The sequence below is a fragment of the Homo sapiens genome, chromosome 12 (genome assembly GCF_000001405.40).
Source record: "Homo sapiens chromosome 12, GRCh38.p14 Primary Assembly".
Lineage (NCBI taxonomy): Eukaryota > Metazoa > Chordata > Mammalia > Primates > Hominidae > Homo > Homo sapiens.
In genome coordinates this window covers 7,160,100-7,230,618 of record NC_000012.12, presented here as the reverse complement: position 1 = coordinate 7,230,618, position 70,519 = coordinate 7,160,100, and the positions used below count along the sequence as shown (strand labels likewise).

Genomic DNA, 70,519 nt, shown 5'->3' with positions numbered 1-70,519 from the left:
GGTTCCTTTAAGAACTCCTCTTTTCCTCCATGTAATTCTGGTGGGACTATTAATCATGGTCCTATAGATCCACTCCTGGGGATGAACAAATGTCCCAGGTTAGACTCCTTAAGTTACAGTCCCAGGGAAAGGCAGATGGCAAAAGCCTGGCCAATCAGCATATGTTCCAAGAATTTTCCAAAGTAGAGGTGGGGGAGAAGTAGGGCTATTTTGACCTTGACCTAAGGAGAGGTGACTCCAGAGTTGCTGGTGTTTATTTTGTCTGCTTTGTGGAAGAAATTCATCAGATAACAACTCGCAGAAAAAAGTAAATGGAGTGATTGAGAGGGAGAGAAAGAGAGGGATCTGATGTTTTACAAGTTAATATGTTTTAATCCTGGTGTTTTGGCACCTCCAGTCTTGATTCCGTAAGCTGCCTTGATGGTGCTCCCAGCAAAATGGATTTATAATTAACACTTTTGCTCAGGCTTGTTTGAAATAAATTTCTGTCACTTGCATCCGCAATAATGCTGGCTAACACAAGGGTCTTTAGCTATTGCCAGTATATTACAATTAAATGGAAGATGTAAATTTTCTCTTGTGTAGGCTGTGTGACTAACTAAAAATGCCAATCTATTAAGTGTTGCTGGAATCATATCAACTTAGTGTGGTAACCTTGCTGATTTCAGATGTTCTGAGTGTCAGCCATATTTGTATTTCATAAAAAGAAAGATAAAGCCAAAATCAGTATTGCCTAAGATGTGCATTTTCTTGTTAGACAGAATTTTCACAAGCTGAGATCAGTGGGAAAACACAATGCAATGAGTCTCGGGTACTGAAAATGTCAACTCTTTTGTAATTAAATAGATCTGTGAGTGTGGTATAGACAGAATTTGAGACAGAATTTGATTATTTCTTAAATTCCCTCTTTTATGCTTTTGAATTATAATCTGCCTACCAAGTGTGAGCTTGACTATGATGTCATCTTGAAGATTTGAACCTTGTGTTCTGAATTTTCTTTTATCTTTCTAAGTGAGGGTGTTTCCTGAGCCAATGGAACCACATGGCACCACCAGTGTCCTCAAACTATAGACCTCTCCCCAGAGCCTGGGCTATCAATTTGACTGTTTTGTCTTCTCCCAGGCAGGCTGAGGTGTTTCTAGTCACCAGAGAATGTTTTTAGAAGTATAAGGACAGAACTAAGTCCTATAGAAAGGCTTTGGTGTTACCAAGATTATGGAATTCCCTTCTTAGTATAATTCATAAAAACAGTAGTAACATATAAAACAAATGTAAGAAATCCCCCCTCCCAAAGTCTTATTTTTCCCATGCTGGCTATTTGAATGTTTTTAAAATAGTGGGTATTAAATTCTTTCAAAAATATTTTGGGTTTCTGCTTCTCAGGTACCCTATTTTATGGACCATCTAGCAGTCAATGCAGTTAATCCAGGCAGCACCTCCCTATGTTCTATTGTTCCTCTCCACCTGGAAAACACTGAGACCAATTCTTGTAAAACTTTGGCCACCAGCCTAAGGTACCAGCTCTCACATTTCTATCTGTGGTGTTCCCATCATATAAATTCCTCTGCTTATTTCTCTTTTCCTGCATTCTCATTTTCATGTTGCAGGAACAGGACTGTTTGTTCCCTGACTCTTCCTCTCCCTCCAGAAACGTTTCATAGTGCCCTCTAGATAGACTATCAATTGAGTGGTTAAGGAACTATTCTACATCCACATCTTCTATATCTTCTTCACTTGATGTTCTCTTTATCATTTACCTTTCCAGAGACCTGGCTCTTCCATGTAAAGATGTTACTACTTTTCCTTTTCAAGAGGGGGATGTTGATTCTTCTACACTCCTTAGGTTTGGCATCCTCTGAGCTCCCAATACCACCTCCTGACCATTACTTCTCTGACCCTGTGAGCAATCCCCTTGTCTTTTTGAGACTCACACCCTTTACTTTTACCACCCTATGCCACTCTTGGTTGCTATAATTTACCAACCTGTCAGTCATTCCTTACTCATTAAAGCCTTCAGCATGAGGTTCATGATCCTTCCTTTGACTCCATGTCCCACCATTATCCTGAGTGCCTCCTACATTTATATGGATAATCAGTCCTACCCCTATTCTCTTCCTTCCTTGATCCTGATCTCCAGAGAGTATCATGACACTTAATCTACCTGTGGCCATGTCCTTGTATTGGCATCACCTGTAAATGTTCTATCTCTGAAATCGTAAGTCTATGCATCTCACTTTTGAGTACTATTTCTATGGGCTCAATTGTGTCTCCCCAAAACTCATGTGCTAAAACCCTACTCCTCACTGTGATGGTATTTGGAGATGGGGCCTTCAGGAGGTCACTGGGTTTAGATGAGGTTATGAGGGTGGCACCCTCATGATGGGATTCATGTCCCTGTAAGAAAAGATGCTGGGCATGGTAGCTTGTGTCTGTCTTCCTAGGTACTCTGGGAGGCTGAGGTGGTAAGATCACTGAGGAGAGGAGTTTGAAACCAGTCTAGGCAAGATAGCAAGACTGTGTCTCTCCTAAAAAATTTACAAAAAAACTAGTCAAGCATGGTGGTGTACACCTGTAGTCCCAGCTGTTTGAGAGGCTGAGGTTAGAGAATCTCCTGAGCCCAGGGATCTGAGGCTACCAGGAGCTATGATCACACCACTGCATTCTAGTTTGGTCAAAAGAGCAAGACCCTGCCTCTCAAAAAAAAAAAAAGACACTAAAGAGCTTGATCTCTCTCTCTCCCTGTCAGGTGAGAACACCATGAGAAGTTGGCAGTCTATAACTCAGAAGAGGGCCCTCACCAGGACCTGACCTTGCTCGCACTCTGATTTTAGACTTCCAGCCTCTAGATATTTTATTATAGCAGCCTGAGCAGACTAAGACAACTACCTTCAGTCCTGCCATCCCCATTGACATCTTCAGTGCCTTGTCTTCTCACCACTGATCTGCCTTTTCTTGAATTCTCCTTTTCTGATCCACTTAGTTTCTTAGTCTTTCATCTTAATGCCAATATCCCTAGATCCCTTACCCACTGCCCTTTTATTGCACCTTCTTGGCAAAATGTTAATCCTGCTTCAATCTAACTGTCCACTTTTACCATGCTTTTCGTCTATATTTTTGAGTGATATTGGAGAATATCACACAACTAAATAGTGACTTAAAAAAATGAAGACTAATGTTCTCCAGCCTCAAATGTGCTCTTATCATTACCCATTTCTCCTTTATTTTTACAATTTGCTCTTTCTTCTATTTTCAGCAATGATAATTTTAAACAATTCTCCACTAAGACTCCTACCCCACCATTTTCTCATTCTTATCACATGACATTGCCTTACACTCCACAAAGAACTACAAACCACTGCTCAGCGAAATAAAAGAGGACACAAACAAATGGAAGAACATTCCATGCTCATGGATAGGAAGAATCAATATTGTGAAAATGGTCATACTGCCTAAGGTAATTTATAGATTCAATGCCATCCCTGTCAAACTACCAATGACTTTCTTCACAGAATTAGAAAAAACTACTTTAAAGTTCATATGGAACCAAAAAGGAGCCCGCATTGCCAAGTCAATCCTAAGCAAAAAGAACAAAGCTAGAGGTATCACGCTACCTGACTTCAAACTATACTACAAGGCTACAGTAGTCAAAACAGCATGGTACTGGTATCAAAACAGAGATATGGACCAATGGAACAGAATAGAGCCCTTGGAAATAATACCACACATCTACAACCATCTGATCTTTGACAAACCTGACAAAAACAAGAAATGGGGAAAGGATTCCCTATTTAATAAATGGTGCAGGGAAAACTGGCTAGCCATATGTAGAAAGCTGAAACTGGATCCCTTCCTTACACCTTATACAAAAATTAATTCAAGATGGATTAAAGACTTACATGTTAGACCTAAAACCATAAAAACCCTAGAAGAAAACCTAGGCAATACCATTCAGGCCATAGGCATGGGCAAGGACTTCATGATTAAAACACCAAAAGCAATGGCAACAAAAGCCAAAACAGACAAATGGGATCTAATTAAACTAAAGAGCTTCTGCACAGCAAAAGAAACTACCGTCAGACAGAACAGGCAACCTACAGAATGGGAGAAAATTTTTACAATATACCCATCTGACAAAGGGCTAATATCCAGAATCTACAAAGAACTTAAACAGATTTACAAGAAAAAAATCAAACAGCCTCATCAAAAAGAAGGCAAAGGATATGAACAGACACTTCTCAAAAGAAGACATTTATGCAGCCAACAGATACATGAAAAAATGCTCATCATCACTGGCCATCAGAGAATGCAAATCAAAACCACAATGAGATACCATCTCATACCAGTTAGAATGGCAATCATTAAAAAGTCAGGAAACAACAGGTGCTGGACAGGATGTGGAGAAATAGGAACACTTTTACACTGTTGGTGGGACTGTAAACTAGTTCAACCATTGTAGAAGACAGTGTGGCGATTCCTCAAGGATCTAGAACTAGAAATACCATTTGACCCAGCCATCCCATTACTGGGCATATAACCAAAGGATTATAAATCATGCTGCTATAAAGAGATATGCACATGTATGTTTATAGTGGCACTATTCACAATAGCAAAGACTTGGAACCAACCCAAATGTCCATCAATGATAGACTGGATTAAGAAAAGGTAGCACATATGCACCATGGAATACTATGCAGCCATAAAAAAGGATGAGTTCATGTCCTTTGTAGAGACATGGATGAAGCTAGAAACCATCATTCTGAGCAATCGCAAGGACAGAAAAGCAAACACCGCATGTTCTCACTCATAGGTGGGAATTGAACAATGAGAACACTTGGACACAGGGTGGGGAACATCACACACCGGGGCCTGTTGTGGGGTGGGGGGAGGGGGGAGGGATAGCATTAGGAGATATACCTAATGCAAATGACGAGTTAACGAGTGCCGCACACCAACACGGCACATGTACACATATGTAACAAACCTGCACATTGTGCACATGTACCCTAGAACTTAAAGTATAATAATAACAATAATAAAATAATAATAATAAAATAAAAAAGACTCTTAGAAACTAAGATCCATAGGTTGGAAACTACTTTAGAATAACTAAACTCATAAAAATAATAAGTAATTAAATCATCTGACCATTTTGAATGTTTGCCAAATTAATGGGAGGAATCTGAAAACAGACCAAATTAAGTGTTCCCCTACTTTTTTAAGATCAAGTATATTTTGAATACAAATAGTATAAAGAAACTGAAAACTAAATACTTGACTGGCATTGAGACAAAAGAGACTTCACATTTAACACAGGAAAGGATGTCATTAAAAATTAATCCTTGCTTGAAAAAAATGGGGTTTTTCCCCCTTTTTCTCTTTTATTCTGGTAAAAAAGGAAAAGATAGGAACATATAGATGATTAGGTAGCAGAATCATGTGGTGGCTAAGAGCCCAGTTTTCAGAGCCAGACAAAGTTGGGTTGGATTTAAAACCAGGCCTCACCTAAACCAATATATAGGAAGGATCTTGACAAGTTTCTTCACACCTCTGAGTCTTTTTCAAATGTAAAATAAAAATATACAAAAAAAAAAAGAGAAAAGAAAAAAAGTAGAGAACACTACATTTATGCATATCCAAGTTCTTGTGTATACATTTTTAAGCCTCCTACAGATGATAAATTCCTAAATCTCCCCAAGTTTATGAATCCACTGAGCTGTCACCTACATGGAGTCCTTCCCGATCCTTCCAGCTAGAAATTGCTGGCATGTCTATGTAATCTGTATTAACTTGCTTACCGTCTCCAAAGTGGGAGCTTCTTGAGAATAAGAACTGTGTCTTAGTCTTCGTTGAATCTGCAGGGCCAAGTAAAGCCATAACACACAGTAAGAGCTTAATAAATGTTGGATAAATAAAGAAATGAATGCATGAACATAGAATGAAAATAATCCTAAAGTTAATGACCCTCAGGGGACATTGGAGGTAGGGAAGGAGGGAGACACAAAATTCGAGTAATCACCCTCAGCACCGACTAAACTGGAGACCCTACCGGTCAAAGCAATCAAATACAAAATGTATTCAAATCCCACTCTGGGGAGGCTCAGACTGCATCCAATTTCTGCATGAAACTACACCTCAGAAGCCTCTCCAAGGCAAGAAAAAACTGACAGCATCACTATCAAGATTCAGATAGGAGGCAGCATACACAGGAATACTCATTAAATATTTATTTTCCAAATCCCCAATGACAAGTTCTGGCCAATAAAGTGTGAATGGATGTCATGTGTGTCACTTCCATGTGGAGGCAGTGAAAAGTCCAAGTAAGATGCTCCAGTCTCTCTCTTCCGCTGCCCTAGCAACTACATGTTCCAGATGGTGCATCTACAAGATGGTGGAGCCCAGGTCAACCTGGGTCCCTGAGTTACTATGTGGAGCCAAGTCCTCCACCAACCACAGCAGGTTTGTAACATGGTGATAAATAAATGGTGTGTGTGTGAGCTGTGGAGATTTGGGGGTTAACTTGTTCCAGCAGCATAAGCTAGCCCATTCTGATGAATATAATATAGAAAGAATACTTGAAAAGAAGATGGAATCTTTTGCATTAAGGTGCTTCTCAGTAGTTTCCTGGATCCAGGCTTCCTTCTTCATATTCATTCCAAGCAGCTCTCTTAGATCTCGCCTTGCTTCTTCTATTGGACTTTGTTGGCTTCCAGTCACAATTTATTTCTGATTTACTGGCATCTAGATTTAAAACTCTTTTTGAAAGCAGCTGGACCTACGTGCATTCATCTCCTTTTTCTTTTTATGTCTGTCTCTACTGACAGTCATCTTCCCATTTCTTCCCCTCTGTCCCTGATCCATGACCCTTAATCTTAATCATCTCTCCTTTCCTCCAGGTGAATCAATCCATCATCTTTGATTTTATTTTTATTCTTCCACCATTCCTATACTAATGAAAAAGCAATATATGCATTTTAAACCTCTTCAGTTTCTTCTTGATTTTTTTGGCAAATCTGATCCCCAGATTTAGTGCTCCATGCACAGGCTCCTTTAATTGCCTTCTTGGGTAAGAAATAATTTCACTGGGCCTGGCACAGTGGCTCAAGCCTGTAATCCCAGCATTCTGAGAGGCCGAGGAGGGTGGATCACCTGAGGTCAGGAGTTCAAGACCAGCCTAGCCAAGATGGCAAACCCCATCTCTACCACAAATACAAAAACTAGCCAGGCATGGTGGCATGTGCCTGTAGTCCCAGCTACTTGGGGGGCTGAAGCAGGAGAATTGCTTGAGCCTGGCACGGTGGAGGTTGCAGTTGAGTCGAGATCGCGCCACTGCACTCCAGCCTGGGTGAGAGTGAGACTCTGTCTCAAAAATAATAATAATAATAATTTCACTGAATTGCTTCTTTTCTTAAAAAAGACAATACATTCTTTTAATAATAAGGACTGTTTTATCTCATTTTAATATTAATACAATCTAAATGGCAACTTGGGGGAAATCGTAGTCATGATCAGAACCAGGGATGGATCCAGGGAGGAGACTAAAGTTTGTGCAGTTCGAGGAACCCTCTATAAGTAAAAGAATACAAAATTACCAATATGAAATTCCATGGTCCTACTTCAGCCCTCTCCAGTTCAAGGAGAAGTATGGCAGAGAGGGGGTTGGAGTGGAAAGAGTCATCTTAACTAACTGCATTGAAAATAGTTTACTTTTGCAAAGTTTACAGAAGCATGTGCCCTTGCAAACACAGTGTCAGGGCCCCTCCCAGAACCTTGGAAGTAGCTGGTGCAGGGAAATTTAGGTCCTGAAGCTTAAACTTCATTAGCTTCACAATTAATCCACCTCTGTTCAGAAGCTGGTGTAATTAACAACTCCAAAGCAATTTGAGCTCTTGTGAGTGGAGATTCTTAAGGTAATTGAATCCAAGGTTAATGACACCACAGTTCTATCTTTAAGCCAGAAGACAGAGGAGGAACAGAATTTGGGCATCTGATCCAAGATTGTCCATCTCTGGCTGGTACTCAGAGTTCAAAGCCACATGCTCCCACACAGGTGATCTGTCCTACACATGCAGCTTCGGTGCACTTTGAAGTCCTGCCTGTGGCCGGGCGTGGTGGTTCACGCCTATAATCTCAGCACTTTGGGAAGCCAAGGTGGGTGGATCACTTGAGGTCAGGAGTTGGAGACCAGCCTGGCCAACATGGTGAAACCCCGTCTCTACTACAAATACAAAAATTAGTCAGGCATGGTAGTGTGCGCCTGCAATCCCAGCTACTCGGGAGGCTGAGGCAGGAGAATTGCTTGAACCTGGGAGGCAGAGTTTGCAGCAAGCTGAGATTGAGCCACTGCACTCCAGCCTGGGCAAAAAGAGTGAGACTCCAAGTCTGCAAACAGATTCTTTCTTTCCTTATTGAATCCTTCCTCATCTGGGCATGCTAAGGCCTCTGCAGGCCACAGGCATCTGCTGGGGCTCTGATAGGGCCCAAGACTGGGGGAAAGCCTATATCTACTTACCTCCCTTATGCCCCCATTTTACCTCACAGCTACTGCTACTCTGGTGCCTGAAATTGTTAACTTATTTATTTCTGGCCACTTACTCTTCTAGGCTAGATTTTGAGGGGAGTGACTCTGTATTTCCAATGTCTATAACTTAAACGATACTCAACTAATGTTTATTGAATGCTTGAATGGCACTGTGCTAGACATTTAAGAGAAATTATCTTATGTAAGAATTGGTTTTCAGAACATTACTTAGGCAATTTATATTTTCATTTCAAAGGCATAAGTTTTCAGCAATAAATAAAGCAAATTCCAATTTTCAAAAACAGAAGCAGTTTATTTCCAACAAACGTATACAAGCCACACATCTCTCCTGTCTCCAAAGATACACAAGACAAACCACAACATACTAACAGGTGGAGACCCTGAGGCCTCTTACTAAGTCTTAATCAGACATAACAGAGGAGGCAGGATGTTTATATGTGTATTTATCATTTGGCTGCTTTTCAATTAAAACCACATAGAAGTAAAACAAGAAGAAAAATTTGCTATGAAAAAAAGAACTGCAGCACTGTCTACATGACATAAGGATAGAGATGAGGTGTAAAAAGAGTTGTTTTGCTTGAGAAAACAGCTTAATTAGCCTTTCACCACTGTGAAAGGAGAGTCCTCATGAGCTGATCTTGAAGGATGCTGTAGAGACAACAGAATAAACAAGAAGCCCAAAATAATCAGGTGATGTCTCAACTTCCAGTTCAATGGAATCATAATTATGTACCCTGGTAGACGTATTCATCCCTTGAGAACTAAGAATCTAAATCAAAGTTTCCAAAGTTGCAGGAACAAAAAGCACACATTTTGTGTGTGGATAATAGATAACAATGAAGAAAGCCACTTCTCCTTCCACCCGTTTGTTCCTAGACCTATATTTTCTGACTATGGGAGAGAAACTACCATATATTGGTCACTGATTCTGATCAGACACTACATCTTATAGGACAGAACCCTAACCCCTCATGGCATTGTCACTCAGCTGATGCCATAATTGAGTTGTCAACAAACTATTTCATAATTCTATCAGGCCAGTTACTTCTGAGTGATGAAATGATATACGTAAGATTGTTGAATAACATGGGTATGAACATATTGCCTGGGTTTTTTGCTGTACAATGAATTCGTAGTACAGAAGCAGTATTACATAGGATACCATCATGGTGGATAAGAATTCAATACATCCAAGAATCATAGTGGCAGCAGAAATGTCATGCACAAGAAAGACAAATCCATATCAAGTAAGTATCTATTCTAGTGAGGAAAATAATCTTGTCCTTATCCATGATGGAAGAGATCTAATATCATCACCCTGTTCATTGGTCCAATGAGCAGCACTGAAGTGGCTTGGGAAAGCAGCTGGTTGCCATTCACAAAAAAGGTCATCTTGCCAAGATGACTTTTGAGCACCACCTCTATAACAGATGACATTTAGTGAGCATTCACATGGAACACGAATATCTCCACACCTGTGCCCTTACAAAAGATTGATCTACATGCTTCTTCTCTAATTCATAGTCAGTCCTCCCTAAGTCCCTGAACATAGAGCCAAACCATCCGCCACTACCCGTGAATCAGCTTAGATCCATAACTTCTGGCCTTTCTCCTTCCAGGTAAAATGGACAGCTAAGTGCACTGCTCAAAGTTCTGACCATTAAGAAGATATTTCTTCCTAACTGCCTTTCAGGATCACCCTTGGGGAATTCTATAATGCCGTGGTCATCCACTTTTAGGAGGTACCAGCATATCATCAGAACCATCTGTAAATCAGACCTGAATTTTTTTCCTAGTCAATTTGTCATAGGAAGTTCCCCACGGAGCCTAGGTGGGGATTAAAGGAGAGGTGGCAATGCATCAAGATTAGATGCCACTGAAGATGTTAAAATATAGAAAGGAATGCGTTTCAGTGAGTAATAGCTAACATTTTTTAAACTTATATGGCAGGAACTATTCCTTATGATGATATGTAATAATTATTCTAATCTTACCAATAACCCTGGGAGGTAGGGTTTTTCTTAACATTCCTATTCTGCAAAGAGGAAAACCAAGTTAAGTCAGTCATCTAAGGTCACCCAAGTAGCAAATGTGGTACTGTGAAGGTGGGCAGTCAGACTCCTGAACCTATGCTCTTAACTCCAGACCTTGAGGCCTAGCAATCTTGGGTAGATGGAGGAGAAAGCAGAAAGAGAGATGGCAGCAAATCTCTTGGTTGCTACTAAGGTCCTTTGGCGCCATCTGCTGTTTAGTGCCAGAGTTGGCAATTCCAAATAGTTTGGACTCCTATGATTGATGCTTTTTTCTTTCTCTTACCTGGAACACATATGCCTATCATGTTGTCTTCTTCCACTGTTAGGTCAGCTATTCAAACAAAAACATTGAGATTATAGATCTCATTTTAACTTCCTAAGTGAGCCCAAATACGGGCCAGAAGAGTGTTGGTGTCCATTTCTGTTTGAATGTTGAAGGCTGTCTGACTTTGTGCCTGCTTCTAGTATGGTCCAAACAATTGAAGATATTTTGGCTTTGAGAACACCATAAAGAAGAATGAGATCCTGTCATTTGCAACAACATGGTTGGAACTGGAGGTCATTATGTTAAGTGAAATTAACCAGGCAAAGAAAGATAAACGTCACATGTTCTCACTTATTTGTGGGAAGTAAAAATTAAAACAACTGAACTCACGGAGATAGAGTAGAAGGATGGTTACCAGAGGCTAGGAAGGGTAGTGGGGTGGGTGGGGGGGAGTGAGGATGGTTAATGGGTACAAAAGAATAATTATAAAGAATGAATAAGACCTAGTATTCTCTAACACAACATGGTGACTATAGTCAAAAATAATTAATTATACATTATAAATAACTAAAAGAATATCACTGGAGTGTCTGTAACACAAAGGATAAATGCTTGGGTAATGGATACCCTATTTACCCTGTGTTTATTACATATTGCATTCCTGTATCAAAATATCTCATGTAGCCCATAAATATATATACCTACTATGTACCTACAAAAATTAAAAAATTTTTTTCAAAAAAACACCAAAAAGTAAGAGAACTGCAAATATATAATAGTGGTAGTCATGGTAGGTTTTGCTGCCTAGTAGCGGCTGCCAGATATTGCTAATGGAGTCAGCACAATAATCTTTTTAAACTGATGAAGCCTTTGAAAATTGTGTCGTTAGAAAGATTTTTTAAACCAAGTTAAGACAAGAAGTTTCCTTCTTTACGACGTGTTAGATTAAGCCATTCTGCAGGGATTGGGGGATAAGGGTTCCCAGATTGTTAGAAAACTTCAACTAGAGTAGAGTTTAGAGGAGAACAAAAGATATGACCCTGAGTGGCAGTTCTATCTCAAGACAAGGTCCCCATTGCCTTAGCAGATTAAATACGCAGTTTGCTAGAAGACAAGCTGTGTGAGTGTCTTAGCCTAAGGTTGTGAGTGGGTTGTTTTACCCTGATTCAACTATCTCTTTCCTTTTCTTTGAAACACAAGGCCGCCATTTAATATGTGTCAAAACTTTAATAATTTTCATCTATTGTTTGAACAAATGAGGATTTGTTTTCCTACATGAATTGTCCAAGATGGTAGGTAGAGAATCCAATATGAGTTCAGGATCCCAAGGAAACTCCAGCCCGTTCATTCAGAAGCAGTGTCTGCAGAGGCTGTATATTTCTAAAGAAAAACAAATGGGTAAATTGAATAAAACCCAGTCGTACAGTTTCCACTTGAGGAAACTTTGACCTAGAATAGTTTGCCCGTCTCTAGAATATTCTTATATTTAAAGACCAGAAAGTGTCTCAATTGCAATGAATTCCTACTTTAGTTGATATAAGAAAGACCATTAAGCATCTATATGAATCCTGGAAGGACTCTTAAAGGCTACTGGTGATAGGTCACTATCATAATAATCGTCAATAAATCATACCTCCCTGTATCCACATCTCTTTGCAGTGTGTCATTTCTTCTCTCTCCATCTCCCCATCAAGAGATGGAGTCTATTTCTTCACACCCTTGATTCAGGGTTGAACTTATAAGTAAAATAACGTCTAACTGATATTAGTTAGACTAACTAACTCCCCTCCCTGAAGTTGCCATCCCACTCTGCATGGAACTGAAACTGCACGTCTCTTGCTGACCACCACAAAGGGACAACAGCCAGGGACTGACTGTGAAGGGACTTAGGGTAAAGGCACAGTGCAGCCCGTACAACTCAGGGAGGGGAGGAATGTACAGGTGCACATGCAGGACACTCGCTATGCAGCAGGGCCTATAGTGTCCCTGTTGGCCCCCTAAGTCATTTCCAGCTTGGGTGTATGGGTGGAGGCTGCAAAGCCCCTGCAGCCAGCCCAGGCCACCAAGGGTCATTCTCCACAGGGACAGGCGGCCCCAGTTATGCCTGCCCTGATGCAGCAGTCTGACCTCCTGCCTGTGGGACCAAAGGCAGAGCCTTGTAAAATAAATAATTTGTTTTGACCAATGAAAGGTGACAGGAGTGAGATTGTGTGAGATCCAGAGACTTGCTTTTGAGAGGCTTTGCAGTTCCTGCTCTGTCATTTTGACACCCTGAGACCACCATGCTGTAACGAGGCCGTCTCACCTACTGAGGAATTCTCCTCCACCTTGGAACATCCCAGCCCTAGTTGAGGCATCAAATGACGGCAGGTGGCCCCATGAATGTTCCCCGGTGAGTACAGCGAAGAAGCGCCCAGATTGCCAATCCACAGAATAGTCAGAGATAATTAATTATTGTTGTTTTAAGCCACTAAATTTTGGAGTGGTTTTTATGCAGCAAGATATAACTAATATACTTCCCAAGAAAAGGTAAATCCCAAACCAAACTCTGAATGCTTTAAATGCACTTGCCCTTTACGAAAAACTTTCCTACTTGGAAAATGAGAACACATTCTTAATTGTCACCACCTTAATTTGCCCAAATCTACTAAATATGTTAATATTCCCCATGGGCTGATAGTTCATAGAACTAAATCTTAAAATGAAGGTTTTCTACTTGGGAAAGGTTTTTTCAAATGAAACACTGGATTACTTTGAATTATAAAGTCATGGTTAAAAGTAACTACTACATTGATGTGAAGAAAAAAAATAAACACGTATGAATTAGTGTGAATAAAGTAATAATTTATTAACAAAAGATTAAACATTCCTATTCTCTAACACAAACACTTTATCTCCTTTAAAAAGTTGTTGGATGGAAATAAAGGAAATCTTACTTTGGTTTAATGACTTCAGGGTCCCTGCTGTGTTACAAGAAAAAATACAAAAGAAATACAAATGGGCAATAGGCTAGTGATTAATAGTCACGTAAAGACTAAAGAGAAAATAAAAATAATACAAAAAGTTTTGGGTCTAAGTTTCTAAAAGTTGTTTTGTTTTTGACTTTTATTCCAGGTTCTGGGTCTAAATTTCATTCAAATATATAGTTACAGATTGAAAGATATTTTATTTACAAACCTTTTTGTCCTAAGATCTTAAAAACAAAAAATAGAAGTTATGATCGTAAAATAAATATGATAATTCAATTTTACTCCAAAGTAAATCAATTTGTGAACTTTGGACATACAATAGTTCTATATAAATATTCTCTCCCATTTTTCCCACAGTGTAAAATAAAAATGCAAACATGGTATTACAGCTTATGCAAGAGTTTGGATTTTCCTTTCTAAAATACTAGATTAAATGAAATTTAAATCACTTACACTTGCCCTGGAGATAAAGTAAGTTGTTATTACCTTTGTCATTATTTAAGAGTAGGTAATGTATATATGGGTGTGAGTGTTTAAGGAATTTGGGCCGGGCACGGTGGCTCACGCCTGTAATCCCAGCACTTTGGGAAGCTAAGGCGGGTGGATCACCTGACGTCAGGAGTTCAAGACCAGCCTGGCCAATGTGGTGAAACCTTGTCTCTACTAAAAATACAAAAATTAGCCTGGCATGGTGGCAGGCGCCTGTAATAGCAGCTACTCGGGAGGCTGAGGCAGGAGAATCGCTTGAACCGGGGAGGCAGAGGTTGCAGTGAGCCGAGATCGTGCCATTGCACTCCAGCCTGGGCAACAAGAGTGAAACTCCATCTCAAAAAAAAATTTTTTTTTAATTTAATTAATATATTTAAATTGATTACAAATAATTTAAATCGCGTCTTTGTAAAATGGCTTTTGTTTTGTTTTTGACTTTTATTCCAGGTTCTGAAGTACACATGCAGGTTTGTTACATGGATAAACTGCATGTCGCTGAGGTTTGGTGTACAAATGATCCCGTCACCCAGAAGAGTGAGCATAGTACCCAACAGTTTTTCAACCTTCATCCCCCTCCACCTCTCTGGTAGTCTGCAGTGTCTGCCGTTCCTATCTTTATGTTCATGTGTACTAAATGTTTAGCTGTCACTTATAAGTGAGAATCTGTGGTATTTGGTTTTCTGTTCCCGTGTTAATTTGCTTAGGATAATGGCCTCCAGCGGCAACCATGCTGCTGCGAAGGTCGTGATTTTGTTCTTTTTCGCGGATGCATAGTATTCTATATTGCATATGTATCACATTTGCTTTATCCAGTCCACCATTGATGGGCATCCAGGTTGATTCCACGTCGTTGCTATCATGAATACTGCTGCAATGAACATATGAGTGCATGTGTCTTTTGGGTAGTGATTTATTCTCCTTTGGGTATATACTCTGTAATGGGACTACTTGGTCAAATGGTAGTTCTAAGTTCTTTGAGAAATTTCCAAACTGCTTCCCACAGTGGCTGAACTGATTTACACTCCCACCAACAGAGTATAAGTCCCCTTCTCTCTGCAACCTCACTAACATGTTACTTTTTTGACTTTTTAATAATAGTCATTCTGACTGGTGTGAGATGGTATCTCATTGTGGTTTTGATTTGCATTTCATTAGTAATGTTGAGCATTTTTTCATTTATTTGTTGACCAAATGAATGTCTTATTTTGAAAAGTGTCTGTTCATGTCCTTTGTCCATTTATAAAATAGTTTTCTTAACCTTAGCCTTAGTGACTGCAAATTTTGCGGACTACAAAGTCACCCAAATGCATAATCTGAGTAAAATTTTAAGATGCCACGTCTCTGATAAATTTGGGTTATCAACAATAATTGTATTGCTCATTGATGCTAGCTTCAATATAATTTCTAAAATCCCAAGATGAATTTAGAACTTTTGACTAATATAATACTGATATCATTATCAGTATTATATTAATAGGTAATAGTCTATATCCGAAGATTTCCAAAGAAATTAGTTTCAACATCTATTCATGTTTTTAATGTAAAAACATGAATAATGTAACATTCACAATTTTTTAAGAGAATAATTCTTTTTTTATTTTATTATTATTATACTTTAAGTTTTAGGGTACATGTGCACAATGTGCAGGTTAGTTACATATGTATACATGTGCCATGCTGGTGTGCTGCACCCATTAACTCGTCATTTAGCATTAGGTATATCTCCTAATGCTATCCCTCCCCCCTCCCCCCACCCCACAACAGTCCCCAGAGTGTGATGTTCCCCTTCCTGTGTCCATGTGTTCTTATTGTTCAATTCCCACCTATGAGTGAGAACATGCAGTGTTTGGTTTTTTGTTCTTGTGATAGTTTACTGAGAATGATTTCCAATTTCATCCATGTCCCTACAAAGGACATGAACTCATCATTTTTTACGGCTGCATAGTATTCCATGGTGTATATGTGCCACATTTTCTTAATCCAGTCTATCGTTGTTGGACATTTGGGTTGGTTCCAAGTCTTTGCTATTGTGAATAGTGCCGCAATAAACATACGTGTGCGTCTTTATAGCAGCATGATTTGTAGTCCTTTGGGAATATACCCAGTAATGGGATGGCTGGGTCAAATGGTATTTCTAGTTCTAGATCCCTGAGGAATCACCACACTGACTTCCACAATGGTTGAACTAGTTTACAGTCCCACCAACAGTGTAAAAGTGTTCCTATTTCTCCACATCCTGTCCAGCACCTGTTGTTTCCTGACTTTTTAATGACTGCCATTCTAACTGGTGTGAGATGGTATCTCATTGTGGTTTTGATTTGCATTTCTCTGATGGCCAGTGATGGTGAGCATTTTTTCATGTGTTTTTTGGCTGCATAAATGTCTTCTTTTGAAAAGTGTCTGTTCATGTCCTTCGCCCACTTTTTGATGGGGTTGTTTTTTTCTTGTAAATTTGTTTGAGTTCATTGTAGATTCTGGATATTAGCCCTTTGTCAGATGAGTAGGTTGCGAAAATTTTCTCCCATTTTGTAGGTTGCCTGTTCACTCTGTTGGTAGTTTCTTTTGCTGTGCAGAAGCTCTTTAGTTTAATTAGATCCCATTTGTCAATTTTGTCTTTTGTTGCCATTGCTTTTGGTGTTTTAGACATGAAGTCCTTGCCCATGCCTATGTCCTGAATGGTAATGCCTAGGTTTTCTTCTAGGGTTTTTATGGTTTTAGGTCTAACATGTAAGTCTTTAATCCATCTTGAATTGATTTTTGTATAAGGTGTAAGGAAGGGATCCAGTTTCAGCTTTCTACATATGGCTAGCCAGTTTTCCCTGCACCATTTATTAAATAGGGAATCCTTTCCCCATTGCTTTTGTCAGGTTTGTCAAAGATCAGATAGTTGTAGATATGCGGTGTTATTTCTGAGGGCTCTGTTCTGTTCCATTGATCTATATCTCTGTTTTGGTACCAGTACCATGCTGTTTTGGTTACTGTAGCCTTGTAGTATAGTTTGAAGAAGTCAGGTAGTGTGATGCCTCCAGCTTTGTTCTTTTGGCTTAGGATTGACTTGGTGATGTGGGCTCTTTTTTGGTTCCATATGAACTTTAAAGTAGTTTTTTCCAATTCTGTGAAGAAAGTCATTGGTAGCTTGATGGGGATGGCATTGAATCTGTAAATTACCTTGGGCAGTATGGCCATTTTCACAATATTGATTCTTCCTACCCATGAGCATGGAATGTTCTTCCATTTGTTTGTATCCTCTTTTATTTCCTTGAGCACTGGTTTGTAGTTCTCCTTGAAGAGGTCCTTCACATCCCTTGTAAGTTGGATTCCTAGGTATTTTATAGCTTAATTCTTAAGTCATTTACACAGCCAGACTTTGTCATGTCCTGCACCTATGTAGTGTGGAAACTGCTCCTCCACCTGCCCAGCCCACTTCCCGCCTGGGTCTTTGCACCACCAACCTGCAGAGCCCAAGACACCAGCTGCCTCGTGATCCCCCAGGTGGTGACAGGTGCCACAACAGCTTCCTGTTTTCCTCCCCCAGGTGTTTAATTTTCTCCTCTAGAAAAGTATCAAACATGCACCAAGAAAATTTGAGAATTACAGAGAAGTATGATCTCCCCACTTTTAGCACATTGGGATAGTTCCCTATTGTCTTTTCAATGCATTTTTTTCTTAAGACAATCTGTAAATAATTGACCAACCATTTTTCTCACTATATTGTTAGCATCTATTGTCACTGGAAATTATTCCATAAATGATTAAATAGCAATAGCTATATTTCACTGTCTGGACAATTTACTTACCCAGTTGTCTTTTAGACCTGTTTTTTTTGTTTTTTGGGTTTTTTTTTTTTTTTTTTTTTTTTCTGGCAGCTTTTGAGCTCACCGGAAAAAAAAAATTAGACTTTGGCCAGGTATGGTGCTCCTCCCTGTGATCCCAGAACTTTGGGAGGCTGAGGCAGGATTCCTTGAGGCCAGGAGTTCAAGACCAGCCTGGTCAACATAGTGAGATCTAGTCTCTATTTGAAAAACTTTTTAAATAAATTTAAAAGTTAGACTTTTTTTTGGCTGGGCACGGTGGCTCACGTCTGTAATCCCAGCACTTTGGGAGGCCGAGGTGGGTGGATTGCCTGAGGTCGGGCGTTCGAGACCAGCCTGACCAACATGATGAAACCCTGTCTCTAATAAAAATACAAAATTAGCTGGGCGTGGTGGCACATGCCTGTAATCCCATCTACTTAGGAAGCTGAGGCAGGAGAATCGCTTGAACCCAGGAGGCGGAGGCTGCAGTGAGCTGAGATCACGCCATTGCACTCCAGCCTGGGCAAAAAGAGTGAAACACTGCCTTAAAAAAAAAAAAACAAAAAAAAAAAAATTTTTTTTCCAAGTCTAATGTGCCCACAAACATCTATCTCCAAGTATAAATATTTGTGTATATTTTTAAATTTTTCCTCAGGATAAATACCCATCTTGATATGGCACTTGATACAGTTCCCGATAAAGGCAGGCAGAGCCAGATGAAAAGCTTTAGAAACCCTAAGCACTGAAAAACTATCAAAATCCTTCCATGTAATTCATAATACAAAACAACCTAACAATTATATGGCACTGCACACTTTCCTTTGTAGTAGTAACAGGAGTAAAAATTCATGATTATCGACATCTCTTTCTCCTGCTAGCCCAGAGGCCCAGAGAACAGGGACCCTGTCTCCTGTGCTCTATCATTTTTAGAGGGATGAGCAGGTAACCAATATACCAGTGAGAATTTGAAAGGCAGAAACTGTTGAATCCCAGTCCTCCAAACGCCAACTCACCTTCTGCCATCCCAGCTTCATGACCAGCAGAACTCATACCCACATCAGTTCCATTTATTCTTCGTACAAATATTTTACAGTTTTATTTTTAAATCATTTACACATATTCATACAAAGAAAAATAAATTTCAGGATGGAATCCTGGGACCATGGTAGTTTAAAAAAAAAATCTCTCTGATCATTAGCTACTAAAGACAAGGCAAGAGGCTTAGCAGTCATTTCTGGGGGTTAGTGTATCTCCCCATGCAGGGGACAACTGAGAAGAATCCAAGCTGCTCCCTCATCTTCCTTCGATCTAGATGGGGGAAGGGGATTTTCCAATGCTCTCCCCTAGAAACATTTCAAGAAGTACAGCAAAGGCTTATGGTAACACTGAACCTATTTGCTAGAAATCTGGCAAGATTGCACTTTCTGAACCAATTTTCTATAACAGTTGGCTCAATTCCCATTCACAGGTGCTTCTAAGAGGATGAGGGATTGCCGCACTCACCATACCCCCTTCCCACTTGCTCTGTCCTCCCACCAACGTTCCTGAATAGAGCCCTTGATCTCTTCTGATCTAGTCCCTCCCCGCTCCCACCCAGCCTCATTTCACAAGCAAACCTTCCTCCTATGCCACACACCCAGACACTCTGTAGCAATTGGCCCTGGCAGCTCCTGAGGACCGCTGCAGTGATGACACAGGACTATTGCATCAGCATCGTGCTCACAGGGAATCAGAGCTCAGCCAGGAGAGGTCCAAGAATGACAGAACCATGAGCACTCCTACCAAAACTCAGCTCTGCTCAGCCAAATCAACAATTCAACCCAACAGGCCAACTCCTAACACATCCCATCCAGACAGACATTAGAGGCGCACAGCAGATGAACCTCCTACTTACACTGCCCAAGGAAGCTGGACTATCAATTCCCAGTAAAAGTGGGGGAAAGGACAGACATTACAGATGTGGTAGACCCTATCAGAAATGGCAGCTGATGATAACAGTTACCCTAAATCGTGGGGTCCTACCCAAAAAGCAGCACCAAGAAAGGGCATGATGAGCAGAGAGATCTGTAGCTGGATGTACAGCCCTTGAATTACCAAGGGACTCAGAGATGACACAGCTCATTTTCCTACAATTATGTAGGAACTAGAACACAGACTACCCACCCCTACGTTGAGGCAGCTCCTGAAAGGCCGTACCGCTTATGGTCATCAGCCCGCCCCCTTGGTAGGCCCATTTGGGGAGAGGGAATCACATCCAAAGCGGGGATCCCTCCAGGTGGACACTCACAGGGCAGCCCGTCCCACTGTCACTGGGGCAGGCCAAACATAGTTAGGAGGGTGGACAGATCCCGCGCGTCGGCTGCCCCATAGGCATCGCTCTGGCCTAACATAGACAATGCCAAACGCAGGGTGCTCCAGATGTTCTCCGACATGGCACCTCCTTCACCCCGGGGGCCCCGGCTTTTCCTCTGCATGTTCAGGGCCTCCAGAAAGTGCTCCACAGCCTCCCTGTAAGGAAGAAGAGGAATGAGAGCTGTTAAGCTGAACAACAATGGAAGGAAGCAGGTCAGCTAGCAGTGGGAGGGAGAAAGCTAGGGCTGGTTAGTCAAACAGGATCTAAGAATAAGGAGCTAGGGCCAAAGGCAGGGAGAAAAAGCTCATTCATTCATTTCTCAATAGATACTCTCACCGGTGAGCCCCGAGGTTGATGCAGCTGATGCCCAGGTTATAGCGGGACCGGATATAGCCAGGCTGGAGCTCGAGGGCCCGGCGGTACGCAGCTACTGCTTCTTCACTCTGGTTTCCATTGGCCAGGGTGGCGCCTAGCTTATTCCACAGCAAATAGTCCTGGGATAGGGATGCAGAACGGATGGGAACAGCTTGACTCAGCTCAAACTCTGCACATTACTCCACCGACTCAGCTCAAACTCTGCACATTACTCCAGCTGTTTCACTACTCTGTTAGCTAACATGTTTCGTCCCATTCCATTCTCAACAGTTCGGTGTGTGGCTACAATGTAGCCCCTCTCACCCTATGCAGACTCTCTTATGTCCAGATGACCCTACACTCCCAGCCTTCTTTTCCCAGTCCTCCCAAGGCAGTCAGTACATGGAACACTGGAATGAAATACCCCAAGACTCCAAAAGTCTGAACAAATTATTCTTTTTTGTGGGGGTGGGCAGGGTCTTGCTATGTTGCCCAGGCTGGATTTGAACTCCCAGGCTCAAGTGATCCTCCCACTTCAGCCTCCCAAGTAGCTGGGACTACAGGCATGCACCATCAAACCCAGCTTCCCAACAAATGGCTCTTCAATAAGGTACACAGTCATGTCCCATTTCCATTCCTCCCCTGGGCTCACATTGGGACGAACGCTGAGGGCAGCTGTGAAGCAGTCCACGGCCTTGTCATACTCCCCACTCAGGTTGAAAAGGACTCCCAAGCCACACTGCACATCAGGGTCAATGGAGGTAGGGTCCAGCCGCACAGCTGCCAGGAAGAGCTCTTTCACTTCAAGAAACAGGGAGCTGGATGAAAAGGAAAAAAACACAAAGTAGGTAGATGAATGTCTCTATTCCCATCCCCCCAAATTAATTTCTTCATTGATCAACCATATCCCCAACATTCATCAATCTATCAGTCATCTCTTCTACTCTCAAAGTCCAATATAGAAGCCTGTTTTTCTATTTCATCCTAGCACTGAACTGTAGAATGCAGACCTCCTTCAACTTGATCCTAGGTTTCCCATCCCATTCTCAGGACCCTTCAGTCTCAATCCATCCAAACTTCCAAAACCAAGGTCACCCTCCTACTGGGACTTAGGTTACTGTAATTCCTCATCCTAGGAACCCCTCATACTCACTCAGACAAGAGAGATCCCAGGATACGCTTGCTGGGGCCCAGTCCTGCCCCACCAGCCCCTTCTTCAGCAGGTGTCACCAGATGGGCATAGGCTGGTGTGTACCGCAGCCAGTCTCGTAGGGTTTCACAGGCCTGTCGCTGCAGGGACTCGTTGGTGAAGCTCACAGCCAGCGCCATCAGTGCTGTCTGGTTATCTGGCTTTAGCTCCAGACACCTGTTTGATCAGGGATGGGCAGACTTGATATCTGCAATGACTGACACTGGCACATGTGAGCACCCTGGGATCCAAGCCAAGCTTTGAAATGCAGAGTCACAATGGCCTCACCTGTGACTCCTCTGACATGAGTTAATAATAAAGTTACAGATCTAAGGGGAAGGTTTTAGCAGGCAAGGAGCCAACCAAAGCCGCAAATAAAATCAAAAGCCGATGAAGGAATGGAATTCACTCCAACCCTCAGAGTTTCAGCATGAGAAAACACTCTTGATAGCACTCAGAAAGAAGACAAGGATCCAGGTCTGGGCTTCTGTCATTCAAAAGGTTATATGCAGAGCCTTGGAAGCACCTCACCCACACCTTTCAGTGTACTCACCTCCGCAATGCACTGATGGCTAATAGTTCTTGTTCATTCTCTGCCTGGGTGGTACCCAGATACTGCCAAGCCTAGAGGGAAGTTGACAGATTCCATCACCCCATATTCACCTCTCCATTCGCCCTTCCCCCTGGCTTCTCCCACTCACCATCTCGCTCTCAAGCCCCTATCCTAGGCCATCACCCAGGCCCTAACCCATCTGCACTACTCTCCTTGGGGCCTTTCTCAAGATGGAGGAAGCAGTCTCTAGCCAGAAATGAGACTATGGAGTCACTCACTTCCATGTGCTTAGGATCCTGCTGCACAGCTGCCTCAAAAAGCAGCACAGCATTTGGCAGGTCCCCCTCCTGAAGGCGCCGCAGCCCTTCTTCAAAAGGCTGAGGGTGATCACGCAAGGGGTTCTCCTCCTCAAACTGGTACCCCTACAAGAAAAGCACGTGAGAGATGGACTGAGAGGTGGCACCGTCAGAACAGCAGGGATGTGAGGATGACAACCAGCAGGCAGAGAAGCTGAGGGCCTCCAAACAGGTTCCGGAATTAATTGCTGGCAAATTCTCCATATTATAAAGATCATGTATGACACAAGTAAAATCATTTGGTATCAGGTTTGTGCTCCCATCTCCTGTTCATGATACCTGGGAAGCTAGGAAAGTCTACAAATTCATCTGCGCTGGAAATAAGCTTATTTTAGGAAGTCATCACAGGCTTGTATTCCCACACCTTGACTTCTCACCACGGGGCAGAATGTCTCAACAGGATCTGCTTATAGTAATGAGACAAAGTGTCCCTAGCTATGCAAAGTGCATTTCTTGTTATCCTTCAATAATGTGATGATGTATAAAGGAAATGTTGTTTGGAGTCCTGCTATTCAAATATAACTCTTACTTAGCTCAGAGTCATTCCACATGTCAACTAGATAAAACATTTTCAAGCATTTTGAAAATGTTAATTTATTCCCCGATTTCATTCTTAATAATCATGAATATTAATCTGTATCTGACAGTAAGCAAAAGCTGGATCCCAAAATCCAGATGGCAGAGAATACTTCAGAAAGACACCATTCTCTTCCAGCTGAGGATTTCTCACTTTAGAGAAGAGTTACGATACTATCTGCAAAGCTTTGTCAACTGGCATTTTACACTAGGCAGAGAAGAAATGAGGTAAAGGGGAAGTCACTAGTAAGCTGCAAAATCTGGGACATGCAAATAAAAAGTCCGTTTTTGGAGAGTAGTTACCATCATAAAATAATACACCAGAACGAAAACAAGATGCAAAACAACAGGTGGAGGTCTTTCTAAATGCAGTTAAGAATAAATTCAGATAAAACTGTACAAAATAAAGACATGAGGCCCTTTTTCATTATTATTGTGAAAATGATAAAGAATCAAAAACACTTAAATCTTACCAGCAAAATTCTAAGTCATGATCAGATGCAAATTATTTGTCACAAATGAAAATTAAATAATTACAATGGGGGGTTTAAGAAGAAAGACATATTATAGTAGATTTGAGATAAATGTATAGAAAGTATATTTATATTGAAAACAAGTGTGTTTTTGGACATCTCTGCATAATATAAAAACTAAGAAGGCAGAAAATGACGCTAGTCCAGTGATCAGCAAACTTTTTCTGCGAAGGGCCAGATAATAAATATTTCAGGCTTCGTGGATCTGCTGCAACTACTCACCTCTACTGTTGTAGTGCGAAAGCAGCCAGACATAAGTAAACAAATGAGCACGGCTGTCTTCCAATAACATTTTATTTATGGACACTAAAATTTGAATTTTATATAATTTTCACTTGTCACAAAGTATTACTCTTTTGATTTTCTCCAACCATTTAAAAATGTTAAAACCATCCTCAGCTAGTGGATCACTAAAAACATAAAGATTTATCCCACAAGCCAGTGTGCTGGCCCTTGCCCTAGACTATTACAGTTCAATAAAATAAATCCTTCTGCATTCAACCTCAACTATTGTTCATCATTAATACGTGTTTTAAGCCACTCTACAGAAAACAGAGATTACTGTCATCTATAATGCAGTTTCCTAATAAAAGTAATTCCTGCCTCTCAGAGCCATTGAGAACATCAAATGGGAATCTTCACCAACGCCTTACCAAAAAGCTTAAGATACTATCTGTAAATAGCTATTATCCTCACTGCTCTAGATACTTCCTTAAGATATGATGGCCTGTATATGACAGCCAGAAGTGATGCGAATGCTCTTCAGGTGTCTTCATTAGATAATACAACAACTCAATGCCACCATCTTGCAACCACAGGATTCTCTAAGTTTCCTCTCATCCATATTATCTACCCTCCTTGAAGTCTCATCAATTGCTGATCAAAGAGGAATTTTCCAAAATTAGAATATTTGCATAGATGATGGAAAAAGAGTACTCTGGGGGATCCCTCAACAACCCACAGAACACAGGATAAGCTTGGCTTCACTGTTACATCCTGAAAAGCCAAACCCAAGTCATTAATTTTATCTGATACACGGTCTGGTCTGCTCCAAAATCTCATAGGATCAAACTGCAGAAATGATCACTACAAAGAGTTTGTCCCATCACATACTTCTCTTTTATCATAATAGTATATTAATATCTGCCTGAGCTGCAATGTAAATTGTCTCTGAAAATATAAGGGCTATCAATAAACAAACAGTGCATTCAAAGAGATCCATGAATTTATGTAACAATCAAGAGTCAAGTCCTTTGTTTTTAAAAAGTTCTATTGACATGGAATTCAATATTAGCTTAAAGCCAGATACTGTCTAATTGCTTACTACATCACTTTTTGAGGAACATTAATGCAAGTATTTCTAGTCCTAATTTTGCAATATCCCAAAGTATCAATGATATCAAGTAGGGCTCAAGAATCTACAAACATACTTTTAAAGTTTTTAATTAAAAAATGTATTCTGGATATGACACCAAAAGCTCATATCCCAAAAATCATTGCAAAGACTAATGTCAAGAAACTTTCTCCCTATGTTTTCTTCTAGGCATTTTACGGTTTTGGGTACTGCATTTGGGTCTTTAAGCCATTTTGGATTAAGTTTTGTACATAGTGTGAGGTAACGGTTCAGTTTCACTCTTTTGCACATGGATATGCAGTTTCTCCAATACCATTTATCGAAAAGACTATCCTTTCCACATTTCTATTCTTGGAACCTGATCAAATGTGATTTTTTTTCTAAAAAAAAATTTGCTTTCTAATTTGTCACATTGTTCTATGTGTCTGAAAAAAAAAAATGTATTCTGGCCAGCATGTCATAAATACGAGAGTAATAAATGATAAAAGAAAATGCTGCTCATACAAAACTAGTATTATGTCTATATGTATGAAAAGCATGGACATTTTTACATAAATGTACAACTTTCCATTTATAAGTTGATGGGGCCTATGTGACTTATCAAATTGTTAATACAAAATAATAACAAAAGTGTTATCTATATTTCCTTCAGTTCTTCCTTATCAAAATTATATACAATGAACTCATAGTCTAGTGAAATACATGGCAAGGTCCCAGCTGTCTTTTCCCTTATATCACACAGGATAGTTAGAAAAATCCAGATCAGACTGGAATAATAAGCAAAATCATATTTTTCCTAATACTGTTCTTCACTGGCTCTCAAACTCTAGCCTTTTTCTGAACTGCATCTTCCCATCTTTGCATAGCTCCCTTATTACATCAAGATCCATCTCCAGCACCCTGGTTTGCATCTCAGGCCCTGGTTCCAGCCCCACAATACTTTCCCAACCAGATCTGAACTGAGAAAAAGACATCACTACTCACATCCCCAGTTCCTGTTTTGCCTTTTTTCAAAACCAAGTGATTCTTTCCCCTCTTCATGTTTCAACTCAGGAGCTCAGTTATTAAACACATCCCCAAATATCCTACAACCCACAGGTAGATTTGTTTTTCAGTAAGACCCCAGAAGTAACATATGCTTCTAAGTCAACAGCACATGCTATAGGCAAAATGCAATCATCTTTCATACTACTAAGAAATTTCCCTAATATTTAAGTTATCTAATATAAATTCTTTGAAAACCCTAAATTAGGGCAAGTGGCTACTACCTATAAAAGATAAGAACTTAAAATGAATATGTGAGTTTAAAAAGTAAACAGATATTAAGATGTGGAGGCAAAGGGATAGTCTGTCCACTAACACTCCCCACCAAAGGAGTCAGCAGTCTTCTCAAAAAGCTCCCAATCTGACCTCCAAGCAGAGCTACTTCCTCTGTGCTTTTAATGCAGCAAGCATGTGCAAACCTCCTTCACAGGTGTTATGTACTGGACTGTCGTTATTGACAAAGATAGTCTCATTAACATCTATATCCCAAGAATAAAGTTTATACTCAATCACTGAAGAGGAAGGGCAAGGGAATTATTCAGACTTCTTTTCGTGGAAAGGGACTCAAGAAAATACTTAAAAGCACCCTTCAAATTCAGGATTAAAGGAAAGACGTTAAAAAGAAGGAAGTTCTGGAACCTGAAAAACTAAGAGTTTTTACCTCACCTTATCATAGGTAGCTGACGTAAGGTCATCATAGTCAGAAAGCCAGGGGTGGGCCTCAGCATCCCGTTTTGCCATCTCCTCCAACTCTGCCTGCAACTTGTCCCAGAAATCGACATCAGACTGTAAGGAAGGGAAAGCAGATAGAAAAAGGAGATCCATCATGACCACCCCACCCCACACTCAGCTCTGCTGGGATTCTCTAAGGCAGCAGTTCTTGAATTTCAATATGTTTAAGAATCATCTGAATAAGTTTTTTAAAATGCAAATGGCCAGATGCTATCCCCAGATACTGATTTAGTAGTCTGGGGTGATGGCCAGAAATGTAATGTAGTGCAGTGCAGTGCAGTGCAGTGCAGTGCAGTGCAGTGCATAGTTTAGTTTAGTTTTTTGTTTGAGACAGAGTTTCACTCTCGTTGCCCAGGCTAGAGTGCAATGGCGTGATCTCATCTCGTTGCAACCTCCACCTCCCAGTTTCAAACATTTCTCCTGCCTCAGCCTCCCAAGTAGCTGGGATTACAGGCATGCGCCAACACACCACGCTAATTTTGTATTTTTAGTAGAGACATGGGGTTTCTCCATGTTGTTCAGACTGGTCTCGAACTCCTAACCTCAGGTGATCCACCCACCTCGGGCTCCCAAAGTGCTGAGATTACAGGCATGAGCCACCATGCCTGGCCCAGAAATCTGCATTTTTCAACAGCACCCACCCCATCCCCAAGCAACTCTGACACAGATGATCCAGGTCCACTATGAAATACAATTTGCATCATCTTTGATGTTCATACACCCACTCACTCCAAGGAGTGTTTTCTTTTGGGGTGTCTGCTCCTGCACTATCTGCTCTCACCTCTATAGCTGACTTGGCTCGTTCAAACTCCATATCAAGGGCAGATGTGTTTACTGGTCTTGTGAACTGGTCAACCCAGGCATCTGATGTACCCTGCGACAAAAAAGGATGGTCAGTACCACTACCACCAACTTTCTATCCATCAGACGCACACTAAATACCCACTAACCACCACCAACCTGGGTACTTCTGAGAAAATCATTCTCAGAATCTCTTTCCCACCCACTTGGGACCTGGATGCTATCAAGACAAGCTGGTCTTATCCTTCCCCATCTGGGACCACTGACCACTGAACCCATGGCCTGGGGCATCAGCTGGCTCTGAAGTGGGACTGGAAAGTGACAATGTCCTACCTGCTGCTGTATAAACTCTGCTGCCCACTGTTCTGCCTGAGCTCGGCCCGACCCTGCACCGGACTCCAGGGACACCTGCCCTTCGCCAATCTGCCGCACGAATTTCAGGAACTGGGGCACAGAGACACACACAGGCCACTTGGGAAAGGACTTCCAGGTGTGCACTCTCAACCATGCCCAAGAGGACCCTGTACTCACCCCTCCCCTGACCATCTCTAGCTGCAGACAAGATATGCTAAAGACCCTAAAAGAGGTAGAGAGCAAAAAGAAAGGGATTTCTGGCTCTAAAGACTTGCAAAGGCATCAGAAAAAAGAGTTAGTAGGCAAGGAGATGAGGGAATGAACACTAGAAGGAAGAGGCAGGATCTTAAGTCTCTGTTCTATAGACAGGAACGAAGAGACCTAAGATCTCTTCTCCTTCTCTTTAAACTAAACTGGGGTAAGAAAAGCAAGATTCTTGCCTTCCAAAACCAGCTCTGCTGGGCAAAGCAGCAGAGGGATGTGGCTCACCTCAGAATTAGCCAATTTGGGGTCATCCACTTTGGCCACAAAGTCACTGGCCGTGTGCTGCAGATCCTCCTCAGGATGATATTCATCATACCTGGAACGGGTAAGAACTAATTTTACACATTAGTCTGCCATCACCCTCCCCATGCTACTCCCCACTCCTAGCCCATGACAATGACAGTTCCTGTGAGGGAACTCCATTCTCCTGTTGAGAACCTACAAACTCCAATTTGCATTATAGAAGGACATTTGGGCAGGAGTGTGAAAGTACTAGCTACATCCTTCTAGCTCTCCCTTTCCCAAACATATCTTTGCATACAGATGGGATAGTAGCAGGCTCAAAATTAAGAAGGGAACAAGGTAAAATTATGAACTTTAAGATGAAGTTATGAACGTCATATAGGATAGTTAGGATTCTTGAAAAATATATATATATTTACCTATATACATATATTTTAAAAGTCTGAAAACTCCCTTCCTCCCAAATATAGCTGATATGTATATATACGTGTATGTGTGTATGTATATACATGTGTATGTGTATGTGTGTATACATGTATGTCTATGTGTGTGTATACATGTGTACGCATGTATCTACATGTTTACATATGTATACGTGTGTATATACATGTATGTGCACATGTATGTGTATGTATGCGTGTGTACATATGTGTATGTGTGTATATATGTGTGTGCGTGTGTGTGTGTGCACGCACACATGCATGCGCTTTTGGTTTTTTAAAGACAAGGTCTTACTGTGTTCCTCGGGCTAGACTTGACCTCCTGGGCCCAAGCAATCCTCCCACCTCAGCTTCCTGAGTACAGGCACACAACCACTGTGTCCTTGACTACATTTCAACCATAAATTCACAGGAGTAATAACCCAAGGGGAAATCTTAAAGAATAAAGTAAGCCCTCTCCCTCTCCCTCTCCCTCTCCCTACGGTCTCTCTCCCCCTCTCTTTCCACGGTCTCCCTCTGATGCCGAGCCGAAGCTGGACTGTACTGCTGCCATCTCGGCTCCCTGCAACCTCCCTGCCTGATTCTCCTGCTTCAGCCTGCCGAGTGCCTGCAATTGCAGGCACGCGCCGCCATGCCTGACTGGTTTTCGTATTTTTTTGGTGGAGACGGGGTTTCGCTGTGTTGGCCGGGCTGGTCTCCAGCTCCTAACCGCGAGTGATCCGCCAGCCTCGGCCTCCCGAGGTGCCGGGATTGCAGACGGAGTCTCGTTCACTCAGTGCTCAATGGTGCCCAGGCTGGAGTGCAGTGGCGTGATCTCGGCTCGCTACAACCTCCACCTCCCAGCCGCCTGCCTTGGCCTCCCAAAGTGCCGAGATTGCAGCCTCTGCCTGGCCGCCACCCCATCTGGGAAGTGAGGAGCGTCTCTGCCTGGCCGCCCATCGTCTGGGATGTGAGGAGCCCCTCTGCCTGGCTGCCCAGTCTGGAAAGTGAGGAGCGTCTCTGCCCGGCCGCCATCCCATCTAGGAAGTGAGGAGCGCCTCTTCCCAGCCGCCATCCCATCGAGGAAGTGAGGAGCGTCTCTGCCCGACCACCCATCGTCTGAGATGTGAGGAGCGCCTCTGCCCCGCCGCCCCGTCTGGGATGTGAGGAGCGCCTCTGCCTGGCCGCGACCCCGTCTGGGAGGTGAGGAGCGTCTCTGCCCGGCCGCCCCGTCTGAGAAGTGAGGAGACCCTCTGCCCGGCAGCCGCCCCGTCTGGGAAGTGAGGAGCGTCTCCGCCCGGCAGCCACCCCGTCCGGGAGGGAGGTGGGGGTCAGCCCCCCGCCCGGCCAGCCGCCCCGTCCGGGAGGGAGGTGCGGGTCAGCCCCCCGCCTGGCCAGCCGCCCCGTCCGGGAGGGAGGCGGGGGGTCAGCCCCCCGCCCGGCCAGCCGCCCCGTCCAGGAGGGAGGTGGGGGTCAGCCCCCCGCCCGGCCAGCCGCCCCGTCCGGGAGGGAGGTGGGGGTCAGCCCCCTGCCCGGCCAGCCGCCCCGTCCGGGAGGGAGGTGGGGGTCAGCCCCCCGCCCGGCCAGCCGCCCCGTCCAGAAGGTGAGGGGCGCCTCTGCCCGGCCGCCCCTACTGGGAAGTGAGGAGCCCCTCTGCCTGGCCACCACCCCGTCTGGGAGGTGTACCCAATAGCTCATTGAGAACGGGCCATGATGACAATGGCGGTTTTGTGGAATAGAAAAGGGGGAAAGGTGGGGAAAAGATTGAGAAATCCGATGGTTGCTGTGTCTGTGTAGAAAGAAGTAGACATGGGAGACTTTTCATTTTGTTCTGTACTAAGAAAAATTCTTCTGCCTTGGGATCCTGTTGATCTATGACCTTACCCCCAACCCTGTGCTCTCTGAAACATGTGCTGTGTTCACTCAGGGTTAAATGGATTAAGGGCGGTGCAAGATGTGCTTTGTTAAACAGATGCTTGAAGGCAGCATGCTCTTTAAGAGTCATCACCACTCCCTAATCTCAAGTACCCAGGGACACAAACACTGCGGAAGGCCGCAGGGTCCTCTGCCTAGGAAAACCAGAGACCTTTGTTCACTTGCTTATGTGCTGACCTTCCCTCCACTATTGTCCTATGACCCTGCCAAATCCCCCTCTGCAAGAAACACCCAAGAATGATAAAAAAAAAAAAAAAAAAGAATAAAGTAAGTTGGTTCGAGAACGTGGATGGAGGAGGCTGGGAAAACTGTCCATACTCCTTTCACGGGATTCGGAAAGAGGTATCTGAACTCACCAGCGATCGGTGGCTGTTCCCTCAGGTTCTCCCAGCCACAGCTTCTCCTCTGATTGCTCCAAATATTCCTCAGCCCAGCGGGCAGGGGACACAGACAAGGGGTCTGCAAGGAGCAGAGAAGTGGGGAAATCACACAGGTTCATTCAGTGTGGGATCAAGGAAAGGGAAAGAGATGCCCATATTCAACTGACCCTCTTAGCCACACCAAAGCAGACAAAACTCTGCTGACTCCCTCAGAAACCCCTGGTCAAAAGAATATAGTACTAAATTTTCAACATCCTCAATATCCAACCCATTCTCAAGGAGCCTGGGGCAGAAATTTACTGAGAGTTGGGAACGGGAGATCAAATAAGGAATCTCAGGAAAGGATTAAGAACCAAACTCTTTTTCTTGAAGTGCAAGATATTTCAATAAGAAATAGGAAGCGGAAGGGCTTTCACTTTCCTCAGAAGTACAGCAGGGAGCCAGTAAGGAGTGAAGGGAGCACAGAAGGGCTCCTGTTCCTTAACCAAGGCACTGGTCTGTTCTCCCTCTACCCAGAGTTCACACAATCCCGGCCAAAGGAGCCTTATTTCATTGTAATTTGCCTACCAAGAGAATCAGAGAAGTGGAATGCTAGGCTAGAATTAAAGACACATAGGTCTGCTCTTCCCTATGGATGTTTGGTGGGTTTTTTCATTTTTTAATTGAAATGTAATATACAAATATGAAACCATATAATGTCTACCAAACTTAAGTGTACAGCTAAATTAACTTCCACATTTGATACACTCACATAACCACCACCCGGATCAAGATACAGAACGTTTACAGTTCCCTCACAGGCTCCCTCAGTCTCCCAGCCCCCAGAAGTAAACACTATTCTGACTTTTCTCACTTTTGATTATCTTTGAGTAGCTATGTTTTTTCAGTCTAATTTTAGAAACTGTCTCAGAAGCTCTAGTGACAAAGGGGACTGCTGCAACATCAGAATTAACCTATCAAGGCAACAAACTCAATGAGGGTGCTGAACTGTTTTTCATCCTCCAGGACTTTGCCCTTTACTATCCTGTGGCCAGAAAAAAAAAACAAGGAGACTGACTGCGGGCACTAAAGAACACAAGGAAACAAAGAGAAGGCACAAGCCTACGGTGTTCTTTCCTTCTGCCCTGTGTCCAGAACTAATCTTACTAGTTAGTCTGCCACCACCTTCCCCTGCTATTCCCCACTCCTGGCCCATGACAAGGACAGTTCCCAAGGGGGAACTCCACTCTCTTGTTGAGAACCTACTAACTCCAATTTGCATTAAAGAGGGACATTTGGGCAGGGGTGTGAAAATATTAGCTGATACTAGCAGTCTTTGTCCCCAGTTTCAAGATCTGACCACCCTTGCTTTTACTACCCCTTCGGTATTAAAGTACAAAAACTTCTACTCCATTTTAACTGAAACTTTGCCTGAATAATGTCAACAAAGTAGTCTCAAAATCTGAGCATGAAATGTCAAAATGTGAAAAACAAAGATCAAGACTCTCAGAATACACCTAATTATAAATAATAAGTAATTACTACTTATTATATTATATATAACATATATAATTACATTATATATAACATATAATTATTACATTATATATAACATATATAATTATTATATTATATATAACATATATAATTATTACATTATATATAACATAATTACATTGTATATGACATATAATTACATTGTATATGACATATATATAATTATTACATTGTATATGACATATATAATTATTACATTGTATATGACATATATAATTATTACATTGTATATGACATATGATTACATTATATATGACATATATAATTATTACATTATATATGACATATATAATTATTACATATGACATATAATTATTACATATGACATATATAATTACATTATATATGACATATATAATTACATTATATATGACATATATAATTACATTATATATGACATATATAATTATTACATTATATATGACATATATTATTACATTATATGACATATATAATTACATTATATGTGACATATATAATTACATTATATGTGACATATATAATTACATTATATGTGACATATATAATTACATTATATGTGACATATATAATTATTACATTATATGTGACATATATAATTATTACATTATATGTGACATATAATTATTACATTATATGTGACATATAATTATTACATTATATGTGACATATATAATTATTACATTATATGTGACATATATAATTATTACATTATATGTGACATATATAATTATTACATTATATGTGACATATATAATTATTACATTATGTGACATATATAATTATTACATTATATGTGACATATATAATTATTACATTATATGTGACATATATAATTATTACATTATATGTGACATATATAATTATTACATTATATGTGACATATATAATTATTACATTATATGTGACATATATAATTATTACATTATATGTGACATATATAATTATTACATTATATGTGACATATATAATTATTACATTATGTGACATATATAATTATTACATTATATGTGACATATATAATTATTACATTATATGTGACATATATAATTATTACATTATATGTGACATATATAATTATTACATTATATATGATGTAATTATTACATTATATATGACACATAATTATTACATTATATATGGCACATATAATTATTACATTATATATGACACATATATGTATGACACATAATTATTACATTATATATGTCATATATAATTAAATTATATATGACATATATAAATTATGACATATATAATTAAATTATATATGACATATAATTAAATTATATATGACATATATAAATTATGACATATATAATTAAATATGACATATAATTAAATTATATATGACATATATAATTATTACATAACATATATTACATTATATATAATATATAATGTAATAAATACATTATATGTAACATATGTAATAAGAAATACATTATATATAACATAATGTAATAAGAAATACGTTATAACATAAGAAATACATTATATATACATTATATATAATGTAAAATGTATATATAATATATATAATATATAATGTATAATGTAATAAGAAATATGGTTGGCAATTTTTTTTGACCATAGATCCATCTGTTAATTTCAAGGACTCTCAAAAATTAAATACAGATTCTGCTCACTAGCTCTTACAGGAAGCATTTCTCTTCCATTTGCCCCAATTAGACTGTTGCCTCAAGTGTGGAGACGGAAAGGAGATGCTTAATACTCAAAGAGACTTTAAGATCTCCTAGTTCCTTAGTTCCATTCTTAGTTGAAATTCTTAGCTCCATTCTGTTGAAAAATAACTACTACCTCCTCAACTCTCCAAACACTTCTAACTCTCAACTAGAGTATTTTGCAAAAGCATATTCTGGCCATAAGTGCTCCTCAAATTCACAGAAAACATTTCAAATTCCTATGAAATGGTCCTCTCAAGGACAAAAAAAAAAAAACAGAAAAAACACAAAGCACCTTTGAATTTTTACAACAGACATGAGGACTTAACAATAGATATGAGGCAGTTTAAGAAAAAAAATCCCAGAGCTGAGAAAAACTATCCTCAAATACCTATAATTTGGTAGTTGGCCAGATTAAATCGCCACAAGACCCAGAATTTCTTGGCATTGGGAACCTACTCCAACAAGAGTCAAATAACCGAAAGAATCAAAAGAGTAACACACTGCCTTCACAATCTTTGAGAAATTCCTACAGAAAATCAGATCCATGTGGATACATCTGAGATCAAGGCAACTAAGGTCTACAGAGGGGATGCACTGCCTGAGGTCATACAGATTAGTAGAGTGAGAATAACCTAGACACCAAATACCCCACTCAAAATGTGCACCTCATATAATTTCTCGTTGTTTACTCATTCCTTCTAGGCACATCTTCCCCAAGCTCAAAAGTCAAAAACTCAGAACTTGCTACTCTTACTCATGAAAGTTTCTGTGTCTGCTAAATAGCAGCACTGTGGAGAAGAATACAAGTTGTAGGGTCAGTCTACCCACATTTAAATCCTAACTCCATCACTTATTCACTGTGCATCTTCAGACTAGTTACTCAACCTTCTTAAGTTTCCATGTCCTTATCTTTAAAGCAGAGATAACAGTAGGGGCTGCGGTGAAAACCAATGAATACAGTAACAAATGTTAGTTATTATCATTAGTCTGCTCATGGCAAACCTATAACAAAAGCAGAAAACATCACAATGAGACTGTTATTCCAAAGCCTCTCCTCCAACATCCAGAAAAGATCTGTTGCCAATTATCTTCTGCTACTGCTATCCATGGCTTTTCCCATGAAAGTGCAGGTTTATCTCTCACGATTATCATATGAACCTCACATACCATGTCAACCGAAGCTGTCTAAATTTAAGAACCCTGAAGATGTGTTTTATCTCTAGATCTGAGCAAACACAAGATGGAGAATTATTTGACCCAGAAGATTTAAGACGGGGGGATTCCATTACAAAATAAGGTAAGCTAAAAAAATGAACTTCATGTGGTGAGAGAATAGTTCTGTATCTTGATCATGATGGTGCTTACACAAATCTACACATTTAATAAAATTGCAAAAAACACACACACACAAATAAGGGCATGTAAAACTGGTGAAACCTAATAAACTCTGAGGATTGAAACAAGGGCAACTTCTTGATTTTTGATCTCTGCATAACTGCTATGTAAAATGTTACCACTGGAGGAGACTGGGTGAAGGGTATACAGAACCTTCCTATACATTTTTTTTTTCAACTTCCAGTGAAACTAAGTACTTCCAAATAAAAAATTTAAATTTAAATAATTGAGCTGCAACATTCTTTTTAAACTTGATTTTGACTCTTAACAGTGGAGATTTTAAAATAAGAACTTAAAAAGTATAACCTTCTTTCATCTCAAAATCTACTTATCTATAAAGCCATAGCTAACCCATACAATTGTATCAACCACAAATGCTGTAATTAAAAATGAAGGATAATAAAAAAAAGTCAGTTACGACAAAATGAACTCCTTTCCTTTAGCTTTTTCTCCCAGATCTCAATTCATTCATTCAATACCAGAGGCCTACTACATGCAAAGCAATATACTGCTGCAATAAGACATTTTTATGAAGGCAGACTTCAAACAGCTCAACTCCCATTCTAAGGTTTGCATGTCTCTGCCTCTGTGAAACAGGCACGATTCCAAAAGAATCTACAAAATACTAGAAGAGCTCTACTAAGAGCATTTAACTGGTGAGACAGATAAAACATGTTTTTCTAAAGTTCTTTTTCATTTCAAGTTAAGGAAGATTTCAATGGCTGCATGCAATTCAGGTAATTACAGCAAAAATTTCATCCATCTCAACGCTCATAGTAGCAATGATTTTTCTGAATTATCAAAAATGACTAATGCCCACATTACAACAGAAGCCTCTCTGTGATAAGAGATAGCACTTAAGTCTAAGGTTTATGTGAAAAACTGAGTTTCTGTCTTGGAGAGGGTCTTTGCTATGGTTCAGATTTTAACTTGCGGCAATTTCACAAAGAATCTCAACGTGAGGGCGCGTGCGGTGGCTCACGCTTGTAATCCCAGCACTTTGGGAGGCTGTGGTGGATTACTTAAGGTCAGGAGTTCAAGACCAGCCTGGCCAACATGGTGAAACCCTGTCTCTACTAAAAATACCAAAATTAGCCGGGCATGGTGGCACACGCCTGTAGTCCCAGCTACTCAGGAGGCTGAAACGGGAGAATCCCTTGAAGCCAGGAGGCAGAGGTTGCAGTGCGTACAGATTGCACCGCTGCACTCCACCCTGGGTGAGAGCAAGACCCTGTCTCAAAAAAAAAAAAAAAAAAAGAATCTCAAGAGCCACACAGACATGAGTTTGAATATCATCTCTATTATTCAATGATTTTGCACAAAGTATTTAACTTTTCCAAATCTCAGTCTCCTCATCTATAAAATGGGGGTGGGATATCCACCTTGTGTTACTGTTACTGTGAAGTTCTAATGAGCTTAAGAAGATAAAGTGATTAGCACTCTTAAAGCCAAGAGCACCTACTGTTCTACCTTAACTCCAACTTATGGGTGGGAAAGAGACACGTGATAAAAGAGACCCACAGATCTTATTAAAGGTGAGTTTTAGTTTTTAGATTTGGGATTTTTCTCTTGTGTGCGGAGAAGCCCATCCTAAACATGGGCCTCCTTCACACACATTTGTCCCTGATCAGATAGGCTTCGGGTAAGAAGAATCAATCCTAAAGGATGCGAGGAGCAATGGATGCTCTCAAGGAAAATTAGACTTGAGACCTTGAAATCTGTAGCAAACGAAGAAAGAACATAAATTAAAATGGTGGGGGTAGAAACCAATTCAGTCCCTTTAATCATCTCAGAAAAATTCAGGAACCATGATGATGTGACTCCCCGAGATCCTGGAACTTGGTAACTTTCTCTATGTGTATCTCTTGTTATTCTTGATATCTTAAACAGGAAAAAGGCTAACTTTTGAGAGCAATCAGGAAGAGGAAAGCTGAAGAGACTGCCCTTCCCACCATGTACCTGATTAGATAGGCTTAGGGCAAGAAGAATCAATCATAAAAGATGCAGGAGCAATGGATGCTTTCAAAGAGGAAAAATTAGGCTGAAACCTTTAAGTCTGTAGCAAAGCAAGAAAGAAGATAAATTGCAGGCCTGACAGTATAGCATCACAGTTAAGGCCACAGGGTCAGGAATCATTCAAATCCAGGATCAAATCCCAACTCTACCACTGACAAAGCTGTGTAACCTTGGGCACACTTCACCTCTAAGCCTCAATTTTCTTATCTTTAAACTAGGTCTAAAAACAGTAACTACCTCTAGGGTTCTCATGGAGAGTAAGTAGATAATGCATTCAAAGCATGTAACACAAGGCCTAGAACGTAACTATTGTTATTAATTTTTATTATCATCATCATGGTATGGTCTTTACCTTCTAAAGCCATACACTTCAGGCACTGGAACTTCACAATAACACTCTGAAGGCCCCAATTCTGTTCCAAATAACTTAAGGCCAGAATCCCAGGTGCTGTAGTGAATACTCTCTTCCTCGGCAACACTGCCATCCATCCAATCTGTAGATCCTCTCCACTAAACCACAGTGATAAAGTAAAAAGGCCAACCAAACTCTTCGTTCTCTCTATCCAAAATCTCTTATCCAGTACAAACCCAGTCCTCTCTTTAATATACATTACATTCCGTTATCACCTAAGGGAAATTGAGTTCAGTACCCTACCCCTCTAGAAATGAGTCATGAGACCAGAAAAATCGTAATCACACTATAACGTGAACAGGGGAAGGGTATAGAATTCTGTCCCATAGAAGCCAATATAGATTTTCCCATAACAAGTTTCACCTGTAACTTCAGAGATGAATTCTTGGGACCAGTCAGTCTCATTATAATCCTGAGTTACATCCACAGCATCTCCAGCTGCAAGAAACTCCTGGGCCCAGTTCTCAGACAAGGCCAAGTCTGCCACACCAGGGGCTTAAAAGAGAGAGAGAGAAAACTAAGAAAGAATACATACATACCATTCCATCATGCCTAAAGAACCCTGAATCCACGTGAAAACACTCTGTTACTTTTGTCTCCTTCTGCATCTCAGGTCCCCAATGCCAGCAGCATCCAATGGAACCCCCTTCCTTGGCCCTGGCTACATGGAAAACGATCTCCCCTCCCACTAGACTCTGGACTCACCTCTCTGGGGAGCCTGGCGGAAGTTTGACTGCTCAATCTGCTGCATCTCAGCCAGGAGGTCATCCATCTTGAAGGTCTGAGGGGCACGGGACACAAGGGGTGCATTCTGGTCCTGCAGGAATTCAGCCACCAACTGCCAGAAGGGAAATGATGAAATGAACCCATAGGCTTGGGAGGCCCCAGCAAGAGGCAGGACCCACTGGAGGGGGATCCCAATGTTAGATACAAGGAAAGGAAAACACAGAAACTGGAGACACATAAAGAGAAACTGTCTTTCCATAGATTTAGAAGGACGAAAAAATACATTTAAAAACAAGCAGGCATTCTCATTCGGTCAGGAAAGCCCAAAAATTGAAATACGGGTGAACTAAGTTTAAAGGTAAAAACACAGTGGGCAAGAGAAAAATGGGACAGAAAAGAGACTGGTCTATTTACCTCATCTTCAGAAGCTACTCCCAAAGGCTTGGAGGCCTAAGAGAGAAAGACAGAGATGTACAATGACGCAGTTCCTCTAAAATCAGGGGTTGATGAAGCCCATAGGCATCTGAGCCTCGGCTTCTTCATCTATAAAATGGTTGCATTTATTTAAAGGTGCACAGGGTTTTCTAGTGTTTATAAACGCTCAGTAAGTGGTAACTACTATGATTTGCAACACAATAGAGAAAGCAGTTATACCAAGATGTGCAAACAGCCCCTCCACCTCAGACCACCACCACCTGGGCTTTCCACCTCAAGAACACTCACTGCCTCAGAGGCTGCACCTGGGCTTTCCACCTCAAGAACACTCACTGCCTCAGAGGCTGCACCTGGGCTTTCCACCTCAAGAACACTCACTGCCTCAGAGGCCGGGGCTCCGGGGGGCCAGGGGCCAGGCCTCAATCCCTCCTGCCGAAGGGCCTTGTCCTGGGTGAAGTGCCCGGCGAGCTTCATGAGCGGGTTGGCACCCCCGCATTCGGCCTCCACCAGCTCCCGCATTGCCATGGTGACCGCCAGCTCTCTGATGGACACAGGAGGTTTGGAACTGAGGTACCCAAGCCAGACCCTTCTCACATCCACAACTCTGCCCGTATCTGAGGAAGGCACACAGGCGTCTGCCCCACACTGGCCGCCCTCCACCCCAGTGCTTTTGCTGCGACCCCCACCTCTGCCAGGAGTTCGAGGGAGGTCGGTACTCTCTCCTGCCGCCCCCCTCAAAGGCCACCGCTTCCAGCCTGCGCCTCTGCAGAGGCCTCCGCGACTACGGTCCCATGGGCTGGGGGCCAGCAGCTGCCTCCACAAAGGGGCCTGGACCCCGGGGGACCACGGGGACGCTTCAACAACCAGGCTGGACGGCGACACTGCCCGAAGAAGGGACAGTGGGAAAACAGCCCGACCATACCTAGCCCCGCGCAGCCCCAGCACGCGGTGAGCACGGCAGAGGAGCATTCCCTCCCCTTAAGTCACCGGAGCCCTTCCCCCGGCTCGGCCCGGTCCCTCCCGCGCTCCCCACCGCCCATCTCCCCGGCCCTGCTGCCGCTCCAGCCCCGCCCCTGGGACCCGCGAGGCCACCGCAAGGGTGGGGAGGGCCCAGGGACGCGGCCCCGGGCCCCCTCGGGGTCAGGCGCTCACCGCGGAGCGCCGCGCCGCACGACCCGCCGGGGCACCAGGTGCTGGCTTGGGGGAGGGGAGAAGAGGGGGCGGGGAGCCAGGGGGCGGGGCTCAGGCTTAAAGGGGCCGTGACCGCCCCGCAGCGGCCCAGGCCCAGCGGAAGCTGTCTGAAAAGGCGGGGCCTTAAGACTGCGACGCAGCCTGACGGGAAGAGCCGTGAGTCTTAAAGGGGAAGAGCACCTTAGAGAGCGGGTCTTGGAGAGTCGCCTTTAGGAGCGCTCGAAAAGGCCACGGGCCCTAGGATTTGTTTGACGGAAAGCTCAAAGAAGAGTGGAGCTAAGAAGGGCTTCCCAGGCTCTGGGGGAAAGCCGAAGACGCGAGATCCTAGGCTCAGTCGATCCTGCCTCTTCCCTTGGGCGCATTGTGACCTAAGGGGATTCAGTGCCCTTTCTGAGCCTCAGTTTTCCCCTCTAAAATGGGGCTGGCTAATGTTCCCAAGCCCAAGAAAGAGAAAAGCCCTAACACCAGGGGCTGGGGAGTCCAGTCCGAAGCCTTCTTCAGCCTCCTAGGCCTGCCCCGCTTCCAAATAACCCCTAGCGGGGTAGCGTCACTGTCTCCATGGAGACAGGGGCCCGCCCCCGCCTTAATCCCTCTCCACCTCTGCATAATGGGGAAAATAGCACTGCATGATGACAAATTCCGGAGACCAAAATAGGGTCCAACGCATCCTGAGACCTCGAGCTGGTAACGTACAGGGAAGGTGAACAGTGAGTCAGCCCTTCCTTCCGCTAAGTCAACATAGTGGCCTTATTCCCATCACTCCAGGCTGGGAAAGGACAAACATACAAGAAATGCTTTTAATCACGGAATAAGACTAAGCCTCAAGCCCCCTCATCTGCCAAAGAGTGTGCTCTGCTGTCAAACCTCAAAGTCATTGAGAAACAAACCCTGATAATCTCACCCAGCTTCAAGACCAAGGGAGTCCTAGTGTCATGGAGAAGAGCAAGGAGGGGCCCAGGGCTGCCGGTAAATGACCAAGGGCAATAATGCCAGACGAACAGAAGTACCATCCCAGCCCAGGGTGCATGAGCGGAGGCAGGCAGGCAGCAGGTGGCGCCATGGGCCGGGCTTGTTTCCTGGCTGTTCTGCAGATTTCAGAGGTGGAGGCCTCAGGGGGCCACAGGGAATGTCTGTGTAAACTCATCCCTGGGAAGACAGAGAAGCTGCTCTGACACCTCAGGGGAACAGAATGGCAGGGGACAGACCATAAGACTGTGCAACATTTCTCCTTTTCCTTGCCTTTTCGCCCTCTTTCAGAGGCCCCACTTCTACACCCCGTTTTCTTCCGGAGCACACAAATCCCAGCCCTTGGGCGTCCCCTGTTCTCAGGCTGCCATCGTGAGGAAAATACCTGATAAACTAAACCACACAAGGATGAAGAGATGCCCTCCAGAAGGTGCATACTTTTAAAAAGAGGACCCCCTAGAGAGAGCAATGTTTAAAGGAACCCATCTGATACAGTAGAATTTCAGAACCTCAAGGCAACCAGAGTTTCCCAGTACCACTTAAACATCACAACACACATAACCTTCTGCTCTGCTAGGAGTTTATCAACTGATTAGCCGTAACTCACTTTGTGTGCAGATCTTGGAAGAATGCTAATAATAATAACTGATGTTTACTAAAATCCAGGTGTTGTGTAAAACACTTTATGTATCTCAATGTTTTTAATCTTCTTAATACCCCTATTAAATAGATATTAGTAGACCCACTTTACAGATAAGACTTGTGCAAAATCAGATGGCTAGGAAGTCAAAATTTAATCCAGGCATAACTCTAGGCACCTACTTCCCAGTCTTAGAGAAGACTTACTGATAAACCATGGAGATCTTTGATCTCCTAGGCCATAGAATCATTCACAGAACTTGGTCCACAGTCCCAGCCAGAGGTGCTGGGAAAGGGCTAATAGAGTGACTTTGGTGTTTAATATTTAATTTACTGAAGCTCTAGATTTGAAACCCTAGATTTTGTTAATCCAGGTTCAACTTTAAATTCTTGTTCTATTCATAAAAGTAGTAATTTTTATAAAATAAAAATAATTTTTACTTATTCTTTAATGTTTGACGAATTCAAGTTCAATAGATGTTTAGACACACATTGCATTGACTGTGTGCCAGGCATTGTTTCAAGCACTTTTCAACTATTGATTTATTTAATCCTCCTAATAGTTATTAATAATAACTATTATCCCCCATTTTACAAAAGAGGAAACTGAGGCACAGAGAAGTTGAGTGACTTGCACAAGGTCATACTAATAAATAGCAGAGCTGGGATTTGAACCCAGACCACGGTCACCAAACTGTAAAGGGCTCAATGGTCAATATTTTTGGCTTTGTAGTCCATGCAGTCTCTGTCACAGTGACTCAACCCTGCTGTTGGAGCACAAAAGCAGACATAGGCCACACCTAAACAAATGAGCATGGCTGTATTCCAGTAATGCTTTTTATGGGGACTGAAATGTGAATTTTATATAATTTTCATGTTACAAAATATTCTTCTTCTTTTGATGTTTTTCCAACTATTTAAAAATGTCAAATACTTATTTGTTTTGAGACAGTCTTGTTCTGTCACCCAGGCCGGCATGCAGTGGCGCAATCTCGGCTCACTACAACCTCTACCTCCTAGGTTCAAGTGATTCTCCTGCCTCAGCCTCCCGAGTAGCTGGGACTACAGGCACATGCCACCATGCCCAGCTAATTTTCGTATTTTTAGTAGAGATGGGGTTTCACCATGTTGGTCAGGCTGGTCTCAAACACCTGACTTCAGATGATCCACCCCCCTTGGCCTCCTGAAGTGCTGGGATTACAGATGTGACCCACCGTGCCCAGCCAAAAAACGTCAAATACTTCTTAGCTTGCAGACTATGGAAAAACAGGGACCAGGCCATAGTTTGTGGATCTTTGACCTACACAGTCTTATTCCAGAGTCCATGCTCTTAAACACTGTGCTGTACTTCTGCTTTTTAGAAATAAAAGACAAATTTCCTAATATTTTTAACTATGTGACATTTAATATTCATATTTTAAATACCTGACAGGGCAAACAACACTACTAGGCAAAACCTTTCTGAACTTTTATTCAACCCTTTAATAAATCAAACTTATAAACATTTATTCAATTTTCTTAATCCTCTTAAAGTCATATGTCTAAAACTCTTTTCTTTTCTTTTTTTTTTTTTTGCTGTTGCAAGATTTAATAGAGTGAAAACAGAGCTCCCATACAACGGGAGGGGACCCAAAGGGGGTTGCCACTGCCAGCTCAAATGCCTGGGTTTATATCCCGATCATTGTCCCTCCCCCTGTGCTCTCAGGCAATAGATGATTGACTATTTCTTTACCTCCTGCTTTTAGCCTAATTGGTGTTTTAGTGAGCTCTCTTTACTACCTGATTGGTCAGGTGTGAGCTGAGTTACAAGCACCCTGTTTAAATGTGAGTACAGTCATCTTCCCCAGCTGGGCTTAGGAATGCTTAGTTGGCCTAGGAAATCCAGCTAGTCCTGTCTCTCAGTCCCCCCTCTCAACAGGAAAACCCAAGTGCTGTTGGGGAGGTTGGCCAACGACTGCTTTAACTGCTTCCTGCTGAATTGGGGCATAGTAGGTCATGCAGTTGAGATTTCCTCAGCAGGGGTGCCTTTGATGTCATCAACATCAGAGCATGGCCTAGCAGGTCCAGGGGTCTGTAGTAGATCTTAGTCATGGACTGCATCTGGGGCTCCATTTGAAGAGCCATTTGTAGTTTTTACAGCTTTGATTCTGGAAGAGACAAACTTAACAAGGAGGTTAAAGATACAGGGATTGAAATGTATGGCCTGAAGTGCAGGGGGAGGCACATCCAACAGTTAGTAGGGTTTGGGGATAAAGATAAGCCAGTATTGGCTGGATACGTTCCTCACTGAGGGCCCTGGTGCCTTTGGATAATTTTAGCCCTAAGTATTTAACCTGCTGTAAGCAGAACTGAGCCTTTGGTTTGGAAACCTTGTAGCCACAGGTGGCGAGGAAGTTTAAGAGCGCTTGGGTAACTCGATGGCACAAGGTTTCTGAACGGGCTGCTAAAAGTAAATCATCCACATACCAAAGGGCAAGAGTGTCCAAGTATGAGAACTGGCTCAAGTCTTGTGCTAATGCCTGGTCAAATAGATGGGGGCTATCCCTGAACACTTGGGGTAAAGCAGTCCAGGTGAGTTGAGATGTTGGGTTCAAAGGATCTTCAAAGGCAAACAAGAATTGAGAGTCGGGATGTACGGGGATGCAGAAAAAGGCATCCTTAAGATCCAGGACTGTAAACCACTCTGCTTCCTCTGGTATTTGTGAAAGCAAAGTATAAGGGTTAGGTACAGCTGGGTATAGAGGGACAACGGCCTCACTGATAATCCTGAGATCTTGCACTAACCTCCACTGTCCATTGGGTTTCTGTACTCCTAAAATTGGAGTATTGCAGGGACTATTGCATGGTTTTACTAGGCCTTGGGCTTTTAGGTCCTTAACGATCTTTTGAAGTCCAAGTTGGGGCTTGTTGGGCTGTCCATCAGAGAGCTGGGTGGATCTAAGAGGGTACTGCCTTTGGTAGGGGAAGGAGGCAGAATCCTTTAGTTTAAGTTGAACAGGACAGGCATTCTTCACTTGTCTATTTGTCCTTCTGTGGCCCAGACTTCAGGATTAATTCCTTCCTCAAGTAGGGGACAACAAATGGGTGCTCCTTCTCCTATATTCAAGTGTATAATGGCCCCTGCTTTTGCTAGAATATCTCTCCCTAACAAAGGAGTGGGGCTTTCAGGCATAATTAGAAAGGCATGTGAAAAGAGTAAAGTTCCCCAGTCACAACTTAGTGGCTGGGAGAAATATCTAGTGACTGCCTCTCCTAGGACCCCTCAGATAGTGACAGATCTGGAAGACAGTTGTCCGAGACAGGAGAGTAAGATTGAGAAGGCTGTGCCAGTGTCCAGGAGACAGTTAACCTCCTGGCCCTTAATGGTCAAGCATACCCGGGGCTCTGTGAGGGTGATGGCATGGGCTGGTGCTTGCCCTGGGCACACAGTTCTGCTGCTGGATCATCTATCTGGTTAGTGGCTTCTGACTCAGAGGACCTTCGTTCCCTGGGGCAGCAGAACTTCCAGTCATTCCCTTGACATAAGGGGCATGGACAAGGGGGTGGCTTATTTCTATTCGGACAATCTTTTTTAAAGTGCCCTTGTAGACCGCATTGGAAGCAAGCATTCAATTTACCCAGCCTTTCTGTTCCAGAGCCTCCAAAGTCTGCTTGCTTGAAGGCCATGACTAAAGCTGTGGCCTTTTTTTAATCCCGTTTGTCCCATTCCGCCTGCTCCTCCTGATCTCTATTATAAAATACCAAGGTTGCCAAGTTCAATAGGGTTTCTAAGTTTTGCTCTGGGCCTAAGGCAGATTTTGAAGTTTTTTTTCCTAATGTCTGCAGCTGACTGAGTGATAAACTTATCCTTTAAGATTAGTTGGCCTTCAACAGAGTCAGGTGACAGAGAGGTATGCTTTCTCAATGCCTCCCTTAGTCTCTCCAGAAAGACAGTAGGATTTTCTTCCTTTCCCTGTGTTATAGCAGACATCATTGAATAGTTCATCAGCTTCTTCCTAGTTTTCCTTAGTCCTTCTAGCACGCAAGTTAGCAAATGTCTGCAGCACCAATCTCCATGTTCTGATTCTGCGTCCTGATGAGGGTCTACACTGGGAACTGCCTACTGGCCTGTGGGGAATTGTTCTCTTTCCTCTGTTGTCATACTATCATTGACCTGATTGAGATACCAGAGATCGCCAAACTCTCGGGCTACAGTTATGGCGGCACTTCTCTTGTTTGGGGTTAGTGTCTGATCTAGCAGTAACATTATATCTCTCCATGTCAGATCAAAGGATTGTCCTAACCCTTGTAAAACATCAACATAGCCATCAGGGTTATCTGAGAATTTACCTAGGTCTATTTTAATTTGCTTCAAATCTGAGAGGGAAAAAGGTACATGCACTCTGACTGGGCCAAATTCTCCTCCCACTGCCTGGAGGGGGCATAATCGGGAAATATTGGCACTCTTTGGTTCATTGTTTACCCCTTTGTCTATCTCCTTTTGGACCGTTTGTGTGAAGGGGGGTCCTTATTAGTTGGGGAAAGAGCCGGGGGAATGCTGGGGTAGGGAGGTAGATTCTGAGAGCTTCCTATAGGGCATAAATTACACTTTTTACGTAACTGCAAGTTATCTCTTAATGAAAAGAAAGTTTGCACATATGGCACTTCACTCCATTTGCCCTCTTTTCTACAAAAGAGGTCTAGCTATAAGATGGTGTTATAATTTATACTTCCCTCAGGAGGCCAGGTTTCTCCCTCTTGAAGAGGATATCATGGCCAGGCAGTACTGCAGAAGAATATAAGTTATTTATTTCTTAGTGTTTGAGGGTCAAATTGGTCCCAATTCTCCAGAATACATCTTAGGGGCATTTTTGCCTTGGGGGGAACATTTCCCATCTGAAAAAAGAACATAGGGATGCCAGCACCCCGAGTCATTTTCCAATGCGCATCGCATCAGTTTTAGAGCATCCTCGGTGGTCTTAATGCTTATTCCTTTCCAGGGTGCGTAACCACCCATGGACCTCTGCTTATCGGATTAGTTATGCTCACCAATGTAGCAGTCCTGCACCTGTTTTCCCACCTTTCTTGACCACAAAGAAAGGGGTCGGGGCTGCTGGATTCTAGGGGTCCTTTACTAGCATGCCCAACATTGCCTTTGCACTCAGGGGTGAGTTCTAGAGCTGGGCTGTGTTCCTGAGTATTTCATAACAACCCAGTTGCCCCATGAAAATGCATTCCCATAAATAACAGTTCCTATGCAAATTCATTTCAGAGAGGGTGTAGGTAACCTTTTGAGTCAGGATTGAGATAGAGTTTTTGACCACTGGGGCCTTTGTCCTTCTTTTTCTTTGTAGGAATATGCCCTAATTATTGATCTTAAACTTTTTGTTGTCCCGGATTAAGTCTTTTTGGGTACAAAATATGACAGATGGATCCTGTTTATCCTATGTGCCTTTTTCCTATGAGAAGGGGAGCAAGGAGAAAAGGATGGACTTGCTGGCTTTATATGCTAAAGTCCAGTAAATAAACTTCTGGGTGCTATGTTGTCTTTCCAGTAGTATTGACTTACATAGGATCACTAGGCAAAGCTGTGAGAGAGATAGTTTCTCTCTTGGTAGATGGATTTTGGGAACACAGCGGAAGGACGTTTGCTCATTGCCCCCATTTGCCACTATAGGAATATGTGCCTTCCCTTAATTTACTTAATGCATTTTCATCCTGATCTATTATATTGTTGTAGACCGAGTTCCAGTTGTTAAAGTACTGGGTCATCAGTTTTAAGGCCCTGGCAAGGGTGGTGGGGAATGGGTCCCACATAACTGCCTATGTTGACAGCTGTATACCTAAATTGGGAGGGACACCAGGGGCAAGACTCCCTGGGTTCATAGCCTAGGTGCCTAAGGATGCAGCGTAGAGCTCCCTTAGATCCCTTTGGAGATACAACTTGCTCTAATACTTGGGAAAGGAAGTAAAAGTCTGAAGCATTTGTACCTAGGAGGCAGGGATCAAAGGCAGTAGATTCACAGGTAAGGAGAATTTGGGGGCTACACTTTCAAGAAAGTCGTGATCAGAACTCAGGAGGTATGGGTCAGAAGGAGAGGTAGTCGCACATGCATGGGCGATTGTTGAGTAGAGACTTCTGGCTGTGCCATGATCTTGACTGGCCAATGCCAGGAGTTCAGGATGACACCTTTCTGCCTCTAGTCAGCCCTCGACTTCCCCCAGGAATATTGTGAAAGTGGAAGCTGGTTCCAGGCAGACCAATGCTCCCAACCCACAAGGGTTGGGAGTTGTTAGCCTTTTCCCAGAAAGCCTCACATCTGAGTCTTAAGTCCAGCAGCCACGCTAATCGTTTTTAACCAGCTGACAGGTACCTGGTATTTTCCTCTGATTCTAAGGAAGGATAGGATAGAACAGCAAGCAAAAGTGGTCCAATATTACTCACCGCTTTGGAGAATCCCCGTATAGGCCACCAAATCTTACTGGTGGGTCTTTGTTCTTAGAGCTCCCAAGATGGTGGCAAGCCACTCCCAAGATGGCAGCAAGCCTTTTGTTCCCTGACCTGGGGTTCTTGGCCTCACGAATTCCAAGGAATTGAACCTTGAGCCATGCAGTGAGTGTTATAGCTCTATTAGAAGCCATGGGTCATGGAAGAGAACCATGGAACACAGCAACTAGTGTTCAGCTTGATTAGGACAAATCTGGACACTTAGCCATGCAGGAACAATGGCGAGCCTCTAGCCCGATCGGGAGTAGCAACAGGCACCTCACTGGATCAGAAGCGCAGGGACACCCTGCCAGATCCGGAGGGGTGGAAGTCAGCAGCAGGTCTACAACAGTGGTGATCAGCAATGGTGGACGGCAGACGAAAGCTCAGCTTGAGCCAGAAAAAACATGGACCAGAAGAGTGTGCAGTTCCAAGATTTAACAGAGTGAAAACAGAGCTCCTGTACAACGGGAGGGGACCCAAAGGGGGTTGCCAAAGTCTAAAACTTTACTTTCCAAATCAAAGGCTAATCCATCAGATTCTCTAAAACATCAAACATTTTAACTTATAATGTCACTTTTACATCTCTGCAAGGCAAATTTACTGACTCAGGTAAGTCAAGTTTACTGGGTTAAATTTAGAACTACAGTGTAGATACTTAAAAGTCAGAGATTTGAGACCAAGACTCAAGACATAGACATATCCCCAAGACAAGGCTGAGTCACAAATGAATACTCTCAGCACTGTTTTAGAGCTGAGCTCTGCCTGCTGTGTCATGGATCCCTAAGGCCATTTCCTCCACTTGGTAACGATATCCAAGTCATGAGTTAAAACTCTTTTTTTTTTTGAGACAGAGCCTCACTCCATCTCCCAGGCTGGAGTGCAGTGGCAGGATCTCAGCTCACTGCAACCTCCACCTCCCAGGTTCAAGCAATTCTAGTGCCTCAGCCTCCCAAGTAGCTGGGATTACAGGCATGCACACCACACCAGGCTAATTTTTGTATTTTTTTTTTTTTAAGGAAAGAACAGGGTTTTACCATATTGGCCAGGCTGGTTTGAACTTTTGGCCTCAAGTGATCCACCCACCTTGGCTTCCCAAAGTACTGGGATTACAGGTGTAAACCACTGTGCCCAGCCATGAGTTACAAGTTTACCTAGCTATCATCTCATTTAGGTACAGCTACTTTCTTTGAATAAATTCATTTGAATAAATGAATTTCTTTTTTTTTTTTTTTTTTTTTTGAGACAGAGTTTCGTTGTTGTTGCCCAGGCTGGAGTGCAATGGCACAATCTCAGCTCACCACAACCTCCACCTTCCAGGTTCAAGCGATTCTCCTGCCCTAGACTCCCAAGTAGCTGGGATTACAGGCATGCACCACCATGCCCCGCTAATTTTTGTATTTTTTAGTAGAGATAGGGTTTCTCCATGTTGGTCAGGCTGGTCTCAAACTCCTGACCTCAGGTGATCCACCTGCCTCGGCCTCCAAAAGTGCTGGGATTATAGGCGTGAACCACTGCACCTGGCCTAATTTCTTTATTTTCTAAGTGTTCAAGTCTACATTCCTCTTGTTTGGAGGAGGGGTAATACTATGGTTTCAATGTGTCCCCAAAATACTAATGTGCTAGAAACTTAACCCCTCTGCCCTCATGAGTGGATTAATGTTGCTATCATGGGAGTGGGTTTGTTATAAAAGCAAGCTCTCTCTGTCTTGCTTGCCCTTGCCCTTTCACCATGTGATGCCCTCCACCATGTTATGATGTAGCAAGAAGGCCCTCATTAGATGGTGGCACCATACTCTTGAACCATGAACTAAATAAACCTCTATTCCTTATAAATTATCCAGCCTCCATAACTATGATCTAAATAAACCTCTATTTTTCACAAATTACTCAGTCTGTGATATTCAGTTATAGCAACAGAAAACAAACTAAGACAGGTAGGAAATGGGGGATGACCCCATCTGATTTGATTCTTTAGTTTTTTAATGACATCAGATGCAGAGTAATAGAAGTTTCCATGCTCTGGAAATTGCAAATCAAGTTACAGTCTTTACACATGTACATTTGGAAGGGCTTGTTGCTTATAATTACCCATCCCTCCTTGCAGCCCTAGTAGTCATCATTGGCAGAGACAACTTGGCAAAGGATGAAAACAGTATATGTGATGAAATGCAGCAAATCTTGAAGCCAGGACCATCTAAAAAGACCTGAAGAAATCTTAATTTGCTTTAAAAGTGTTCAAAGTAGTGATATCTAGATATACCGAGGTATACCCAGCACTATGCACCTAGGTTTGGGTACAAAGTATCTTAACTCCATCCCTGGCCACCCAGTAGAGAACGCTGCCAGATAGCTGCAAGGACTGTAGTACACACTGTCTTCACCCCTATGTCTTAGTCTGTTCTGGCTGCTATAATAAAATACCTTAGACTGAGGGCTGGGGCACCGTGGCTCATGCCTGTAATCCCAGCACTTTGGGAGGCGGAGGCAGGTGGATCACCTGAGGTCAAGAGTTTGAGACCAGCCTGGCCAAGATGGTGAAACCCCATCTCTAAAACTACAAAAATTAGCCAGGCATGGTGGCAAGTGCCTGTAATCCCAGCTACTTGGGAGGCTGAGGCAGGAGAATCGCTTGAACCCAGGAAGTGGAGGTTGCAGTGAGCCGAGATCGTGCCATTGCATTCTAGCCTGGGTGACAGAGCAAGACTATGTCAAAAAAAAAACAAAAAAAAAAGGAAAAAAAAAAAAACCTTAGACTGGATGGCTTATAAACAACAAATATTTACTTCTCACAGTTCTGCAGGCTGAGAAGTCCCATCAAAGCACCCACAGATTCAGTGTCTGGTGAGGTTCTTGCTTCCTCATAAATGGTGCCTTCTTGCTGCATCTTCACATGGTGGAAGGGCCAGCCTAGCCACCTCTCTGGGATCTAGCAACACTAATCCCATTCATGAGGCAGAGCCCTCATGACCGAATCATCTCCCAAAAGCCTCCTAACCGCCTCCTAATACCATCACACTGGGGGTTAGGATTTCAACATATGAACTATGAGGGAGACACAAACATTCAGACCATAGCATCCTGCTTCTAGTAGAATCTTACCACCTTTGAAATCCAGAGAAGTTTCAGAATATGTCACCCTTGCCAAATCCAGCTGGGAAACCTTTGATTGTCCCCACACAGAAAAGAAGGAAGGAAGGAAAAAGGAAACCAAGATTTTTTTGCTTGGGAATATTTCCCCAAATGAGTGGTTTTGCTCCCTTTTCAGAGTTTTTTCACCAAATATCTATAGCATATACAGATAAGCTGTGTGTGTGTGTGTGTGTGTGTGTGTGTGTGTGTGTGTGTGTGTGTGTGTGTTTGGAGAAAGATCCTGCCTTGGGAAAAATGGAGTAGACATAATTTTCTCTATTCCTTCCATTCAGTACAACTTAAAACCCTGAGCATTATATGTAAACCAAACATAAGAAGACTCTCAAAGGTGTAGAAAAGAAGGCAGACTGGCTAGGGACCACAAGACCCAAGAAACAACATGGTAATGAGTCCCATGGGTTTCCTTTTTGCCTCACATATCTCATACTGAGTGCTAAAGAGGCCAGCAACCCAGAAACACCAACATGCCCAGACAAAATAAGCTCCAATAAAAGCCTGCTCTTTCTAACCAAAGGACAAGAAGAGGGGCAGCCTACCAAGACAGAAACTTCTAGACAATAACCACTCCATTCGAGCTAAACACCAAATTTAAAACTGTGCCCCTACCCACACAACAAGCAATGGCCAAGAGGGGAGTCTAGACTTCCTCCCTCATGAGGCTGTAAGAAGACACCCCAATACCGAGGTGGGTACCCCTAAAACCGAGGAGTCAGCAGAGCTATGCTCCTTCTGGAGGCAGTAGGGAGAAATCTGTTTTCTTGTCTTTTCCAGCTTCTAGAGGCCACCTGATTCTTTGGTTCATGGCACCTACCTCTGTCTTCAGCCAGAAATGTCTGGCCAAGCCCCTCTAATATGGTCATCCCTCTGGTTCTCTCCCTGCCGCCTCCATCTCTCACATATAAGGACCTCAGTGATCATATTGGGCCCACTTGGATAATCCAGAATCATCTCTACATTCTCTCTCCATATCCTGGAGGATAATCTCCAAGACCTCTACCACATTCATTGATTCTAAAAAGTTATCACACCAAGAGAATGCAGTAATAACTTTTTTAAGCCACTTAGTTTGTGAAAAATTTTTATAGCAGCAATGAGAAGACAAGCCACTGACTTGGAGAAAATATTTGCAAAACTCCTACGTGATAAAGAACTGTTATCCAAAATATAAAAAGAACTCTTAAAACTCAACAATAAGAACATAAGGTGGGCCAATTAGAAACTTCCATCTTCAACTGTAATTTCTCTTTGCCATGTGGCCTCACCTATTCACAGGTTCCAGACAGTACGACGTGGACATCTTTGGGAAGGACATTATTTTGCAACACACCCACTGAAAATATCCTTCAGGAATGGAGGGAAAATCAAGACATGCTTCATTAAGGAAAATGAAAAGAATTTGTCCCCATCAGACCTACCCTGACTGAATAGCCAAAGGAAGTTCTTAAAGCAGAAAGGAAACAATAAAAGAAGGAACTCAGGAACATCATGAAATAAGGAAAAATGCAGTAAGCAAAAATATGGGTCAATACAATAGGCTCAAGTTTTCTAACATATGTTTGACGATTGAAGAAACATCATATCATTGTTTGTTTTTTGGAATAAGCATTAGCTAAACAAATGAAACTTAAGTTGCCCAACCAGTTACTTATATTCAGCATCTATGAGTTTCAGTAACTTCACCTTGACACTCACCACATTTTGTCATCTACAACCTGAAGGGATTGCACAACAGATTTCTAAAAGTCCCTGTTTCTAAAATCTATGACTGTCATGTAGTAAGTAGTGTCAAATGCCCTCTATAAGAGCCAGTCTCATTGTCCATTTTAATTCAATAATTCGACAAGTGTGTATTAGGCACCTATTGAGCACAAGTCCTCATGCTAATTCCCTAATTTCTTATCATTTATAATTCCTTATTATTTAGGCATTTACTCTGATATTTGCATTATCTTTAAATCCCCTCCCAGGGCTTAACCTTACCAGTCCCACCACCACCAAATATACATGCTTCCTGTCCATGGGAGCCTTTTCAAGTAGGCTGCTCCCACCCAGCTGCCCAAGCTGGCTTCCTGTGAGACCTCTACCACATTCATTGATTCTAAAAAGTATCACTTTAAGAGAATGAGAAGACGAGCTACTAACTTGGACAAAATATTTGCAAAACTCATACGTCATAAAGGACTGTTATCCAAAATTTTAAAAGACTTTAAAACTCAGTAATAAGAAAACAAACAACTCAACTTGAAAATGGGCAAAACATCTGAATAGGCAAAAGAAGATATACAGATGGCAAATAAGCATATGAAAAGATGCTTAGCATCATATGTCATTAAGAATTGCAAGTTAAAACAACAATGACAGACCACTACACACCTATTGGAATGGCCAAAATCCAAAACTCTGGCAACACCAAATGCTGACAAGGGTGTGGAGCAACAGGAACCCTTTTTTGTTGCTGTTGGGAATGCAAAATGGTACAGCCACTTTGGAAGACAGTTTGGCAAATTCTTACAAAAACTAACCATACTCTTATCATATGGTCCAGCCATCACACTCTTTGGTATTTAACCAAATGAGCTGAAAACATATCCACACAAAACTTTGCACAATATTATTCATAAACACCAAACTTGAAGAAGGAAACCAAGATGTCCTTCAGTAGAGGAACAGATAAACTGTGATTCATCCATACAATGGAATGTTATTTAGCAATAAAAAGAAATGAGCTAACCAGCCATTAAAAGGCATGGAGGAAACTTAAATGCATATTACTAAGTGAAAGAAGCCAATCTGAAAATGATTCATACTATATGATTCCAAGTATATGACATCCTGGAAAAGGCAAAGCTATGGAGACAGCAAAAAGATCAGTAGTTGCCAAGGGGTGGAGGTCAGGGAAGAGGGATGAGTAGGTGGAAGACAGAGCATTTTTAGGGCAGTGAGGCCACCCTGTAATGGTGAACTTATATCATTTGTCAAAACCCATAGAACTTACAACACAACAAGTGAAGTCTACTGAAAACTATGGACTGTGGGTGACCATGATGGGTCAATGTAGGTTCATAATTGTAGCAAATGCACCCTCTGGTAAGGGATATTGAGAGTAGGGAAGTCTGGGGATGGGGACAGGGGGTATATGGGAACTCTCTGTGCTTTCTGCTCAGTTTTTCTGTGAACCCCAAACAGCTCTAAAAAATAAAATATATTAAAAAAAGTATTACTGAGCTTCTTCAGATGAAAGTGGAGTATGTTTCCTACTGCCTGTTGCTGCAGAATTTAGCCAGCTGAGTACCCTTCCTCCCACAATATTTCTGTAACACAGAGGAGATAATACACACCATTGGTTACACACAGCCTGTATTCCACAGACTTTGGCTGATGACAGGGTGAGCAAGATATATTACGTGTCTCAGGGTAGCACCTAGTAGCACCTGGTAAAAATTCTCTGCTAAAATTAAAGAGGGAAAGTATAGTAGATGGTATGTCATGTTATAGTCATATAACATAAGTCATAATTCCAGGCATAAGTCCCAGGAGCATGGGTCTCCTTCCTTCTCACATCCTTATTCTTGGGTGTAGGTGCCTGCTTCTGCACATTATTGTAGAAGAGATGACAATAACTGAAGTAACTCACATTTTTAGGGAGTATTCCAGTTCCAGGAACTGTGCTAAACACATTCTCAGTAACTATAAGAATGTGGGAGACAAGCAGGATTGTCTGGTGAATTACCTGGGGAGCTCCTTCCAGTTGCCTGGCAAGAGGCTAGCTTGGAGGGCTGGGAAGATCATCATCCTCTTTCTCCCAGCAGGACATGCCACTCCAGACAGAACTCAACTTCCCTAGTGACTATTGGCTATCCAACCTCTCCTCCAGGTAAGAAAAGTTATGCCTGATCTCAGTATATTCCAAGGTCTCTAGATGCTGGGCTTCATGTTTTCCAAGGTATTGCTGTAAATGATTAGCACTCAAACTCAGACTGTCAAGGCCACAAAGCCACCCACACTTGCCTTCTAAAAGTCACAGCAATAGGAAGAGGGAGCCTTCTTAACCCCCTCCTCAAAATGCTGAGAGAACAGGGAACCTATTCACCTGCTGACTCTTCCACCTGCTTCATCCCATAGCAAATGACCCACTAGAGTTTTCTCTAAGGGCTTTGCAAGAAAGAATGTAAGCCCCATGACAGCAGAGATTTCAGCCAGCTCAGTGCTGGATCTCCAGGACCTAGAACTGTGCCTGACACACACAGTAGATAATGTTTTAATTGGTTTTATTATTTTTAGGTATGGTAAATCCAACAGATCAGGAAATTACTGCCATTGAAAAGATAGTTTGTTACAATTCCCAGAGAAGTGGGGGGCACACCATATCACAAGGGGCCAAATGTGGTAAAGGAAAGAAGGGAGAAAAGGAGGAAAGCAGGAAGGAAGGAAGGGAGGGAGGGAGGGAGGGAGGGAGGGAGGGAGGGAGGAGCCAGCCATCAAGTCATGAAAATAAATGGAAGAAAATTAAAATACATATTGATAAGTGAAAGAAGCCAATTTAAAAAGGCTACATAATGTATTATTTCAGCTATATGACATTCTGAAAAAGGCAAAACTATGGAGACAGTCAAAAGTTCAGGGGTTGCCAGGGGCTCAAGGGGAGGGAGGGGTGTGGATGAGTATATGGAGCACAGAGCGTTTTTAGGGCGGTGAAATTATCCTGTGTAATACTGTACTAGTAGATACATGTCATTATATATATCATTACACATTTGTCCAAACCCACAGAATGTACAACACAAAGAGTGAAGCCCAGTGAAAATTATGGAATTTCAGTAATCATGATGGGTCAGTGTAGGTTTATCAATTGTAACAAATGTTCCACACTAAAACAAGATGATAAAGGCTTGTTATCCAAAATATTTTTTTAAACTCAACAATAACAAGTCAATTTTAAAATTGGCAAAAGACCTGAAGAGACACTGCATTAAAGAAGATATACTGATGACAAATAAATATATGAAAAGATGTTAAATATCATGTCATTAGAGAATCACAAGTTAAAACAACAATGAAACACCACTACATACATATTAGAACAGCTAAAATTCAAAACACAGACAACACCAAATGCTGGTGAGGATGTGGAGCAACAGAAACTCTCTTTCATTGTTGGAGGGAATGCTAAATGGTGTGACCACTTGAAAAGATAGTCTTAACAGTTTCCTACAAAACAAAACATACATACTCTTACCATACAGTCCAGCAATCCTTGGCATTTAACCAGAGTTGAAACCTGTCCATACAAAACCATGCACATGAGTGTTTATAGCAGCTTTATCCACTGCTATATCACTGCCAAAACTTAAGAAAAACCAAAATGTCCTTCAATAGGTGAATGGATAAACAACTGTGGTACATCCATACAATGGAATATTGTTCTAGTGGTTACCTTTAACACACTTAGTTCCCTTTTTCTTTAGACAATCCTATTGCTACTTTCTATGAACAAAAAAAGACTAGCTTATAACTTTTCTTCCTCCATCTCCTCCCTTCCTTCCCCTGTTCAGCTTTAGTCATACAATCTTCCTTAATGTTTACCCTTTATACTTTTGAAGATGCTCAACTCTTTGCTACTTGATTTGTCAGCTTTACATGATATCCTTTCACTTGTAGCTATTACATAAAATGAATCAGTGAGATTTTTCTGCTGTTCTCCTTTTTCCTCCCATTTTGTTTGTTGTATTATTCTCTTGTCATTCCTATTCCCACTTTTGTTTTACTCTTAGTTTTGCAGTTAACTATTATTCAGTGCTTGCCAACTAGTCCTTTTGCCAAAGGGAATGGGTTTTAAGCACTTTTAAGTTCTTTATGTCTGCCATTGTATAATGGGAGTGTTGTTATCCTCTTGTATGATCTTACAGCAAATCATCTGGTGAGGATTTTGGGTAGTGAGACAAATGAGGCTGGGCATGTGTGGGATAGGAATAAACTACTGAGTAGAATGTCAGCCTTGGATACAGAGTAGCCTCGGAGTTCATTTAATGAGTCTATAGTTTTTGCCCATAGCTAAGCCTCCTGGGAGAAAAAGCCAAGTTGTACACCCATGCCCCAGGTGTGATGGTGCATACCCATAGATTCAGCTACTCAGGAGGCTGAGGGGGGATCACTTGAGCCCAAAAGGTCAAGGCTGCAGTGAGCTATGATCGTGCCACTGCACTCCAGCCTAGGCTGCAGAGTGAGACCTTGTCTCAAAGAAAAAAAAAAAGAAATTCTGGAATTTGAGTTGGATGTACTGCCCCCATGTTATAATATTAAAAGTAAAATTTCCCATAATTTAGCAAATTAATATCTTATGAAAATTTGGTTTTAGCATGTAGACCATTTTTCAGAAAGTCTATTTTAAATGATTTTGTTTTAATTACAACTAGTTAAATTATACCCAGAATTCCATACATAAATCCCCTTCATAAACCTTATCATGACTTACACAGACCATACAATATGCTTGGACTTTTTGACTTGTCTTATACTATCTCTTTCTTACATAACGAGTCATTTTATTTTAGGACAAGAATTTACAAGATCCCTCTTCATACAAAATTATTCTTTATATTTTTACTTGCCAAAAATCTTTTAATCTGTAATTTTTTATATAATTTTTTTAACTTACTGGCTCCCTCATATTTTGAACCTCTCAATAATTTTTAAATTAAACAAAAACTATTATTATTATTCCCCAATAAAGAATATAATTTTTGTCATATTTTATATAAACCAAGGATGTAAGAAATCCTGCACTGCCCATGAAACACTGACATTTTATAGATGAGAACCATTGCACAATTTCAAGATTTTAAACCACACAAAAAGTTCACTGTTTAAGTATCTATTATATTTAGATGTTGGGAACAGGCCCCCCAAAATCTGGCCATAAACTGGCCCCAAAACTGGCCATAAACAAAATCTCTGCAGCACTGTGACATATTCATGATGGCCATAACACCCATGCTGGAAGGTTGTGGGTTTACCAGAATGAGGGCAAGGAACACCTGGCCTGCCTAGGGCGGAAAACTGCTTAAAGGCATTCTTACACCACAAACAATAGCATGAGCGATCTGTGCCTTAAGGACATGCTCCTGCTGCAGATAACTAGCCCAACTCATCCCTTTATTTCAGCCCATCCCTTCGTTTCCCATAAGGGATACTTTTAGTTAATCTAATATCTATAGGAACAATGCTAATGACTGGCTTGCTGTTAATAAATACATGAGTAAATCTCTGTTCGAGGCTCTCAGCTCTGAAGGCTGTGAAACCCCTCATTTCCCACTTCACATCTCTATATTTCTGTGTGTGTGTGTCTTTAATTTCTCTAGCGCCGCTGGGTTAGGGTCTCCCCAACTGAGCTGGTCTCAGCATTTAGACGTATTTAAGATTTCACTTTTAATAGTTTTATCTAGACTACCACCAAGAACCAAAATAACCACACAAAGCTAGTCACCACTTAAAGCTATTGTAATCATTTTTAAGCCTATGAATATTAATAGTTTATTTAGGTAAAAATCTTAAAGTTAAATTGTAGAAGATACAACATTTTTTTAAAAACTAGTAAGTTTACAATCATCTAATCTGTTTAATTTATGAGCATTCTTTTATAAGGCAATTTGATAGCATGCTAGACACAACACATATTATATGAATGAAGTGACCTATATAAGACAGCTGGATTCAAATTATTTACAAAATTGGGACCATCTATTAGGCCAAAATTTTTTTTGCCCCAGTAGATATGGAAGACAGGAAAAGGCAGGGAAGGAAATCCCATAGCATTAAATAAGGAAGGGAGAAGGCAAACTGCATTGCTCAAGGAAAGACCTTGGAGTACCCAGGCTGCCAGAGAGCTCATACAGCAGTGGAGATATTGAAGAAAAATGTTCAGCCAGCCACTTGTCTACCACTGTGGGAAACTGTCCATTGAGTCAGGGTCTAAGACCCCCAGTAAACTTATTTGAGCAAGACAACTAAGTGTAGCTAATGGAAGGTTAGCTCTGTATTGACAGGGAGTTTTTTCCCTATCTCACCAGGGACAGTTAGGACATTCTCATTGCCAGTGGCCCTTTTGCTTATGGTAGACACATATGGGCTCTTGTCTGGGCATCCCAGATGCTGATCTTGTGACACTTTCTTGGGATGGGCAACTTTGAGGTGGCAGGGGGCTTAAAGTAACTGTTAACAATTGAACTTTTGGGCTATTTTTTGTTGTTTTTTTCACCTCTTTTGCCCTGGCCCTATTGTTGTAAACTTTATAGGCCATGTTTAAATGTTGACTTTGGAGGTTTAAAGTCCCATTGCTGCTTTTTGTAGCTTCCTCCTAATGTCAGGGGCAGATTGAGTAGTAAAATGTATACTCAGGAGAGCTTGCCCTTCTGAGGAGTCTGGGTCTGCATTGGTATATTTCCTGAGTGTCTCAAACAAATGACCTTGAAACAGTGGGAATTTTGTCTTTGAGTTATTTCTCTCACCTTGTCATAATTCACTGGCTTAACCACACACCTTTTCTTCTGCTTTTTTTCCACAGCACAGCAAGCAGATGACAATACTTGCAAGACATGATGTGTTAAATTAAAAAACATAGTCTATTTAACAAATTCTTTTATAAATTTTTCTGGATTCTCTGGCCAAATTTTTCCTTGTATAAAACTAAATCACACATAGAAAATGGCACATGTACTCTGTTTCCTCATTTCTATCAGGCACCTCCCTCAATGGACACAGGTTTGATTTTTGGAGCTGATATGGAGCCCTACTCCTGGTGGTACTGGTTGGTACTTTCTCAGGCAGCAGGGTGTATAGGCTGGGGTAGCTGGATAAGAGGAAGGGGTGCCCAATGACCTTGGGTGGAATTCTTCATTAGAGAACTGGCAGGACCCCCCTCAGAACTGGGGGACTGAGGAGACTCCAGGGAGGCCATAGGCCTTCTAGGGGGAGCAGCTAGGAGGGGATCCCTTAGGCACAGCTTCCTGTTACTTAGAAGTAACATGAGCCAATAAAGGACCATAAAAGCCTGTACACAAGGGATCTCCTCTCATTTCCGTTCTTCTTTACAGAATGAGTCTAATCGTAAAATATTATTATAACATATAGAACCATGTTTAGGCCAAATCTATTGGTTTTCTAATTTGTATTGAAACCAAGTGGTATTGCAATAGAATATGAGTTGCTTTTTCTTGAGGCCAAATTTGAATTTGCTCTAATAGCCTAAAAGACAACCCAAGTGGCAAGTCCTCTGGGATACCTGTCATTGTCCCATGTCCCATGTTTCTACCGGACATAGTTTTTCTAAGTCTAGTGAAAGGAAAAGGAACTGGGCTTTTACTATGTTTTCCTTTTAGATTCTCACTTCCTGCTGAGAAGGTGTAAGTATAAGTAGCAAGGCGTTATGAAAGTGGGTTATAAGGATTTGCCAGTGAATGAACTATGACAAAAGGAGTATTTTTTAAAGCAAAATGTAAAAGGAAAAGTGCAAATAAAGTGACAATAAGAAAAGAAAATGCTGTTATGGAAAATGATAACTTTAGGTCAGGAAACAAGAAAAGGCAAGACCAAGATTCCCCCTAGGGTGTGCCTTCAACCCACAATCCTAGAGGGAACACCAATGCTGAAAGCCCTAGAGCATTCAGAGTGTGGCCAACAAAACCAAATGCCAAAAATCCAGAGTACCAGAGTATCAGCCAGTGAGGGTCCCTACACCAAATGCCAGAAATTCCAGAGTACCTGGGAGCTAACCAATGCCAATAACTTCAGAGCATCTAGGGAAAAGCCAACAGTGAATCCCAAAGGCCTGGTGGGAGCCACAGAACAATATGACTCCAGCGTCCCAGAGTCAACACAATGGGAGGGCTCTCACAACCAAGTGACCTGCTTTAAACAATTGCCCAAATACAGTTAACAAAAAGTCAAAGCAAAAAGCACTGCAGGCAAAACACACATTTAAGAACTGAAAATAAAATGGCTGGTTATTTAAGAAAGAGATAGTAAAGACAAGTCAAAAAGTCCAAGCATGTTGTAAATGGTCTTTGTAAGTCATGATAAGGTTCATGAAGGGGAATTTATGAAAGGAATTCTGTGTATGATTAAGCTAGCTGTAATTAAAATTGTTTAAAATAGACTTTCTACTTTGGGAGGCCAAGGTGGGTGGATCACCTGAGGTCAGGGGTTAAAGACTAGCCTGGCCAACATGGTGAAAACCCATCTCTACTAAAAATACAAAAATTAGCTGGACATGGTGGCAGGCACCTGTAATCCCAGCTACTTGGGTGGCTGAGGCAGGAGAATCACGTGAACCCCAGAGGCAGAGGTTGCAGTGAGCTGATGAGATCACGCCACTGCACTGCTACCTGGGTGACAGAGGGAGACTCCTCTGTCTCAAAAAAAAATTAAAAATTAAAAATAAATAAAATAGACTTCTAAAAAATGGTCTACATGTTAAAATCAAACTTTCTTGAGGTACTGGTTTGCTAAATTATGGGAAATTTTGCTTTCAATACTATAACCCGTTGTGTTTTTTTTTTAAGCTTCTCAAATTTGTGTCTCCAGTCCTTTTTGGGCCATCTCTTCTCCATCTCTTAGATTTCTTTGGAGTGCATCATTCTTTCTGATCTAATTACTGATACAAGTTTCACACACACACACACAACCATCACTGTGAATATTTTAAATGTCTAATGTGTGTGAGAAAGACTATTTCCAGGTATCTGGGTTTTTAATCAATGTTTATTAAAATTATAATTATAAAATCTGATTTTGCATAAGCCTTTAAATTCGAATTACAAATCTTGAAATTCTGTCTATAAATGTACTAAGTGTTGTTTTTGAAAAAATCACTTCCACTTGTTCTTTGATTGATGTTTAACTCAAACAGATTTACATTTTCTTAGCAATGAGTCCTATTTACAAAGTTAGCACATTTTTCATAACTGATATAAACCATATTCACATGCTTAATATATTGAGTTTCTTTTCCTCATGCTTTTCATTGCCTGACAAGGTAGACTTAGAATCCTTATATGCAAAATCTTTCTCACCACTTCAGCAACTCCTGTAAATCTAATTACTTGATTTGCCATGTTCAGATGTTTGATGTGTCCTAAATGTTCTAATACTGCTTATAAGCTTAAGCAGCATCTTATACCTTTCAACTGAAACTCATCAGTCTAAAATCACATATTTCAAGTTGAAAACACAATTTAAATTCAGGTTTAACTTAAATTCATACAGATTTTTAAATTTATCTTAAACTTGACTTCACAATATTATAATTTACCTCACTGACTCTATACTAAGTTTCACACCTTGTCAGAGTTGTAGAGTCATTTACCCCACTAAGCAAAGCAGTTTGACCTTCTCAGGAAGATTGTGGTTATTAGGTCAAAAACTTAGTACCTATTATGGAATGAATGTTTGTGTCCCCTCCTCCTAAAAAATTTATATGTTGAAATCCTAATCCCCAACGTGATGGCATTAGGTTGGTGCAAAAGTAACTGTGGTTTTGCCATTTTAAAAAATGGCAAAAACTGCAATAATATTAGAAGGTGGAGCCTTTGGGAGGTAATTAGGTCATGAAGGTAGAGCTCCCGTTAATGCAATTAGTGTCTTTCCTTATAAAAAGAGATATGAGTGCTCATCCTCACTCTCTCTGCTCTCCACCATGTGCAAGAAGATAGATGTCTACCAACTAGGAAGAGAGCCCTCACCAGGAACCAAATCTGCTGACACCTGGATCTTGAACTTCCCAGCCAACAGAATTGTGAGGAATAAATGTATGTATTTTAAGCCAGTGGTCACCAACCTTTTTGGCACCAGGGATCAGTTTCATGGAGGACAATTTTTCCAGAGACTGGAGGGTGGAATGGTTTCAGGATGATTCAAGCACATTACATTTATTGTGCACTTTATTTCTATTATTATTACACTGCAATACATAGTAAAATAATTGTACAACTCACCATAATGTAGAATCACTGGGAGCCCTGAACTTGTTTTCCTACAACTAGACATCCTATCTGGGGATGATGGGAGACATTGACAGGTCATCAGGCATTAGATTCTCACAAGGAGCACACAACCTAGATCCCTCACATGCACAGTTCACGACAGGGTTTGTGCTCCTATGAGAATCTAATGCTGCCACTGCTCCGACAGGAGGCAAAGCTTAGGCAGTAATGCCAGCAATGGGGAGCAGCTATAAATACAAAAGAAGCTTCACTTGCTTGCCTACCACTCACCTCCTTCTGTGGCAGCGCAGTTTCTAACAGACCACGGACTGGTACCAATCAGTGATCCAGGGGTTGGGGATCCCTGGTTTAAGCCACCCAGGCTATGGTATTCTGTTACAGCAGCCCAATTGACTAAGACAGTGCTATAAAACAGTGACTTGTCAGATTGAAGAGCAGGACAAGAGAGCTACTTTCTGCCAAGGTAATTCTCACCAGTGACCTCATGAGCATTCTCCTGGTAGATTTACCTCTGCTGACCACAGGCCAGGCTTTTGGCTGGACTGTTTCACAGCTCACATCAGCAGGGCATCTTCTGCATTGTGCCTTCTCCCATCTTAGGTAGATGGAACAGTACTGCACCCATACCTGGATCCTTAGCAAGTTTTCCTCGCTTAATAAGTTCTGCATTTTGTTTTGCATTTTTCTTGTCTCACCAGACTCTATAGCCCTGTCAATGGCCTTGTCTAATCCTCTAATTGAGGGTCATCAGACCCACATACACCTTTTCACTTACATACCCATCTGGCCTGGCCTCTAAGTCCTCATACTTCTTTAACATTGTCTAGCTTGTCTTCAAAGACCATAAGCCTTTCTCCCAATGAAATTTCCCTCTTCCCCCATCTTAATCAGCCTTTTTTTTCTTTTGTTTTTATTTATTTCCACTGCACCCGTTCCAGAAGAAAGACAAAATTCTACGTTGTTTTGTTGTTGCTGCTGCCGTTGTCTTTAACTAGTTCTTCCTTGATTCCTTGAGCAAATCTGATTCTTAGAATGTTTTAAACATAGGCATTGTAATTGCCTTCTTGAGCCTTTGGGTTTGCAGTAAGTTCAGTTATCTCTACATCCTAACAAGAAAATGGTATATAATAAGGGATTCTTCCTCCTTTTGATATCTACATTGGGAAAAATATAATATACTTAGTGAGTAAAGCCACAGTCTAGGTCTCCAAAATTCAACTTCATGGCCAAGGATTGTATAGGTAACCAAAGGATGATAAAGATTACAATTCAACACCTACCTTGAGATGGTTGGAAGTAACTCCTCAGAGCTTGTGGACAAGCCTCATGATCTGAGCTCAAGACACCTCCACATTTTACTGTCTCATCTCATGGTACAGCTCCCAGTGACAATAAGACCAGGCATGGCCCACTTAGGCCTGCACAAAGCTCACACACACATGCTTGGGAGAGCAACTTAGCTTCTTTTTAGATTTGAAGCTCGGACTGAAAACCTGGCTGAAAAACACAACAAAACAAAAAATCATTCCATCCACCAATGCTTACCTAGAAAGCTTTTATTTTTGAGAATCTTTTGAGATTCTGCCCCTTCTGAGTCCAAAAGACTTTCTATATGGTGAGCTATCCTCCTCTATCTTTGCCTTCCGTGCAGCACTAGATCACCTTTGCTCATGCAGCTCAAAATTGGCCACAGAAGTTGGAATCCAAAACTCTGTGAGATCTTGCTTACTAAGACCCTAGCAGCTCAGTTCCTGTCTGCTACAGTCCCCATCTGTTAAAAAATAATAAATAACAGGCCAGGCGCGGTGGCTCACGCCTGTAATCCCAGCACTTTGGGAGGCCGAGATGGGCGGATCACCTGAGGTCGGGAATTCGAGACCAGCTTGACTAACATGGAGAAACCCCATCTCTACTAAAAATATAAAAAATTAGCCGGGCATGGTGGTAGGTGCCTGTAGATACTCGGGAGGCTGAGCCAGGAGAATGGCATGAACCCAGGAGGCGGAGCTTGCAGTGAGCCGAGATGGCGCCACTGCACTCCAGCCTGGGTGACAGAGCGAGTCTCCGTCTCAAAAAAAAAAAAAATACAAAATTTAGCCGGGCATGGTGGCACATGCCTGTAATCCCAGCTACTCCGGAGACTAAGGCAGGGGAATCGCTTGAACCCAGGAAGCGGAGGTTGCGGTGAGCTGAGAACGCGCCATTGCACTCCAGCCTGGGCAACAAATGTGAAACTCCATCTCAAATAATAATAATAGTAATAACACTGTGCCTGTTTAAATAATAACACTGTGCCTGTTTAAATAATAACACTGTGCCTGTTTAAAACAGTCTGGCAATGATAGTCACACTCCTATGGGCATTAGCCACAGTAAGCTTCTGTGAGCTGCCAACGTGAAAAAACCCAGGTGTGTCTGGCTCCAAAGCATGTGTTCAAAATCACAACCACATGCTGTCTGGGCTTCAGATGGGAGAAGCTTGAGGAATTCTGCCATCCCTAAAACCCTATGCTTTTAAAGACCCCAGCATCACTGGAACTAAGGATGGTTTTGTTTACCTCCCAGTAATTAATGACAACGATAGCTAACAAGTAGCATGCACTTTACAGCATGTCAACTCTGAGTTATTCAGAAAAGGTTATCTTATTTAAGCCTCATTCAACCCCTTGAGTAAGTAATTTCCCCGTTTACGTGATGAACCAACCCTTAGAGAAGCTGAAGACCAAGACTCAACACTAAGTTCCTGGGATTTGAACACAGGCAGCACTGACAGCAAAGTCCACGTTCTTAAACCCCTCCCCACGACCATTGCACCCAGCAAAAGGAGGCCTCTGTGCTTTGGGATTTCCCCAAACCAAAAAGATGGCATAGCAAGAATACGTCCCCGAGGAAGAGGGGAAGTCGTCCAATGGTCTGGGAGGGGGCTAGACTTTCAGGGGGCAAGTGGCACGAGCAGCCTGCATCCTCCTTGGGCCTGGTACCCTGGGGCTTTGCGCAGTTGTTGTCTGGAAACTGTGTTTGCCCCGCTTCACTGCTTCTTGCCTTTGGACTTACCTTTCTTCTCTGTAGTGCCATGGAAGGAAAACTACTCTCCTTCCAGTGACCTAACTAAAAATCAGAAGTTTTCTTAAATGCTGCTTTTGCCCCCTGGTAACACCCTCTTCCCCCAGAGCCAGCCACACTGCGACCCAAGGAGAAAGGGTAGCACAATCCCAACCTTTAAGTGTGGAAGGGAAGAGACCACGTCCGATGGGGGAGGTGGGAGAGGGGCCACAGAGCTGGGGTGAGAACTTCTGAAACTGGAGTCAGGTCGCTGAGATCGGATATTGGGACAGAAGCTCCCTTATCCTTATGAATTAGAATCCCCACCCAGGAAATACAGGATTCCTACTCCTTTTCTGACAACGCCAGCTCCACCACATCCCGGAGTCTTCATTCCCCCTCCACCTACCCACTGTCGCTAAATTTAGAGCCTCATCTGTCCTCTTCCTGTAGGACGTGGGTATTTTAAGTGCTCCGCAGCGTGGTGCCGCAGGAGAGGCAGTGACGCCAGCACCGTGGAGGCTGGCGCGTCAGCTCCTCCTCTCTGCCTGTCAAACGCGCCCACCTGCCCGGGCTCACCCATCTCTCTCCACACCTGTCTCCCTTCCTCCCGTTCTTCCGTTCTCCCAGGAGGCCGCCAGAGGGAGCACACTGAGAGCCTCCGCAGGTTGCTGGGGAGTTTAGGAAACTGCACCGAGGAACCTAATGGACACACTCATCTCCATTTCACACTTATGGACAAATCAGGGAAACACCTCAGAGTCTGAAAGTTTCACCAGCTCTTCTGGACTGGTGAAAGAAGAGCTCCTAGTTGGGACAGGTCTGGGGATATAGGGGATCTACTTTGGGGAGCCCCTGACATGGACCTAAAATCTGAAGGGAACGTGAGATCTCCCACAGCACCTAGAAGGCTGGGAGCACATGTGACCTTCTAGGCCCACCCCAGTGAAGCCCCCAGGGTGAAGGTGCATCAGCCCAAAGGCTGCAGGGTGGAGTGCAGACTTTGAAAGTGGGTAGAGCCACACCTCTGCCCACCGCCAGTGCATTTGTGTCCAGCTGCTCTGACGGCACAAAAGCGAGTTTCCAGGACTCTGGTTTGGTAACAGGAAGAAGGACACACTTTGTTCTTGAACTGGTGGTTAACCCAGTTGCCTCTAGAGCATCGCTTTTCCCCGAGGGCATGCTTTTCATCATGCACCTTTAGAGAAGCTAATTAATTGTCATTGCGGAGAGTAGACTTGAGAGGAAAACAGCCTTCCATTGCAGAAAGAACGGTTTGAGTGATGCCAAGGCAAATGTGTTTGCTGTTTCAAATGAAATTGGGAATAGGTGAATTGGAAACCCTGCCCCGGGCCTGATAGCCCCAGGCTTTGCCAGCTTCTTTGAGGGAGGTTAGGAAACATCTTTCCAGGAGATCTTGAGCAACAAAATAAAAACCCATGCAGAATCCTGCCTGCTGCCCTTTCCCTGCGTCACTGGAGCTGGCCTCCTGCCTCAAGCCTGATCCCTGTTTAGTGTGTGTGCGAGTGTGTGTGTCAGAGACAGGCAGAGATTGAGAGAGGGAGGGAAGTCAGCGAGTGACAGCAGAAGTTCAGGGCATGTGGTGGCACAAGGAATTCATGGTCTTCCCCAGGCCTCTGGTGCCCATGTATACCCCCACCCCAGGTAACATCTCGATGGGCCCAGTAGTCACATGGGGAGATGTGCTAACCATGGGCCAAGACTTGGGCATCAAACACTGAGGGTGAAGAGGAGGGCCGGGAAAGGTTACACCAGAAGAAATAATCAGAGGTGAGGGCTTCTGATTCTGGAGAGTTTCCAGGAATCTCAGGTAGAGTGGTTGCATTTAAGAGAAAAACCCATGTCCAGCCCCAGAGGCAGCTGATCCAGGAAGGCCAAGAGTCAGGCCGAGGCTGGGCAGACACTAAGAGAAGGACATATGCTACTTTGTGGCAGTCTGCAGGGGCGTGTGCATCAAGAGGGAAGCAGAGTTCATGGCAAGCTTGCCTTCTTACCCACAGCCCCTATCCCTGAGACTTGAGCTAGAAGTGAATAAGGACCCCCGAGCCTCAAGTGTCAAGGACACACACAAAAATAATAGAACCTGCTTGGCTTCTGCTCCTCTTCATGGGAAGCTGCATCTCCGAGACAGGGTAGGTGAGGACTAAGACGATGACAAGAAGGAGGAGGGGGCTGAACTTCACCCACTGAAATTCAGGACCACAAACTATTAATAAAAACTCTCAAGCCCCTTTGAGAGCCAAAGCTCTCAGATGTCTGAAGTCTGTGACCTTTTGAGCCTCTGGAAGACTCTAGGTAGACAGGCAAGGCGGTCTCCTATGCAGTATTGCCTCAGACCCCAGAACATCAGCTTGGCATCTAGGCAGACCTAGACTACAGGAGAGGCCACTACAGGGCGTCTGCTTGGCCATGCTCAGCCTTGGACCTCCCATGCCATGGGCCACCAACGGAGCTCTCCTCTCTCTTCCTACCAGTGAGTCTTCCCTGAGTCTGAGAGCCATACACATCACCTCAGTCACCACTGACTGAGCCCCTACTGTGTGCCAGGCCCTGTGCAAGTTGCTGGGGATACAGAGAATCTGTGGAGAGACAGACATGTCCCTCAGCTTTGTAGTCAATACCATCATGGAGGCGTGAATAAGGGCTCCCAGAGCACAGCAGAACTCCTGGTAGAGGCAACTCTTGAACCGGGTCTTCAGTGATAGTAGAAGACTGCCAGGCACACAATGGGTAAGGGACATGCCAGGCAGAGGGAACAGTACATGCAGACACAGAGGCGAGAAAGCAGGGTGTGTGTGGGAAGCATATGTGATTTCTGTGACCCCACCGCAGGGGTGCAGGGGTGGTGGCCGCAAAGAGGCCAGAGAAGGAGGAAGGCAGGACCTGCCCCACCTGGTTAAGGGGCTAAGGCGTCAGGACTTGACCTAGGCCTGACAAGGAGGTAGGAAAGTTGCTCTACCGGAGAGTGGTCCAACCAGAGTTGCACTTGAGAAAGGCCACTGAGATCCAGAGTTGAGGACGGGGTGGAGTAGAGCAAGGCATAGGAGACGAGGACAGGTGGAAGGCAGGTGCGAGGCAGGTGGGAGGCAGGTGGGAGGCAGGTGGGAGGACAGGTGGGAGGCAGGTGGGAGGAGAGGTGGGAGGCAGGTGGGAGGCAGGCGGGAGGACAGGTGGGAGGCAGGTGGGAGGAGAGGTGGGAGGACAGGTGGGAGGACAGGTGGGAGGCAGGTGGGAGGCAGGTGGGAGGCTCTTGCCACAGACCAGGCAAAAACACAGAGGGTACAGGTCAAGGCGGCGGCAGCAATAAGGGGAATAGAAAGCAAAAGACCT

General features: G+C 42.5%; 1 protein-coding gene and 1 long non-coding RNA gene across 44 annotated transcripts, besides 12 other annotated features; one reads left to right on the top strand and one right to left on the bottom strand.

Annotated features, from left to right (window-relative positions):
- PEX5 (peroxisomal biogenesis factor 5) lies at positions 12,045-41,966 on the bottom strand. 43 transcript variants are annotated; one of them, XR_007063107.1, is made up of 18 exons: positions 40,639-40,933; positions 40,050-40,257; positions 39,696-39,731; positions 39,261-39,393; positions 38,919-39,050; positions 31,506-31,608; positions 28,778-28,868; positions 28,268-28,378; positions 27,915-28,007; positions 27,068-27,187; positions 22,817-22,960; positions 22,539-22,609; positions 21,950-22,162; positions 21,449-21,614; positions 20,779-20,936; positions 20,377-20,597; positions 17,748-17,847; positions 12,045-12,217 (listed from the first exon to the last, which is right to left on the bottom strand). XR_007063107.1 is itself a non-coding variant. In NM_001131026.2 (18 exons), the coding sequence occupies exons 3-17, from the start codon at positions 40,239-40,241 to the stop codon at positions 20,396-20,398; spliced, it is 1,920 nt and encodes a 639-aa protein (NP_001124498.1). In that variant the 5' UTR covers positions 40,242-40,257; positions 40,403-40,597; positions 41,088-41,406; the 3' UTR covers positions 12,045-12,217; positions 20,377-20,395. The 43 variants fall into 43 exon arrangements, 42 of the variants coding, with proteins under 42 accessions (NP_001124498.1, XP_047285213.1, XP_047285215.1 ...); NM_001131026.2 differs by lacking the exons at positions 17,748-17,847; positions 40,639-40,933 and adding exons at positions 40,403-40,597; positions 41,088-41,406 and having other exon boundaries at positions 40,095-40,257; XM_047429257.1 differs by lacking the exon at positions 17,748-17,847.
- Positions 39,644-40,359: an enhancer, noted in NCBI's record as "H3K27ac-H3K4me1 hESC enhancer chr12:7342856-7343571 (GRCh37/hg19 assembly coordinates)". NCBI's record gives its function as "activates a minimal SCP1, AML or CMV promoter by ChIP-STARR-seq in naive H9 embryonic stem cells {active_cell/tissue: H9 hESC(naive)}" and the evidence as "EXISTENCE:reporter gene assay evidence [ECO:0000049][PMID:30033119]".
- Positions 39,644-40,366: a biological region, named in NCBI's record as "H3K27ac-H3K4me1 hESC enhancer GRCh37_chr12:7342856-7343571".
- Positions 40,107-40,186: an enhancer, noted in NCBI's record as "active region_5918". NCBI's record gives its function as "activates an Ori minimal core promoter by ATAC-STARR-seq in GM12878 lymphoblastoid cells {active_cell/tissue: GM12878}" and the evidence as "EXISTENCE:reporter gene assay evidence [ECO:0000049][PMID:35858748]".
- Positions 40,217-40,366: an enhancer, noted in NCBI's record as "active region_5917". NCBI's record gives its function as "activates an Ori minimal core promoter by ATAC-STARR-seq in GM12878 lymphoblastoid cells {active_cell/tissue: GM12878}" and the evidence as "EXISTENCE:reporter gene assay evidence [ECO:0000049][PMID:35858748]".
- Positions 40,360-41,076: an enhancer, noted in NCBI's record as "H3K27ac-H3K4me1 hESC enhancer chr12:7342139-7342855 (GRCh37/hg19 assembly coordinates)". NCBI's record gives its function as "activates a minimal SCP1, AML or CMV promoter by ChIP-STARR-seq in naive and primed H9 embryonic stem cells {active_cell/tissue: H9 hESC(naive and primed)}" and the evidence as "EXISTENCE:reporter gene assay evidence [ECO:0000049][PMID:30033119]".
- Positions 40,557-40,966: a silencer, noted in NCBI's record as "silent region_4201". NCBI's record gives its function as "represses an Ori minimal core promoter by ATAC-STARR-seq in GM12878 lymphoblastoid cells {active_cell/tissue: GM12878}" and the evidence as "EXISTENCE:reporter gene assay evidence [ECO:0000049][PMID:35858748]".
- Positions 41,077-41,136: an enhancer, noted in NCBI's record as "active region_5916". NCBI's record gives its function as "activates an Ori minimal core promoter by ATAC-STARR-seq in GM12878 lymphoblastoid cells {active_cell/tissue: GM12878}" and the evidence as "EXISTENCE:reporter gene assay evidence [ECO:0000049][PMID:35858748]".
- Positions 41,447-41,946: an enhancer, noted in NCBI's record as "H3K4me1 hESC enhancer chr12:7341269-7341768 (GRCh37/hg19 assembly coordinates)". NCBI's record gives its function as "activates a minimal SCP1, AML or CMV promoter by ChIP-STARR-seq in naive H9 embryonic stem cells {active_cell/tissue: H9 hESC(naive)}" and the evidence as "EXISTENCE:reporter gene assay evidence [ECO:0000049][PMID:30033119]".
- Positions 41,947-42,448: an enhancer, noted in NCBI's record as "H3K4me1 hESC enhancer chr12:7340767-7341268 (GRCh37/hg19 assembly coordinates)". NCBI's record gives its function as "activates a minimal SCP1, AML or CMV promoter by ChIP-STARR-seq in naive H9 embryonic stem cells {active_cell/tissue: H9 hESC(naive)}" and the evidence as "EXISTENCE:reporter gene assay evidence [ECO:0000049][PMID:30033119]".
- Positions 41,987-42,036: a silencer, noted in NCBI's record as "silent region_4200". NCBI's record gives its function as "represses an Ori minimal core promoter by ATAC-STARR-seq in GM12878 lymphoblastoid cells {active_cell/tissue: GM12878}" and the evidence as "EXISTENCE:reporter gene assay evidence [ECO:0000049][PMID:35858748]".
- Positions 49,639-49,839: a silencer, noted in NCBI's record as "peak1553 fragment used in MPRA reporter construct". NCBI's record gives its function as "represses an SCP1 promoter by STARR-seq MPRAs in K562 erythroleukemia cells {active_cell/tissue: K562}" and the evidence as "EXISTENCE:reporter gene assay evidence [ECO:0000049][PMID:32103011]".
- On the top strand, positions 55,940-63,945 carry LOC124902869 (uncharacterized). The gene is made up of 2 exons (XR_007063196.1): positions 55,940-56,005; positions 63,830-63,945. It is a non-coding gene; the product is annotated as an uncharacterized LOC124902869 (long non-coding RNA).
- Positions 67,672-67,966: a silencer, noted in NCBI's record as "tiled region #5519; HepG2 Repressive DNase unmatched - State 12:CtcfO". NCBI's record gives its function as "represses a minimal TATA promoter and a strong SV40 promoter by Sharpr-MPRA in HepG2 cells {active_cell/tissue: HepG2}" and the evidence as "EXISTENCE:reporter gene assay evidence [ECO:0000049][PMID:27701403]".

Coding starts and splice junctions, on each gene's coding strand:
- PEX5 (XM_047429257.1), bottom strand. CDS start 40,685: ATGCTCCTCTGCCGTGCTCACCGCGTGCTGGGGCTGCGCGGGGCTAG. Junction 39,732..40,049: donor CAGGTGCAGCCTCTGAGGCA/GTGAGTGTTCTT, acceptor TTTCTCTCTTAG/GCCTCCAAGCCTTTGGGAGT. Junction 28,869..31,505: donor GGAACAGCCACCGATCGCTG/GTGAGTTCAGAT, acceptor TACCCGTTCCAG/GTATGATGAATATCATCCTG.